The sequence below is a fragment of the Manihot esculenta genome, chromosome 3, assembly GCF_001659605.2.
Source record: "Manihot esculenta cultivar AM560-2 chromosome 3, M.esculenta_v8, whole genome shotgun sequence".
NCBI lineage: Eukaryota > Viridiplantae > Streptophyta > Magnoliopsida > Malpighiales > Euphorbiaceae > Manihot > Manihot esculenta.
The window spans coordinates 19019236-19091324 of NC_035163.2; the positions used below are offsets into that span (position 1 = coordinate 19019236).

Genomic DNA, 72089 nt, shown 5'->3' on the forward strand with positions numbered 1-72089 from the left:
CCGGAAGTCACTAGGCAGTCTATCCCACATCACGGCAGAGAGGAGACCAGCGGTGAAGGAGTTTTACAAGCTCATTGATGAAGGTCTACAGTTGGAGTTGTCTGGTACCGGTGCTTTAGTGGCCCAAATGAGAGTGACACCTGTGTTTCTGGAGCAAGTGGCTCAGAAACAACATGAGGACCCAGAGTTAGTGAAGATTGCCAGGACTGTTCAGTCAGGCAAGGACAGTGAGTTCAGATTTGACAGTAAGGGGATCCTCCGTTATGGGAGTCGATTGTGTGTACCAGATGACATAGGGCTAAAAGGAGACATTATGAGAGAGGCTCATAATGCGAGATACAGCGTTCACCCCGGAGCCACCAAGATGTATCAAGATTTGAAGAAGGTTTATTGGTGGCCAGCTATGAAGAAAGAAGTGGCACAGTTCTTGTCAGCCTGCGAAGTGTGTCAGAGGGTGAAGCTGGAACATCAGAAGCCGGCTGGAATGCTTAACCCGCTACCGATTCCAGAATGGAAATGGGAAAATATAGCTATGGACTTCGTAGTGGGGTTACCGGCGGCGTCCAACAGGGTGGACTCCATATGGGTGATTGTGGACAGACTCACCAAATCTGCTCACTTCATCCCTGTCAGGAGTGGCTACTCTGTGGACAAGTTGGCGCAGGTGTATGTAGATGAGATCGTCAGGCTGCATGGGGTTCCTGTTTCGATAGTGTCTGATAGAGGGCCCCAGTTCACCTCCAGGTTTTGGCGGAGTCTGCAGAATGCCATGGGTACTAGGTTGGATTTCAGTACTGCCTTCCACCCCCAGACTGATGGACAGTCAGAAAGGACCATCCAGACTATCGAAGATATGCTCAGAATGTGTGTGCTGGACTTTGGCGGTTCTTGGAGGCAGCATCTACCTTTGGTGGAGTTTGCCTACAACAACAGCCATCATGCTAGCATCGGGATGGCTCCATATGAAGCTTTGTACGGAAGGAAGTGCAGATCACCTGTTTGCTGGGAGGAAGTTGGAGAAAAGGCCTTGGCAGGGCCTGAGCTAGTGGAGATCACCAGCAGGGTGGTACCCATAATCAGAGAGAGAATCAAGACTGCTGCCAGCAGACAGAAAAGCTATGCAGACGTCCGCAGGAGACAGTTAGAGTTTCAGGAGGGGGATCTGGTATTGCTCAAGGTGTCTCCAATGAAGGGAGTGGTTCGCTTCGGGAAGAAAGGTAAACTAGCCCCACGATACATCGGACCCTTTGAAATCTTGCAAAAGATTGGGAATGTGTCGTACAAGCTGGATTTACCTGCTTCAATGGAAAGAATCCATCCGGTTTTCCATGTTTCCATGTTGAGGAAATTTGTGTCAGATCCGAGCAAGGTTCTTAGTGAGCCTGATGTGGAGGTCCAAGAGGATCTCACCTATGTCGAACAGCCAGTTCGGATCATAGACACCCAGATCAGAAAGTTAAGGAACAAGGAAATCCCAATGGTGAAAGCCCTGTGGAACCACCACAACTTGGAAGAATGCACTTGGGAGACACGGGAGTCCATGCTCCAGCAATACCCTTATCTTTTCTGAGGTTAGTTCCCTGTGAGTTTTATGTGCTATGTATGTATGTTATGTTTTATGTCATGCTATGTGTGCTAGTTGAGGTACATTCGGGGACGAATGTTCTTAAGGGGGGGAGAATGTAATACCCGGCTAGACTCCGGTATCGGAATTCCTACCGTCCGGTGGAATCTCGGATGTCGGAAGCCTCTAGTAGGGTAGAAACATGTTTTCATAAAATGTTTTAAGGTATTTCATGGTTTTAAGTATGAAAATTTAATGAGTTTTTGAATAAAAACACCCTTGGAGGAAACTCAGGTTCGGCCGCCGAAACTCAAAGTTCGGCCGCCGAACATGCATGCACTTCAGGAGTGCTTTAGGCCCCCGAAGGCATAAGTGAGGGAAGCCCAGGTTCGGCTGCCGAACCTCAAGTTCGGCCGCAGAACATAGCATGCATGCGGAGGCACTTTCGGCCCCCGAACGTGGCCTGGCCAGCCACTATAAAAGAGTCACTTAGCCGAAATGGGCGAGCTTTCTCCCATTTTCGGCCATAGCTAGCTTCCGACCTCCCTCTCCCCAGATCTTGTGTTCTTTCTCCAAATCTCCTCCATTTTTCTTGAGTTTTCACCTCTCATTGCAAGTTTTGAGCATTTAAGACAAGTTTTGGAGCTTTGGGAACTCAGGAGCTCATTTGCTTGGATCTCCGAGTTTAGGTCATCTCTCTCTCTATCTTCAAGAGGTAAGAGCCGATCTTAAGCTCATTGGATGTTTTAAGTAAGTTTTAAGTGTTTTATGGGTAGAATGGCATGTATAGGGTTGTATGAGTTTTTAAGCAAATGTTATGTTTTTGAACAATGTGGCATGTTTGAAGTGTTGTAGTTGGGGTATTTGATAGTTTGAGACCCCTAGGTGTGATGTATGATGTGTATGTATGTTTAGAACAAGTTTATGCATGATTGGTTAGTTTTGGAGGCAAATGTGCATAAAGGAGCCAAGTTTCTGCCCTTTGGCAGAAACCAGGTTCGGCAGCCGAAGGCACTTTCGGCCGCCGAACATGGCTGGGGAGGCAGGCCTTTCGGCTGCCGAAGTTGCCCCCGAAAGGAGACTTTCGTCTCTGTCTGGGACTTTCGGCCGCCGAAGGTGCCGCCGAACATGCATGAGTTTCGCCTTTGTCTGGGAGTTTCGGCCGCCGAAGGTGCCGCCGAACCTGCCTGACTTTCGGCTCTGGAGGGACTTTCGGCCGCCGAACCTGCCGCCGAAAGTGCCCTGTCCAGCCATTTCTTGCATGTTTTTATGTAGTTGTTTTATGATGTTTTAGGGGGTTTTTGGGGAGTATATTAGAGTTATGTTTATGTATTTTTTTGGTCCCTCATTGGAGTCCACCTGTGTAGGTTCGGACCCGAGGAACCGAGGACCCCAGCAGTGAGCCAGCTGCTACAGAGTTTGTCAGAGCTAGCCAGAGGTGAGTGGAATAAACCTTAAGTTTTAAAATAAATGAAATATGAATTTTGAGCATGATCCATGCATCATGAATGCCATGAGATATAGTAGGTTGTTTGCATTAGTATTCACGAATATGTTGCATTGCATTTATGATGTTGATGTGGATTGGTTATTGGATGATCCTTTAGTCCTCATATGGCATGATGATGTGACGGCATGATATGGTATGGAAGTCCAGGTTGTACCCATTCTACGTCCCTGGCACGATGTAAGAGAAAGTCCAGGTTGTACCCATTCTACGTCCCTGGCACATTGATATGTTATGATATGTATGATAAGAGAAAGACCGGTTGTACCCATTCTACGTCCCGGCACAGTTGGACTATGTAGAGGACTATTGGTGACAATACCATCCGAGATGTGATTTGTTGTGATGTGTTGCATTACATAATGACATGAGATTTTTAAATATATGATTTCACTATTCTGCTCACTGGGCTCTAGTAGCTCACCCCTCTCCCTAATCCCCCAGGATTGCAGGTACGGGCTAGACAGAGAAGTCGAGAAGAGTAAAGTCTCATGTTTGTAATAGATAGATAGTGGACATGATAAATTGTAAGATAAATGTAAAGTTGTATAGTCATGATATGTATATTGATATTGAGGATTAGAGGTTGTGCTTGACCATATGGATGTGTTATCCCTTTTAAATACATGATCTTAGATGTTTTATGATATAGATGCTTAGCCAACTCAACACATGTATATCGCCCATTGGGGCATTGATGAGATCCCCCAGAGGGATCAAGTTTATGATTATGGTTATGTTCAGTGCATGCACAGGTTGAGTTTGGCGTATGATAGAATGTATGAAAGAAAAGTTTTAATTTTTATGTATGATTGTTGATCATGTATGGGATTAAACAGGTTTTCAGGATGTATGTTTGGCTTGCTACGAGTCCTGACGGCCTTAAGTCGACCCGGATCCTAGCGCCGGTAGCGGTCCGATTTTCGGGTCGTTACACAAGTAGAGTACAAAACTCTCCCACTCATCACCTTCCTGCTTTCCTCAAATACCCACCTGTTTCACGAAGTGCATTATTTAATCTTGACATTTACAAAAAATAACAATAATTAAAGTAATAATTGTTTTAATCGTTTATAGTTAATATCAAACATTTAATATTTGATTGATCATATAAACATTTAACAACAACTCAGAATTCCGTGGGATTTAGAATTGAATTGAATATACTAAAATTTAAAGTTTTGATATTTATGAAAATTAAATCAAATTGATTTTAATTAAAAACTGAATTAAATTAAATCGGTCTGATTTGATTCGATTCAATTCAGTTTTATCATTTTAAACTTTTAATAAATTTTTTATTTTTTATATTTTATTTTTAATATTTTAAAATTTAATTAAAATATTTTAATATTAATATAATTTAATCTATCTATATGATTAAAATAATATATAATTATCACTAATCGATTGGATTCAATTTTTTCTGATTAAAACCAAACCGAACTGAAATAATTGAAATTTTTAAAATTAAAAATTAAATCAAATCGAAATGAATAAAAAATCAAATTAAAATTTTAAATTAATTCAGTTCGATTAATTTTTAGTTTAAACCGAATATTGATCACTCTTAATATTATATATATTATATGCATATTTAATAAAATAATAAAATTAATTATTTAATTTTTTTATTTTAAAAAATATATTAAAATATTTTTAATATTTTAAAATTTTTATTAATTAATATATTAATTAATTTTAAATATTAAATATTTTACCATTTAATTTTTATAATTTTAGGAAATTTATTAATTAATTTTTAAAATTTTTAAAAAATTTATTTATTAATCTTTTCATATGAGTGATATTTTTTTATTTTTTATAATATTTAAAGATTATAATTAATACAAAATTTAATTAATATATTTAATAAAATATTTAAAATTTTTTAGTATTTTATAAAAATAAAGATATTAATTAATAAATTTTGGATAGTTAATTTCTCTTTTATTTGTTTATTATTATTATTATTTTCTTTTTACACTATCAAGATGATAATGATATTGATAGCCCACCAACCATTGCAACATGGATATCTGAAGTTTGAATCCAGGCATGGAATCCAACTCTCCACGCTCTCAACTCCTCCCCCAACCACTACAACCTATCACTACCTTCACCTCCGCTGGCACTGCCACCAAAATTCCGAAGAAACTTGCGTTACTCCCACTCGTTTTCCTCATATTTTTTGAGGTATCCGGTGGGCCATATGGTGCAGAATCCACCGTCGGCTCTGCAGGGCCACTTTGGGCTATATTGGGCTTCCTCGTTTTTCCCTTTATCTGGAGCATCCCTGAGGCTCTTATCACTGCCGAGCTCACCACTGTCTTCCCCGGCAACGGGAGCTTTGTCATCTGGGCTGATCAGGCTTTTGGGCCCTTCTGGGGTTCGATGATGGGCTCGTGGAAGTTCCTTACTGGTGTCCTGAACTTGGCCTCGTTCCCAGTTCTCTTCATAGATTATCTCAAGCTGGTGATTCCAATTTTCTCTTCTGGTTTTCCTCGCTATGTTGCAGTAATAATCTTAACTTTGATGCTGTCATTTCTAAACTACACAGGCTTGGCTATAGTTGGATACACAGCAGTGACTTTGGGCGTTGTATCACTCTCGCCATTCGTACTACTGACTCTGTTTTCAATCCCCAAGATCAATCCTTCAAGGTGGATCAGTTTAGGTGAAAAAGCTGTCCAAAAAGATTGGACTTTGTATTTCAATACTCTGTTTTGGAACTTAAATTTCTGGGATAGTGCTAGTACTTTAGCAGGGGAAGTTGAGGATCCTCAGAGAACTTTTCCAAAAGCACTTTTTGCTGCTGGATTTGTTACTTGTTTGAGCTATTTACTGCCTCTTTTAGCTGCTACTGGGGCTATACCCCTAAAACAAGAAGATTGGATTAATGGGTCTTTTGCTGATTTTGGCGAAGTGATTGCAGGGAAATGGCTGAAGATTTGGATTGAAATCGGTGCATGTTTGTCAGTTGTTGGACTTTACGAAGCTCAATTAAGCAGCTGTGTATACCAAGTTCTGGGCATGGCTGAGTTTGGATTCTTGCCTGTGTTTTGGGGAATGAGATCAAGGTGGTTCAACACGCCTTGGGTTGGAATTTTGGTCTCAACGATAATAGCACTAGCAGGTTCTTGTTTGGATTTTACTGATATAATTTCTTCAGTGAATTTCTTGTATTGCTTGGGTATGTTATTGGAATTTGCAACATTCTTATGGTTGAGAAAAAAATTGCCAAATATAAAGAGGCCATTTAGAGTGCCAATGGGGTCGCCTGGTTTGGTAATAATGTGCTTGATTCCATGTGGGTTTCTGGTGTATGTGATGGCTGTGGCAACCACAACTGTGTATTTGGTGAGTGCCATTTTAACTTTTCTGAGTATTGTTTGGTATTTTTTGATCAATTTATGCAGATCAAAGATGTGGGTTCAGTTTAACGATGTGGGAGGACAATTACAGTATGAGGACTAGTTCTTGGCTAGCTTTTCTAGGATTAAATTACATAAATCTTGTTATGGATATTTGTTTTTAATTGTTAAATGATACAGATTACTTCCCATTTTCATGAAATTGTAGATTGTGTTCATAAAGATTAAAATGTCAAATTTACCACTGAATTATAGATAACCTTATTAAATTAAGGTGATGAGAGAAGATTAATTTCATTTTATTTAAGCTTATTTATAACTTTTAATAATAGATAAATTTAGATATTTTTATATCATTCTATAATTTAAAAAGAATTTTTTTTTTATTTTTTTTTATGGTTGACATAAGAAATCGATTAATGAGTTTGTATTTTTATTTATTTTTTAATCAAATGGATTTGTAGTTTAGGCTTCCTCCAAACTTGTTCGCTAATTGATAATTAGATCTGAATATTAATTCATCCAATTTCATGAAAATAATAAAAATTGTTCATGGCTTTTATTTAAGAAAATTCAATTTAATTTAATTTATGAATTACTCATGCATGCAGTTATTTTGAAGGGGTAAAATACCAACCCTAAATTATACACAACACTAATCATGTTATAATAAATTGATTTAAAAATAAAAGCTTCATATTTTTTTTTTAAAAATTTTTATGTAAATATGGGTAGCAGTGATAACAGGTCCTATATTTTCGGTCATTTTTATCTCGCTTAAGAAAGTCTCTTGCTTACTTGACGTTGGCAATTTCGGACACCCATTACTACACTGAATAATCATGTGATTGATTGTCTATATTTTTTTGGGCTGCTTTATGGTTGTCGGTGGTTATTTGTATGATAGGGCTTAGCTCTATTCATTTGAATTCTTATATTATTGTCTCATTGCATGTCTTTGTTTTGTTGAGTTTGTTGCAATATTGCTTTTTCTGGGCATGTGGTGCTTAAAGGTTTTCTTCCTCTCCTTCTTCGATTGTGTTTGGTCAAGGTGGTGGATCTGGCTACAGCTATGCTGGCAATGGTGCATGGAGGGTGGAGGGAATCTTCATATCAATAAGATTAACGTGTTGAGTTTTAGAAATAAGAAAATATATAGATTAATTTTAACATATCGTATAAAATAATTTTTTTTTCATATTATATTATTTATGTAATAGTAAATTATTTGATATTACATAAAAAGTGTTTGTCTTAATTTATGTGTAGATTTAAAACTTTAAAAATAAGTTGATAGATCTATTTATAATATTTTTGAACTTATATATATTGGGGGACTAATTTTCTTTTAATGCTTATAAATAATGTTTGATTATAAGAGAGCGTTTGGCTTTTAACTTATGAAATTTTGCTAATAAGATAATTCAAATTTTAGAGATATCAATTTTTCAAAGTTATAGAGATCCTATTTTTTTTCAAAATTTTAGAAAGGTCCTAATTTTTTTAAAAAATTCAAAGTAGGCCTTATTCTTTTCCAAAATTTCAAGGGGACTCAGACTGTGGTTGATGATTTACCTCTATTTTGAAATAAAAAATTCCTTAATAATTTAATTAAATTGATTTTTTTATTAACTTCTTTTATTTGTAATGAAAAAAAATTCAATTTTTAAGTTTAAAAAATTATTTTAAAAATTAAAATCATAAAATATTTTTAAAAAATCATTTAAATGCTTGTAAAAAAAATCATTTGAATTAAACCAAATTTTTATAAATATTTAAATTTTATTTTCGATTTACTCTGTTTGGTTGAATTTGGAACCCAACCGAGTTGATGCTAACCCTATTTTCTATCTACTGCCTTTCTATTATTAACTATTAAGTATTTCTGTAGACGAGGGTTTAGCTAGCTTATGATTTTGATTGTTCAGCTTTGGTAGAAATTCAGAACTCTTTGGTGTCTTTTGGTTAAACAGGGTATTATCGTCCTTCCGGATTACCAACCACATTGTCAGGATTTGATAAAAAAAATGAACAAGCGAACACGTCACCATCGTATTTGAATGGGATCTGTTATATAGAATCGTACGTCTGTGTTCTTAATAAGCACTAAAGAGACAGGAGCTAAAGATTGGTGGATGAACCAGCACCGTATGATTATGGGTGTGAATTTAGAATTGAAGAAAAGTTGGAGTTGGACTGCTATATATTTAAAATTAAAATTATTTTTTATTAAAAAATTATTTTTATTAGACTGCATATCATACATAATAATCACAGAATAATAGTTTTAATATTCTAATATTTTGAAAAATAAAATATATTATTATATGATTTGATAACCGCTGAATTCCTCTTTCTTACAGAATAATAATATTAATATTCTAATATTTTAAAGAATTATAAAATATATTATTATATGATTTAATAATCGCTGAATTTTTTCCCAATTAATACCCTAATATTTTGAAAAATTATGAAATATATTATTGTATAATTTGATAACCGCCGAATTTTTTTCACTCTAGAGAAGGTTAAACCCGAAGAAGTGAAATAAGTCTAAAGTCTCAAAAACCCACTTCATTTAGTCGGTCCAGCATATTCGATCCTGACTCAAACAGACACAAGCAAATCGGACCATCCACGAGTTTGGATCCAACACGATGAATTCTATGACTATAAACTCCATTATTCTGGATTTCAAAATATCATACTTAAATATATAAAAAATTAATGGTACTATTTAATTACGGTATTATTATATTAATTTATTAAAATATAATATAAAAAATTTATTATAATAAAAATATAATATAAATAAAATTATTAAATTAACATTATATAAAAATAATACATTAATTAATTAATATAATTATAATATTTTAATAATTAAAAAAATTAAATTATGGTTTGACCATTTACAAATAAATAAAAAAATAAATAGTAGAAAAAATAAATAATGGCCGACACTGTGTAAAGTTGGTGCTGTCTTTATTTTTTTAATTATTAATATATTATAATAAAATATTTATATTATATTAATTTAATAATATTATATTTTTATAATAATAAATATTTTTTATAATTTTAATATATTAATATTAATAAATTTTATTATTAATTTTTAAATAAAAAATTACTGTAATATATAATTTTATAATTATAAAATTAATATTATATTGCGATTAAATATATAAAAATAATTCGATTGTAATTAAATATATAAAAATAATTTAATAATATTGTATATATTTATTTAATAATAAAATTTTTTATTATTTTAATAAATTAATATATTAATACTATTGTTAAATAATATTATTAATTTTTTAATCACGTAACAATATTATTTTATAATTTTATAAATTATTAAAATTTTATAAAAAAATAAATAAAAAATAAAAAAATAAATAATAATTTAACACCACTTAAAGCGGCGTTAGATTATTTTTTTAAAAAACTAATAACTTACACCATTCGAAATGGGATTGATACTTATCAAATCAACATTAAATTTTGACACATACCAAAATAAATATCAAACTCTCTTTTCGACTGTTACATAACACTTCAACACATATCAAAAATAAATATCAAACGCTCTTTTCCCGCAGTTACATATCACTTCAACTCCAAATTTACAATTAATTTTTCCCACGGCTCTAGTTCGACAAAAAAGCCCGTGATTATTAGAGCATGATTATAATGGCTTTGGTGGATATCTGATCTCTTAAGGCTGTGGAGGATCGTTCCTAGCCAGCTATTCTGACTGGGGTAGTCGCATGGTTGTCTGACAGATTCTATTTTTTTTCTTTTAAATGCATTTATCTCCTGTCTCTCACAAGTAGTTTGAAGTCTTCTTGGTGCTGTTGTGGACGATAGTAAGACTGCTGCATGCTGATTCTGGCAGATTTATGATGTTGGTTCTGTTGTTGGTACTAGGTTATGATTAAGCACTAAAGAGGCAGGAACTCAAGTCTGGTGGATGATTCAAGCCGTAGAGGATCATTCCCACGTCTATCTACAGACTAATCTTTTTAATTTTTACTATCGTATTTTCTAAATTTTCATGTACTTTTTTTTATGAAAAATTAACAATAATTTATACTATGAGTAGACAAATAATTGAATTGTTAATAATACTCTTAAATATTTAAATTATTTAAAATAGTATTTAATTATTGGATAATTGATAATTTTATTATTAAAAATTTAATTTTAAAATAAATGATAATTTTATTATTTAAATTAATTTTACACTTAATTAAGAAAATCATAAAGGATATATAAATAAACAAAGAAATTACATTTTTTTAAACAAAGAAATAAATTAAACAAATAATTATCAACCCCTTAATTTTTTATGCATGTTTAAAAATAAATATAATATATAAACTAATTGAAACTTTTTTTAACATAAAAAGATACTGTATTCTTTTTAATAATTTATCATCATTTTAAGTAGAAATAAATTTAAGGCGGAGATAAAGAGGGATAGTAGGCAGGATTAATTGAAAAAAAAAAGTTAATTAGAGTAAAAATATTTAAATTTATAAAATAACAATCCATTATTATAATAAAATCTTTGATTAAATATATAAAATTGTATATATTTTTAAAATTACATAAAAAAAATATTAAAATTAAAAGAATAAAAAAATCATTATTCAAGTGCTCAATTCGACACACTCCTATAATTAACTTATTCCAGAAACCAAATTTTGCATATAATAGATATCATTAATCTACTCAATATTTTAACCTACTTATTATTTTGCTCGTATTGGCAGTTCCCACTTATAAAAATTTATTTATATGATTCACAATGTCCACCTTAAATTATTATTTTTATAAATGTATAAAACTCAAAAGTTATACTTGGTAAATATGATGAACGCTGGTTTTCGGGGTCCAGACTAAAGTCGAACTCGAAAAATTGAGATAAGTCCAAAATCCACTAGAGTTCACTAATCAGGTCAATTCATTAACATCCCATTCAACTTACATTTAAGGTAGATTAGAGTGACCGAGGGTTTGGATCTTTCAGAAAAAAACTTAACTCGTCTGATGTGACGGGAAATAGAAGAACAGATCCAACTATGCCACGATTTAAAAAGATGGACATGGATAGGTAAATACGTCCGTACGTACGACTTTTCGTGACAGAAACATGTAACACTATAACATGATGGCATTTATGCATTATTCAAGGACAAGGGGATGAAAACGTAACCCTCCAAACTAAACTCACATATACTCAAAAACTCAATTTTCTCTTAATCTTAGAACATCAAAATAGAATTTTTTTTTTTCAATTTAAGTATAAAAAGCAATCTTTTTTAAAAAAATGAAATAGATAAATAAAAATAATAAAGTATCAAAGAAATATAGAGATAAAGAACCAAAATATAAAAAAAAAGGGTATTTTTTGGCTTTATTCACCTTCAAAGGAAATCCTAGCTTTGCCACCACTCATTATAATAAAACACAAAAGCTGGCAAGGTAATTAATTCCTGTTGGGGAAAGATAACTTACCAAAGTTTGAAGTGGTAAAACTATTTATTCCAGTTATGATGGATGGGCATCAACAAAGCTCATAGTCAGCAAAGAATTATTACATCACAAGGATTGTAATAAAAATTTCAGATGTCTTCTTACATGAAATACACAACTTCTTCAAATCACTAGATTTTACTATGAAGTGATAGCTCATGCTTCATTTGATCCCTCAATACTCTCCTTAATAACTTGTTAGAAGCAGTTCGAGGAAACTCGGGGATAATCTTAACAAAGCTCACCTGTCGTCCAAGATCACAAAAAAGCAAAATTGAATTCTAATTTAAACTAATGAAAATTGACCTCAGGATTCATTCACATGAGGATATGAATAAAACATTCAAACCTTGAACAAAGGATTGAGATTGCTTTGGATGGCTTTGGAGAATTTCATTTTCAACTCGTCTGGTTCACTAGCGTATCCCTTCTTTAGAACTACAAAAATTACTAGGAGTTCCGGACCGCCATCTTTTGGTGCTATACTAATTGCAGCAGTTTCCATGATGCTTTCATCGGCTCCATCACAAACACGCTCAATTTCAACAGAACTTGTCTGCATAGCAAGTGTGATTTCAAATTCTTAAGCTTCATAAAATTAGACCAAGTACACTCATGTAATAAAAAAGATGGAAGTGTATCAATGAGCATGCAATGTCCATAGAGAATGGTATACCTTAATGCCACCGAGATTCATGGTGTCATCAGCTCTCCCCTGCACAATGAAATAGCCTCCAACAGTTCTCTTAAGGATGTCTCCGTGTCTCCTGAGTTGCTGCAAATACATGTGCAAAAATCAGAAGTTGAAAAATTAGGGCAGTTTAATTAATTACTTCAAAACATTTCCTTAGATACAGTGATTGGATAATCCTCCAACTACCGCTAAACTAAATATTGAAGCGCAAGAGGGAGATTAAACAGAATAATCTGAAATTCAAGGAAGATTTTATTCAGAGCTAATCAATGGCTTGGATACAATTCATGCATCTGGGCAGGACAAGGAGAAGAAATATCAACAATTATGTGGCTCAATTGACCTGCTATATGAATGAAATAAGCTTTGTCTGCAAATTATTTCATAGCCTAAACCTGAAAAATTGGATGCTTATAATTTTAAACATATTAAAGTATAACAAGCCTGTTAACTGGCCAACAGGTCTAGAAGATAATCAACACCAAAAAGGCGGTTTAATTTTTTTTACGAGAAAAAGAAGAGATAGATTTCAGAAGAGAATGCAAGGATGCATGCCGTATTATCTGGAAAAAAATAAGATCATGAAATGTCTAAGACAACTAATACATATGGACTGGATATTACGAATGATATGCTTTATGTGTAGAATGTTGATATAAAAAGTAACCAAATAAAATAGCAAATTCATGTTGAAAGAATGACAAATAGAAGCATACCATTCCCTTGAACATTGGCATTCCCTTGAAGTACACTTTGTAATGGTCAGCATTCAGCAACCTTTCACTTGCACCAAAGTATAGAGGGAATAAACCCACTTCACCAACACAAGGTTGGTCATCAGGCTGCCACATAGAACAAAGAAAACAAATATATGCATATAGAAATATAAATCTATTGAAATATATAAAATGCAAACTTTTATTTTTGTGTTTTTTGGGGTTATAGATCTAGCATTGGGTTATAACAAATGAACCCCAGTTTTTTGGGCTAATACATTTGCATTATAAAAATGAAAATCCCTGCACTATCATGCACCACAAAACTGACACTACCATCACAGACAAAAGCCACTTCTTTATTAAAATCATTTAATGATGGGTCAAAATAATGGACTTAGACTCTGTTTAGCATTAAACTATCCTTACATAAGGAACTTCATTTTCGTCAAGGATAACAAAGCCCGTTGTCATTGACGCAGTGCTGAAGGCTCCAAAAGCTTGCGGCTGAAGTGGACATCCTTGGATATACGATGATGCAAGTTCTGTGCCTCCACAACATTCAATAATAGGCTTGTAATAAGCTCTTGAAGAAAGCCAAAGGTCATCATCAACATTGGAAGATTCTCCAGTGGAACAGAAGGATCTGCATACACATTTTTCATTAATTTTTTCTTTGGAGTATATGCAAATATTGTCGTTTTCAAGTTCAAGAAAAAGACTACTTTATCTTCGTCCAATCTAAGCCTTCCATGCAGTTGGTACTCTTCCAAGCTTTCACTAAACTTGGAACTGTCCCCAAAATAGTAACTCCAGCATCCTGAACAAATGTAACAGAGGAACTATAAGTGTGTGATTGAATAGGACATGTTAACACTTCTACTGCAAAATGGATTACAGTTCCACAGTGTTCATTATTTCATTACTCACACAGGAAATCCTTATGCTAAAAAGACACGAAATACCTTTCTATGTTCCTTTTGATAGATTTCAGAACACAACTTTCTACTTTCAGAAATCCTTATGCTAAAAAGACACAGATACCTTTCTATGTTCCTTTTAATAGATTTCGGAACACAACTTTCTGCTTTCAGAAAATCCAACAAGCACTCGTCTAGTTTTCACCAGCAAAGCAAACAAATTGGAAGGCATTTATGAAATCAGTGATAACCACAGGTTTTTCAAGTGCTAACCAAGTTTTTAATTTCAAATATCTGAATTAATAAACGAGCTGAATATGCTTTTGAACTAGTTCATTCAGATATTTGGAGACCATGTCTTGTTGGATCCAAAACTGGGTTAAGATATTTCATTACTTTTATGGATAATTTTTTTCGAATGATTTGGATTTATTTTATGAAAAATTGCTCTGAGGTGTTTTCCTACTTTTCTGTATTTCTGCTGAAATTAAGGCTTAATTTAATATTTCTGTGAATATTTTGAGGAGTGATAATGCCAAAGAATACATGTTAGAACCATTCAAGGCTTATATGAATCAATATGGTTTCCCCATCAGTCCTCATGTATTAATACACCTTCTTAAAATGGAGTAGTTGAAAAAAAAAAGAATAAGCATCTCCTTTAAACTACTCGTACCTTGTTGTTTCACATGAAAATTCCTAAGCAATTTTAAGTTGATGCTATCTCCACGGCATATTTTCTCATCAATCGCATGCCATCTACGGTCCTTAATGATAATATTCCTTACAATATTCTCTTTCTTAATAAGCCATTATTTCCTTTATAGCCACAGATGTTTGCAGTATTTGCTATGTTCGTAATGTACAACCTCATGTTATAAATTGGATCCTAAAGACTTAAAGTGTGCCTTTTGGGGTACTCTTGCCTTAAGATGGTGTATCAATGTTATTCTCCAAAACTTAATAGATATTTAGTCTCAACTGTTATGATTTTTATCAAGAAAGCACCATTTTTTCTACAATACTCACCTCTATGAGTCAGGGGGAGGAGGATGAGTGGCTTATTTATAAATTCACATTAAAGAGTGGGGTTTCCTCTAGTACTTCTTCTCCTGCTCAGTCTGATGATGTTAGACATGCCAATGCTCATGTTTCTACTCCAGTCAAACCACTAGTTGTTCAAGTTTATTCTCAAAGACAAACACCTAGTCTGATGATGTTAGACATGCCAATGCTCATGTTTCTACTCCAGTCAAACCACTAGTTGTTCAAGTTTATTCTCAAAGACAAACACCTGATGATACATGTCCTGCACCTCCCCATCAATCTTCATAAAATAAGTGTCAGTGGAAATCTATTTACTCTATTGTCAATTTTGTTTTCTATGACCACTTATCTCCCTCGTCTAGCTCTTTAATTATCTGCCTAGATTCTATTTCCATACCTAAAACAATTAAAGAGGCTTTGTCTCATTCTAGTTGGCATAATGCAATGCTTGAGGAGATAAAAACTTTGAATGATAATCATACATGAGATCTAGTAGAGTTGCCTTCGGGCAACAAAGTTGCGCGTTGCAAATGGGTTTTTTCCATCAAAGTCAATCCAAATGACTTTGTGGCTCGACTCAAGGCCCAACTTATAGCTAAAGGATATGCGCACTTATGGAGTGGATTATTTAGATGCTTTCTCTCCTATGGCCAAAATTACTTTTATTCATTTATTTATCTCTACAGTTGCCTCTTAGCGTTGGCCTTTATATCAGTTGGATATCAATAATGTCTTTCTCATAGTGATTTCCAAGAAGAAGTATATATGGAGTAACCACCTGGTTTTATTACTCAGAGGGAGTATGAGAGAATCTGCCATCAGAAGAAATCTTTGTATGGGTTGAAGCAAAGTCCTCGTGCCTGGTTTGGCCAGTTCAGTGAGATAGTTCAAGAGTTTGAGTTGAAAATGAGCAAGTGTAATCATTCTGCCTTTTACAAACAATTAGAAGTTGGTATTATTCTTCTTGTTGTATATGTTGATAATATTGTTATTATAGGAAATAATTATGCAAATTGTTGAATTCCACATCGGTTGTGGAAAGGGGTAATGTGCCCCTTATGTGGGCCATAGGCACTCCTCCCCCTTGAGCTAGCTTTTGGGGTGAGTTAGACCTGACTCAAATTTAACATGGTATCAGAGCCTTCCCATCCGATGTTGGGCCTCCTATAAATATGCCACGCACCAGTAAAATTCTGAGCGTGAGGAGGTGTGTTGAATTCCACATCAGTTGTGGAAAGGAGTAATGTGCCTCTTATATGGGCCATAGACACTCCTCCCCCTTGAGCTAGTTTTTGGGGTGAGTTAGGCCTGACCCAAATTTAACACAAGTAAAGTCTTGCAATACACCGGTGTTCCTAATGTATATCTTGCAAAAGATGATAGTGACCCCTTTAACAACCTAGAGAGACACAAGATGTTAGCCGGAAAATTAAATTATCTCACAGTAATAACTCAACGAGATATTATCTTTGCAGTAAGTGTTACGAGCCAGTTTATATCTATACCGACAATCAAATATTGGGTAACTCTAGAACATATATTATGTTATTTGAAAAGGACTCTTGGATTAGGTATACTATATAGTTCTCATGGGCACGCTCGCACTGAGTGTTTCTTGGATGCTGATTAGGCTGAATCTAGAAGTGATGGAAGGTCTACTATAGGCTACTATGTGTTTGTTGGAAAAATCCTAGTGTCTTAAAAAAGTAAAAAACAAAGTATATGAAGAATTATAAAGTATAAAATACTCTTTCTTTCTATTATTTCACTATTTAATAAAATACTCTTTCTTTCTATTATTTCACTATTTAATTACGACTAAAAGAGGAAGTAAATAATCAAATAATTACAGAGATAATTAAAGATCCTAATTTATGCCTAGAATCCATAATCAAATCAAATCATATCACTAGAAATCAGTAAATAAGTCAACACTCCTCAAGTTAGCGCATAGATGTCGCACGTGCCCAACTTGCAAATCAGATTATGGTAGTAAACACATCCGCAAGCTGCCTGGTAGAAGTCATACAAACTAAGGTCAAAACACTGTCTGTTAATTTTTCTTTAGTGGAGTGCCGATAAATCTCAATGTGTTTCATTCACTCATATTGAACTGAATTTTGTGCTATACTGATGGCAAATTTATTATCACAATACAAAATTATCTTGTCTCTCTCAGGCAACCTCAGCTCTTCTAATAACTTCTGCAACCACAAAAGTTCACACACATCTTGGGTCATTACTCTGTATTCTACTTCAGCACTTGACCAAGCAACAACACTTTATTTTTTGCTCCTCCAGGTGACAAGGTTCCCTCCCATAATTGTGCAATAGCCAGAGGTTGATCTTCTATCATCGAGAGATCCTGTCTAATCTATATCTGTAAAGAATTTTAGGAAAATTTAGAGAATTCTTGTATTTCACTCTTAATCCTTACAATTGGTTTTCATGACTATTTATACACAGAATTATATCTAAACAGAAAGCAAATAATCAAATAATAATTACAGGGATGATTAAGGATCCTAATCAAATCAAATCATATCCCTATAATCAGTTAGGATCAGCAAATAAGTCAACACTCCCCCTCAAGTTGGTGCAAAGATATCGCACATGCCCAACTTGCAAATCAGATTATGGTAGATCTTGTTGTTGAGCCCTTTAGTAAACACATCTGCAAGTTGCCCAGTAGAAGTCACATGAACTAGGCTCAAGACACCGTCTGTTAATTTTTCTTTAATGAAGTGCCGATCAATTTCAATGTACTTCGTCTAGTCATGTTGGACTGGATTTTGTGCTATACTTATAGCAGCTTTACTGTCACAATACAAAGTTATCTTGTCTCTCTCGGGCAACCTCAACTCTCTCAATAACTTCTGCAACTATAAGAGTTCACACACACCTTAGGCCATTGTTCTGTATTCTGCTTTAGCACTTGACTGAGCAACAACACTTTGCTTTTTGCTCCTCCAGGTGACAAGGTTCTCTCCCACAACTGTGCAGTAGCCAGAGGTAGATCTCCTGTCATCGAGAGATCCTGCCCAATCTGTATCTGTAAAAGCTTCAACTCGGAAGTGACCATGTTTGGAGTAAAGAAGCACTTTCCCTGGCGCAGACTTTAGGTATCTCAAGATGCGAAGTACAGCCTGCATATGAGTCTCACGAGGATTATGCATGAATTGCCTGACTAAACTAACAGCATAGATTATATTCGGTCGAGTGTGAGAGATAAATCAATCTTTCTACCAATCTCTGGTATTTTTCAATGGGAGATTCTGCTGGTTTACACTCCATCATACTAGTTTCTTCCAAAAGATCCATAATGTACTTTCTTTAGGAGATGAAAATTTCTTTTTCTGATCTAGCCGCCTCGATACCTAGGAAATATTGCAGTTTTCCTAGATCTTTGATTTCAAATTCCTGAGCCAACAACCTCTTTAGTTTAGCCATTTCCTCTTTGTCATCACCTGTCACCATCTGTCACCACTATATCATCAACATACACAATAAGAAGGGTGATCTTACCCTTGTGATGTTTAATAAACAGAGTGTGATTAGCATTGCTTTGTTGATAACCAAAGGACATCATAGCTCTGCTAAACCTGTCAAACCAAGCTCTGGGATATTGTTTTAGCCCATATAAAGCATTTTTTAACCAGCACACCTTTTCTTGTGTCTTCTCATCAGCGAACCCAGGAGAAATTTCATGAACACTTCTTCCTCTAAATCTCCATGGAGGAAAGCATGCTTCACATCAAACTGTTGCAAGTCCCAGTCCAAGTTGGCTTCACAAGATATCAGAACTCTGATTGAGTTCATTTTTGCAACTGGGGCAAATGTCTCTTGGTAATCCACTCCATAGGTTTGGGTGAATCCTTTAGCAACCAATCTATCCTTAAATCGTTCAATTGTGCCATCAGCTTTGTGTTTCACTATGAACACCCATTTACAGCCAACGAGTTTTTTCCCAGGTGAGAGAGTGACAAGCTCCCAGATCTCATTTTTAGCCAATGCTTTCATCTCTTCAATCATTGCTTTCTTCTATTTAGGATCTGCAAGAACTTTCTTCCAATCCTGTGAAATAGACATAAAGAAAATAGACAAGGCAAAGGCTCTATAGGAAGGAGATAAGGATTCATAAGAAACAAAGTTAGAAATAGGGTGTTTAATACAAGATCTGACCCTTTTTTTTCTTTGTGCAATAGGTTTATCAAAGTCATTGAAGTATTCAAGAGTTGTGGGTAACTCACCAGAAGAAAGAGTTGTGGATAACTCACCGGAAGAAGATTCTTGACTGGGTAACTCACCAAGAGAAGATTCTTGACTCTGAGTAGACTGCATAATGGCTTCTGTTGCCTTATCTCTCCTTGAATACCTTCTCAAATCTGACTTGTCCAAACGACTAATTCTCTCTCCCTGATTGGATATCTCCCCCTGTCTACTAGTACTCAAACTTTCTAGTTGAACCATATCATTCAGAATCACAGAATTCGAAATCACTTCTTCTTACTCATTATTCTCCCCCTGAAGAGGTGAGTGGGTGGTACTAAAGTAGGGTTCAGTTTCTCGGAAAGTAACATCCATACTGACTATGTATTTCCTAGAGGGAGGATGATAACACTTGTATCCCTTCTGTGTTGGAGAATACCCAACAAACACACATTTAAGGGCCTTGGGATCCAATTTCCCTGCAGTCCTAGTATGGACAAAGCAAACACACCCAAATACTTTTGGTGGAACAACGTATGAATTCTTCCCTTGTAGAACCGCCAAAGGATGCCTATTTTTCCTCTGAGCAAACGCCATTTTGAGCACTAGTAGAAGGACAACTAGTCTGTTGTACCATCCCATTACTCTCCAAATAAGCAGAAAATCTACTATCCATGTATTCTCTTCCATTGTCAGTTCTCAAAATTTTCACCTTAGTATCAAATTGAGTACAAACCATCTTATGAAAGGATTGAAAACAAGAAAAAACATCACTTTTAGCTCTAATCAAATAGACCCAAGTCATTCGAGTGCAACAATCGATAAAGGTGACAAACCATCGATTACCAGACAAGGAGACAGTTTGAGTAGGCCCCCAAACATCAGAATGAATAGTCGCAAACGGAATTTGACTTTTATTATGACTCAAAGGATAGGATGTTCTAGTGTGTTTAATATACTCACAAGCATCACAAAATAGAGAATCAAACTGAGTTCTAGCAAACAAATTAGGATAAAGTTTTTCTAAGGCAAAAAATGATGGATGCCCTAACCGTCTGTGCCACTGTATTATTTCCTTATTGACATCCTTATTTTCTCCAAAACAGGCTTGAGTTATCGAAGAACCTGGATCACCCTCCAACATATATAAGTCATCATGCAGTTTACCATTGCCAATCCTCTTTCCTGTGCGAAGATCATGAATAACACAATAATCAGGAAAGAATTCAAGTTTACAATTAAGGGCATTGGTGATAGCATTGACAAATAAAAGGTTGACAGAAAAGTGGGAACATGAAGGACAGATGATAATTTAATGTTGGATGTGCAAATAATAGAATCTGTTCCGGATATGGGAGTAAACGAGTCATCAGCATTTCTGACATTATCTTTGGTTAGAGAAGGAAAATAATTGAGAAAGCCTTTAGAAGAGCCTGTCATGTGTCTATTCGCACCAAAATCGATAATCCATGGAACATTATTAAGAGATGGAGCATTACCTGACTTTACTAAGTTAGATGTGGCACCAGAGGACGAGTAATCAGAGTTAGGAATCGAGACCCTTTTACCTTCTACTATGGTAAAGATTTATGAACCGTGAAAGAATAGGAGGTACCCAAGGTTGTACACACAAGAGAGCCCAATCGATTCACCAAAAGACCGAGTAGCGGCACGGCAAGGCCGTAAAGATGGTCGGAATCGTCGCCGGAGTGATCGAAGCGGCGAAGCAGCGTTAGGCGATTGGTCATGCGCTAGGAAGGGGAGTCGCGTGAGCCTCACGTGCGGGCTTTTATGGCGTCGGAGCAGGGCGATCAGCCAGCGACAGTCCTAGTGCCGGCGGTGAGAGGAGGAAAGATTCCTAGATGGGTTAGCACCAAAAAATGTAGATCTAGGGTTTTAAAACCCTAAAGAGGAAAAAAATGAATTTGAACTCTAAAATCAGGAAAAAGCTCTGATACCATGAAGAATTTAGGAAAAATTTAGAGAATTCTTGTATTTCACTCTTAATCTTTACAATTGGTTTTCATGACTATTTATACACAAAGAATTATATCTAAACAGGAAGCAAATAATCAAATAATAATTACAGAGATAATTAAGGATCCTAATCAAATCAAATCATATCCCTAGAATCAGTTAGGATCAATAAATAAGTCAACAATCTGTAAAAACTTCAACTCGAAGGTGACCATGTTTTGAGTAAAGAAACCCTTTCCCTGGCGCAGACTTTAGATATCTCAAGATGCAAAAGGCAGTCTGCATATGAGTCTCACGAGGGTCATACATGAATTGACTGACTAAGCTAACAACATAGACTATATCTGGCCGAGTGTGTGAGAGATAAATCAACCTCTTTGCCAATCTCTGGTATCTTTTAATATCCACGAACTCACCAGTTCCTGCTTGCATCTTATGATTATTTTCAATGGGAAATTCTTTTAATATCCACGAACTCACCAGTTCCTGCTTGCATCTTATGATTACTTTCAATGGAAAATTCTACTGGTGTACGCCCCAACATACCATTTTTTTAAAAAAAATCCAGACTATACTTTCTTTGGGAGATAAATATCACTTTTTCTGATCTGGCCACCTCAATACCTAAGAAATATTGAAGCTTTCCTAGATTTTTAATTTCAAATTCTTGAGCCAATAACCTTTTTAGTTGAGCCATTTCCTCTTTGTCATCACCTGTCACCATTATATCATCAACATACACAATAAGAAGGATGATCATACCCTTGTGATGTTTAATAAACAGTGTATAATCAACATTATTCTGTTGCTAACTAAAAGACATTATGGCTCTAATAAACCTATCAAACCAAGCTCTGAGAGATCGTTTTAGCCCATACAAAGCCTTTTTTAATTTGTATATCTTTTCTTATGTCTTCTCATAAGCAAATTCAGGAGGGATCTCCATGAATACCTTTTCCTTTAATCTCCATGAAGGAATGCATTTTTCACATTAAACTGCTATAGGCGACCAACAGAAGGATCGCTTGATAAGCAAGCAACCACCAACTCCCAGCTTCACGTTAGGCAGAGCAAGCCTACACTAGGTGAACAACCATTTGAAGAAAAGGCCACATCGAATTAGGGACTCCAAAAATGAATAGAATTGGATGTCCTTTGGTTCGGCTAATCCATCATTAATGGTCACCTAGAGGCGTATTTCCAATTCAAGTTGGTCGCATAAGATAAAGGACTCTCATTGAGTTTATTTTTGCAACTAGAGCAAATGACTCTTGATAATCTAGTCTATAGGTTTAGGTAAAACCTTTAGCAACTAATCTGACCTTAAACCATTCAATTGTGACATCAGCTTTGTACTTCAGTGTGAATACCCACTTACAGCCAATTAGTTTCTTCTCAGATGGGAGAGAGACAAGCTCCCATATCTCATTTTTTGCTAGTGTTTTCATCTCTTCGATCATTGCTCCCTTTCATTTAGGATCTTTGAGAGCTTTCTTAGGAAATAGATAGGACAAAAGCTATATAGGAAGGAGATAAGGAACCATAACAAACAAAGTTAGATAACGGATGATTGATATAAGATCTTACTCCTTTTCTATGAGAAATGGGTATATCTAAATCATTAGGAGCTAGAGATAACTCACTAGGAGAATTTGAGGATGATTCTTAGCATGGTATAGACTGCTCAATGGCTTTATCTGTCTTTTCTTTTCTTGAATACGTCTTCAAATTTGATCTATCAAGTCACCTAACATTAATATCCTTCCCCTGAACGTGACTCTCTTTCTCTCCATGACTATCAATATCCTTCCCCTGAAATTGACTCTTTTCCTCCTTATGACTATCAAGAAGTATAGAATCAAGGATCATGTCTTCCTGTTTCTCATTCTCCCCTGAAGAGATGGAGATGCAAGAAAATATAGCTCAAATTCCCTGAAAGTGACATTCATACTCACAAAATACTTCCTAGAAGGAGAGTGATAATACTTGTATTCTTTTTGTGTAGGAGAATATCCAACAAACACACATTTAGAGCTCTAGGTTCAATTTCCTAACATTCTTTGTATGAACAAGGCAGACACAATCAAAAACCTTTGGAGGAACAATATAGAAAGTTTTACCTTGCAGAACCTCTTAAGGACTCTTATAGTCAAGCACTTTCAGAGGCACCTGATTAATAAAATAGGCTGCTGAAAGAAATGCATCTCCCAATATGATTTTGGCATATTCATGGTGAACATAAGGATCTACCAACTTCTAATAAGTGCTTATTTGTCCTTTCTGCAACCTTATTCCGTGCACTAGTGTAAACACAACTAGTTTGGTTATTATCCCATTGGTCTCAAGATAATTTTGGAATCCTTTCTGTATACATATCATCTTGTGAAAAGACTTGAAACAAGAAAACACTTTTTTTTTCCAACAAATAGATCCAAGTTAATATGATACAATACTCACAATAAAGGTAACAAACCATCTATTACCATATAAAGACACATATTGTGTGGGACCCCATACATAGAGTGAATGGTCATAAAAGAAACAGTACTTTAATTGTTATTCAAAGGATAAGAGTTCCTTGTATGTTTGACAAATTCACAATCATCACAATATAAGGAATTAACCTCAGCTTGTCTAAACAATTTGGGATATAATCGCTCTAAAATGAAAAAATGAAGGATGTCCTAATCTCATGTGCCATTGGATTATTTCCTTAGTGACATCCTTATTCGTACTTAGAGGAGCTTGATCTGAATCAATACCTGGTTTGCCATCCAAAACATACAAGTCATCTTCCAGCCTACCAGTACCAATCTTCTTCCCGGTTTGTAAGTCCCAGAAGATACAATGAATGGAAAAGAATTCCACTTTACAATTGAGAGAATTAGTGAGAGCACTAATAGATAACAAATTAACAGAAAAACCGGATAAATGAAGGACAGAGGAGAGAGAGATATTTAGAGTATAATTACCAAAACTGTGCCAGCTATGGGAGTATAGGAGCCTTCAGCTATTTGAACATGATCTTGTCTTGTCTTAGACATAGAGAGTAGGTAAGAAAAATTTTGAGAGCTTGTTATATGTTTATTTTCCCCAGAATCTATAACCCACTCACAAGAATTAATTTTAGCAAGAGAGGCAATACTTGACTTTGACCAAGACAAGAGACAAGAGACCAGAGAGAGCAGTGGTAGTGGATATCTCTCCAAAAGATTCTAATAGAGAGAAGAGATCCATTACAAGAAAAAACTAGGCAGATGTAGTCAGGATCTGATGAGAAGGTGACCGAAAAAAGAATCAGCAGGAAAAGGTGACCAGCAGAGGCGAAACGCACTTCACATGCCAGTGCGTGAACAGTACCCGAAAACTTTGAATCAGTGCGTGGGATCATGCTCAGCGGCGGATGTCAGCAGGCTTCTGGGAATGGCCGATCGGCGCTTGGGCTACCTCCTGGAGTGGGCAGTGTCACGAGAGAGAAATACTAGTGTTGAAAAGGAGAGTACTCACCTCCACAAAGAGAGAGCACTATCTCTCATACCGCGAAGAATTATAGACTTTTTCTTTTTCGTATTTTACTCTTTATAGAATATAAGCTATTTAGAGGATTATTTATATATAAAGAATTATAACTAAAAAAATAAATAATTAAATAATTTTAAAAATATAAAAAATTATAATTAAAAAAAACAAATAATTAAATAATTTCAAAAATAATTAAGATCCTAATTTATATTTAAAATTTATAATCAGATTAAATTATATCATTAAAAATCAATAAATAAGTCAACCATATGATATCATTGATTCATAGAATAAAAAACAGACAATTTTCTTCCATTCAATTTTGATTTTACAGATCCAAATAAATATAATTTAGGAATGTAAATGTGATGCTAAAATGGTTGGAGCGGAAGAAAATATACATATAGCTGAACCCATGCTTTGGACTAAGCTTTGGTTCAAACAAAATGATTAGTCTTAAAAAAATTTTGATTTTTCTCAAAAGCAACAGATTCATGTGTGAAGACTACAGATTTGATGTGACAACATTACATTATCACAGTACAAAATAGTAACAAAGATATTACCTGAACAAATTTTCCAAACTCACGGCCAATAGGAGACCCATGAAAGAGAGCAAGTGTTGCGCCATTTAGGAAGCATGAGTAAAGTAAAATTGGTCCCATAACCCATCCTAAATTTGTGGGCCAGCAGTAAACATCACCAACTTGAATATCAATGTGAGCCCAAGCATCACTAGCAGATCGAATTGGAGAAAGTTGGGTCCATAATATAGCTTTTGGTTCTCCTATTTTGGACCATTCGATAAGCTAGATTATCAATTGTTCTCAGCAAAGATGAAGTGCAGTTGTGGTTATGTGCATGAGAAATAAGAATAATAATAATAATTCTACCTGTGGTTCCAGATGAAAAGAGTATATTAGTGATAGCATCTACTGGTTGACAAATGGGAGAATAATAATTTGGTCTGCAAGAAAGGGAATCAACTTGGATTGAAATGTAAGTATGCGAGAAATTAGGTGGAAAAATTTCAATGTTGATGACATTAAAAGATGAACTTTCTATTGTAGCAGTAATTATACTAGTATAAAATCGAGGTGCAAACATTACCTTAGAAAGTGATTGACACTAGAGAGAAAATCTTTCCATGATAGGTCCTGATGTCTTAATTGAACATCTACATCACTCCCAATCACAGGGAGCACAATGGCTTTATGTGGAGCAGCCTCTACTACACGGCTGCAAAGAGGGAGAAAAAACTATAGTCATAATGATGCTAGTGGTGTGCTAAAAATATAACATACTTCATAAATTTAACAGCAAAGTACGCTTAAAAATTTAAAGAAAAAAAAAAAAAGAGTTCAGCATGCTAGTTTAGACTTCTGTCTATGCAAGAGGAAGCACCTAAACATGATAGCCAATACCTGGAATATCATTACAATAGAGAAGCAGCTTTGAAAAGGTGGTTAACTAAGTTTATAGAAAGCATTTCAGGCCTAATTTGAGCAAAATGAAATCCAGAGCTCCCTCAGTTTCAGAATACATTTCAGGGTACCATTTCTAGCAAAATGCATCTACTCCAACAAGGGCTACTATAAGGTAAAGATGGTCACTTAATTAAATATTTCAGGCACTCACCTCACCTCAACCCTACTGTTCTAGGAATGGAATACAGGAGATTGACGGCCATTGCGACACCTTCACTTAATCTTGGTTGGGGCTGGATCAGGGCTCCTTTAGCTTCTTGTGCCAACCCAATTTATGTGTTACTTCCAAAACAATTCTCTATTCAATCAACAAAAATATACAAAATCCTAAGCTATTCAAACCTTTTGATATACTTTAATGACTCCACTATTTGTCAGTAACAAAACTGAAATTTGTTCAACTTCCAATAGTGGCTCCCCACTGCTGTCTGGAATTTATCATTTGTTCCAACCCCAAGCCCACCCTGCCTTATCACATGAAAACATGCATTCAGGTTGTTCAGATATCTGCAAGGGGAGAAACGAGTGTATTTCTTATGAAATACATTTTACAAAATATTTCCCAAGAACACAACTAGGCTTTCTCATCCCCAATGCCCTTTTCACAAGTGTAAGCTGTAAAAAACTGCATTAAAACATCACCTTTGGCTTAGGGTGAAAATTCAGCATACTGCATGTCATTATTCTTAATGTAGCTAAACAGTTAGGACTTCAAAGAAATCAATTCAGTTGAGTAGCCATGCTAAGTATTTGGCAAATGTTAAAAGCATTTAAAAATATTTAAGGAATGTAATAGAACAAAATGGTAAAAGGGAATTGTGTATTTTCTTTACTAAGTAAGAGTGTTTATATACAGATTACAATGTCTTATTAAGGAAACTAATTATTTTCCTAAACGTTCTCTATCAATCAATTAGTCCCATAATTGTGCAATCTACTCTAATTAATACAGATTGTATTCCCACTATAACACTCCCCTCAAGCCGGAGCATAGATATTTATCATATCAACTTATTATAAAAATATTCTATTCTAGGCTCATTCAATGCCTTAGCGAGTATATCACCCAGTTGCTCTCCTGCTTTCATATAACTTTGCTCTCATGTTTTCACATAACCGATAGAAATTAGATTTTCTTTAATTTTCTCATGGATAAAATGGCAGTCAATTTCAATGTACTTAGTCCGTTCATAATATACTGGATTAGAGGCGATGTGAAGAACAAGCTGATTATCACACCAAAGTTTTGCGGGTGATGCAAGATCCATACCAACTTCTTTCAACAGATGATCTCATAAGTGGATTAAGTCATGACCCTGTATTCGGACTCGGCATTGGATCTAAATACCACATTCTGCTTCTTACTTTTTCAAGATACAAGGTTTCCTCCAACAAATACACAATAACCTCTAGAGTACGCCCAATCAGCATCCGAAAAGCACTCAATGGTAGTACGCCCATATCACTGTAGAGTACACTAAGTCCAGAAGTTCCTTTTAGATAACATAAAATTTATTCTAGATACTAAGTCCAGAAGTTCCTTTTAGATAACATAAAATTTATTCTAGATCAGTCCAATGTTTTACTGTATATGCAGACATAAACTGGCTCACAATACTTACTGCAAAAGCAATATATAGCTAAGGCATCACTGTAAGGTAATTCAGCTTTCCAACCAACTTTCTGTACCTCTCTGGGTCACCATAGGGGTCTTTATCGTCTTTCGTAAGACATACACTAGGGATCATTGGTGTGTTGCAGGGTTTAGTTTCCAACTTTCCAGTTTCTTCAAGCAAGTCAATGACATACTTTCTTTGAGACAGGAAAATTCCTCTTTTACTACTCAAAACTTCTACTCCCCAAGAAATACTTAAACTGACCCAAGTCTTTAATATGAAAACTTGCATGCAATAAGGAATTGAGAGAAGAGATCCCTGCATAATCATTTTCTATAATGACAATGTTATAAACACATACAATGAGGAGAATAATACCATTATCTGAATGTCTATAAAAGACTGAGTGATCACATTTACTTTCTTTTAACCCAAATTCTTAAACAACTTTACTAAACTTGTCAAACCAAGCACGAGGACTCTTCTTCAAACCATACAAGGATTTCTTCAAATGGTATACTTTTCTATACTCCTCTTGAGTAACAAACCCTGGTGGTTGCTCCATATACACCTCTTATTGGAGGTTACTATACAAAAAGGCATTCTTGATATCGAGTTGGTATAAAGGCCAATGCTGGAAAGCAGCTAAGAAAATGAATAAGCAAACCGAGGTCATTTGACCACAGGAGAGAAAGTGTCAGAATAGTCAATTGCATAGGTTTATGCATATCCTTTAGTGACAAGATGTGCCTTACGTCTTGCTACATAACTATCTGGATTGACTTTAATGACAAACACTCATTTATGGCCTATAACCTTCTTGCCATTGGATAAATCCATGAGTTCCCAAGTATGATTATCGTCTAGAGTCTTGATCTCCTCAAGCATTGCATCACGCCACCTAAAATGGTTTAGGGACTCTTTGATTGTTTTAGATAAGAAAATAGAATCTAGAAACGCAATTAAGGAGGTAGAAGAAGGATACAAATGATCATAAGATAAAAAGTTAGCAACAAAACAGATAGACTTACACTGTCGTTTACTTTTACGAAGACTAATTGGGAAGGTCAAGGTCATTCGGTGGTAGATCTAATGGCAAAGAAGTTTTTGGTGCAGGACATGTATTATTGGGTATTGGTCTTCTTGTTGACCAATATAAAAGATTCCTAATTATGAGGATTTGGAACTTTGGGATTCTAATTAGGCTTGATTATAGGAATTTTATTCTTATTGTAAATATTCCTAATTTAGGTTAATTCTTGGTGTATAAATACTCAAACTTTATAAAGATTAATTCAATCAGAATAGAATAAAAAATTCCTCTCGAATTCTTCATGGTATAAGAGCCTAGTTCTCAGATCTGAGCTTGGTGGTTTAAAATTTTTTGGCAGCTTCTTGGGTCTCAAATCAGTCATCCCTAGATCACCCATTTAGGGTGAGTTGTTTGTGTCACCACCCCTACCAATCAAAATCACAGTCCAAGATCGGCATCCTGTCCAAGTCCGGCGACCAGAGGAAGCGTGTGTAGCCCACACATGCCTTCCCCTCTCTTCGCTCCGATGCCATGCGCCGGCTTGTGTCCTTTTCCGGTGAGATCCAGTGGCTCAGTCTCCTCTTCTGGCGTCAATTCGGCCTGAGTATTGTAGCCTTGGATGATGTTTTGAGGTTTAGTACTCCGTTTAAGGTGATTAATCTTAGTAGCTTTGGATTCGGCTTTAGCTACTGTTTGGGTGTTCTGCCACTTGGGAATTCTGTCTCTTGATCTACTAATTCCATTGGTCTTTTAAATTTATTCCGGTGGTTTTTCTAGCAGTGATTCTTTCCAGCAGACTCGTCTTCGAGTTGCGCCTTTGATCTGCCTTATTTTCCACTTCTTTTTGATAGAAAAAGTTTGTTTTTTTTCAAATGGCACTAACTTGTGTGGGTAATGTAAAAACTTTTGATAATACTTTTGTTTCGTCTCTTGGTTCTGCTCCATGGATTATTGATTCTAGTGCAAATAAATATATGATGGGCTCCTCTGAAGGTTTCCTTAATTATCTTCCATATCGACAAAAAGACACTATTAGAATCGCAAATGATTCTTCCACTTCTATCTCTGAAACCGATTCTATTGTTTATACTCCAAATATCAAACTATCCTCTGTTCTTCATATTCGTCATTTCTCTGTTAATCTTTTATCCGTTAGTGCTCTCACCAAAGCACTTAATTGTAAAATTAAATTTTTTCCTGACTATTGTATTATTTAGGACCTTCAAACTGGGAAGAGAATTGGCAACGGTAGACTACATGATGGTTATATCTGTTGAAAGGGAATCTGAGTTTGAATTCACCTTGGGCTCTCTTTGGAAGAAATCGAGATGTCAACCAAAAAATCATACAGTGGCATCGACAGTTAGGACATTCATCCTTCTTTGTTTTAGAGAAACTTTATTCTAATGTATTTTTCAAGGCTTAGTGTGACTCTTTAATTTGTGAAGCTTGTGAGTATGCTAAGTATACAATAACCTCTTATCCCTCAAGTAACAATAGGAGTATGATCCCTTTTTTGACCATCCATTCTGATATTTGGGAACCTACTCAAACGATCTCACTATCTGATAATCGTTGGTTTCTTGCTTTTATTAATTGTTGCACTCATATAACTTGGGCGTATTTAATAAAGGCAAAGAGTGATGTGTTTTATTGCTTTTAATTTTTTCATAAATGTTACCATCCTCCATCTAGATTGTGTTACAAATGTTATCATCCTCCATCTAGAAAATACTTTGTCAATATAGATGTTATGTTTAGAGAGACTGAATCTTATTTCAGTACTACCTTATCACCTCTTCAGGTGAAGGACAATAAGAGAGAAGAAGTGATGCCTAGTCCTATAACTCTAGAATGTTTTACTCTAGAGAAGACTACTATACAGGGGGAGACTATTGGTGATCAGGAGACTACTATACAGTGGAGATTATTGGTAACCAAATTGGGCATTTAGATAAACCAGATTTAAGAAGATACTCAAAAAGACAAAACAGAAGCAGAAAAAGCCATTATGCAGCCTACTCAGTGTAATGAATCTTTCTCTTCTCCATCTGGTGAGTCATCCCTAAACCTTGAGCCCATTGATGATCTAGATAAACCAATTACTCAAAGAAAAGGAGTTAGGTCTTGCACAAAGCACTCTATTTCTAACTTTCTCTCTTATGATTCTTTGTCTTCATCCTATAGAACTTTTGCCTTGTCTATTTCCCTCTGTGTCTGTCCCACAAGATTGGAAGGAAGCTCTCAAATATTCTACTTGGAAGGGAGCAATAATTAAAAAACTGAAAGTCTTGGCTAAATATGAGACCTGAGAGTTGATGTCTTTTCCACCTGAAAAAAAAACCAGTTAGTTGCAAATGGGTGTTCACTGTGAAACACAAAGCAGATGGATCAATTAAAAGATTCAAGGCTAGACTAGTTGCCAAGGATACACTTAAATCTATGAAGTGGATTATCAAGAGACGTTTTGCCCCTATTGCCAAAATAAACTCAATCAGAGTATTGCTATCTTACGCTGTCAATCTTGACTGGGATCTACAGCAATTTAATGTGAAAAATGCATTTCTCCACAGAGACTTGAAGGAGAAAGTATATATAAAAATCTCTCCTGAATTTGCTGACAAAAAGATATAAGGAAAAGTGTGCAGGCTAAAGAAGGCTTTATCTAGGTTCAAGCAGTCACCTAGAGCTTGGTTTAATCGATTCAGCAGAGCTATGATTTTTTTTACTATCAACAAAGCAATGCTGGCCATACCCTATTTATCAGACATTACAAGGGTAAAATTACTCTTCTCATAGTCTATGTTGATGATATAGTAATGACAGTGGATGACATTGAAGAGATGACTCGGTTGAAAAAGCTTTTGGCTCAGGAGTTTGAAATTACAGATCTAGAAAAATTGCAATATTTCATGGGAATCGAGGTTGCCAGATCAAAGAAGAGAATCTTTATTTCTCAGAGAAAATATATTTTGTATCTTTTGGAAGAAATTGATATGTTAGGTTTTAAACCAATAGAAACTCCCATTGAGAGCAATCACAAGCTATAAGCAGGGATTAGTGAATCAGTGGATATTGGCAGATATCAGAGGTTGGTTGGCAAACTGATTTATCTTTCCCATACTCGACCAGATATAATATATGCAGTCAGCTTAATCAATCAGTTTATGCATGATCCTCGTAAGCCCCACATGAAAGCTGTTTTTCGCATTTTACGATACTTGAAGTCTGCTCCTAGAAAAAGTCTCTTATTCTCTAAATACAGTTATCTCGAAATACACGTATTCACAGATGCAAATTGGGCTGGATTCTTTGATGATAGGATGTCGACTAGTGGTTACTGCACACTTGTGGGAGGAAACCTTGTCACTTAGAAGCAAAAAGTAAAGTGTTATTGCTCAATCAAGTGCTGAGGCGAAATATAGAGCAATAGCACAAGGTGTTCGTGAATTTCTATAGTTATATAGATTGTTGGAGGAATTGAAACTGTTAGAGAGGGACAAACTCCTCTTATACTGTGATAACAAAGCTGTCATCAGTATAGCTCACCAGTTCAACATGACCGAACGAAACACGTAGAGATTGATCAACACTTCATTAAAGAGAAGTTAATAAATGGTGTCCTGAGATTAGATCATGTGACTTTTAATAAACAGCTAGCTGATATATTTAACAAAGGGCTCAGCAACTAGACCTATCACAACTTGATTTGCAAGTTGGGCATATGTGATATCTATACACTAACTTGAGGGGGAGTGTTGACTAACATAAAAGATTCTTAATTAAAAAGATTTGGATCATTAGGATCTTAATTAGGCTTGATTACAGAAATTTCATTCTTATTGTAAATATTCCTAATTTAGGTTGATTGTTAGTGTATAAATACTCAAACCTTGAAAAGATCAATTCAATCATAATAGAATAAAAATTCCTCTCAAATTCTTCACTCCTAGAGTAAACTTGAACCACTGGTAGTTTGATAGAAGGCAAAGTGCCAGAAGAAACCTCTTCAATGGATAGTGGAGGAGAAGATAAACTACTAGAGATCCCATTCTCTCCTATAGATGAGCCACTCATTTTCCTCTCCCTGGCCGATAGATGGCGATGCTCCAAAAAGAAATGGAATTTGCTCAGAAAAGACCACATCAATCAAGACCAAATATTTATTGAGGTTTGGAAAATAACACCTATACTTCTTCTGAAGTCGAGAATATCCCAAAAAGATACACTTTAAAGTTTTAAGATCAAGCTTAGTCACATGAAATCGAACATCCCAAACATAGCAAGTACTGCAAAAAATGTGTGGTTCTAATGGAAACATTGACTTATTGGGAAAGAGTATGCCATATGAAGTACTACCGTTAAGAACCGAGGAAGGCATGCCATTGATGAGAAAGCACGAGGTAACACGCATTTGGAATAACAAGGCTCGAGCAGTCTCAAGAAGATGTCTATTCTTCCTTTCAGCAACTCCATTTTGAGCAGGTGTATCCACACAAGACGACTGGTGAAGAATACTATGTTGAGTCATATAAGTCTGAAATGAGCCTAACATGTATTCTCTAGCATTGTTGATTCACAAAATATGCACAGAAATATAAAATCGAGTTTTGATTTCAGTACAAAAAATAGAGAAATGAGAAAAAATTTCAGAACAATGTTTCATAAAATAAATCCAAGTCATTCTAAAAAAATCATCTACAAAGGTGATAAAATATCTGAACCCAGCCGTAGGCTCAACAATACAAGGCCCCCAAATATTTGAATGAATTAATTCAAGAGTAGACTAAGCTCATTTATTGATTTTAAGACTTAAAGAGGTTTGATGATGTTTGGTAAAATGACATGGCTCACACTCCACTGAAGATACATCATGAAGTTGAGGATATAACTTCTTCAAAACTAGTAAGGATGGATGTCCCAACCGACAATGTACTTCTAGCGGAGAAATGACAATGGAACAAGCAATTGAACAGGCACCCACTTATCTAAAATGTAGAAGCCTCCATATACATGTCCTTTACCAATAATTTGTTTTTTCATAAGATCCTAAAAGAAATAGTAATCAGAAAAGAATGAAACACAACAATTGAGGTCTTTGGTAAGTTTACTCGTAGAGATTAAGTTAAAGGCAAAATTGAATAAACTTAGCACGAAAGTTACGGTAATAGAAGAAGTAGGCTTCACAATCCCAAAATCCTCAACATTATACGTTGATCCATCAGTTATGGTAACAGGGAAGGATGCTTTATGTGAACGAAAATTAGCAGAAGTACGAGGATTACTTGTTATGTGATCCGTGGCACCAGAATTAATGATTCATTTATGTGAGGAGGAGATAAGATAAGTTTTACTTATTTCAAAACTAGCAGTTACTGGAGTTGACCCTTTCAATAGATCCTGATACTGAGCATATTCCTCAATTGAGATGGAGACAATATTCTCAGACGAAGAGCTGGCTGCGGAAACAGTAGTAGTCTTGTGATTCTTGTTTTGTAATTTCTTACAGTTTCTTTTCATATGGTCAGGTTCCTTATAGTAGTAACACACAATTTCACTTGAATCACTATTTTGGATTGTATCTTCATTCTTATTAGTATTTTTCTTACCCGCATCACTCTCTCCCACTCCTTTGACAATTAAAACATTAGATTGTTGAGCAGGAAGATTTTCCACTCGAAGTAATCCGCTAAAGACTTCCTAAAGAGAGGGAAGCTCAGAACTTGAAACTTGAAAGAATATGAGATTTGGCAGTCTCATATTCTGGAGGGAGACTACCCAAAAAACTCATAATGGACATTTGTTCTCTCTGAGTTTGTTGTTTCTTAACATTAGCACTAAAGGACAACAAAACATTCAACTCTAATACAGTTTCTTGAATTCTATGAAGTGAGTAATGAGAGACTTTCCCCCTTTATCAGTAGGATAAATGGATTGTCACACATCATAAATTCGGGATATGTTCCCTTTGCCATAATACAAAAACAAACAGTCCATTAGTTCTTTCACCATTTCACAATGATCGACTAAACTAGCAACATCACTATCAATTGAATTTGTAATTTGTGAGAACAAATGGGCATCATCCCTAAGTGGCTAAGCCAAGCTTGTTTTAGTATTATCAGCGGGGATCTTCAGTTAAATGATTATCTTTTTCAGCACTTCACAAATAAATTTTAATTTTTCGACTCCACTCTAAATAATTAGCCCCTTTCAACTTATGCTCAGTAATTTTAGTGGGTGTGGAAATAATTTCAGTGACATGGGTTTTACTATCAGAAACCATTTCAAGTAATAATATGCTTTAAAAACACTTTGTCGAATGATAAAAGCACCAAAACAGTCCTCACACAATATTGGAGGAAAGAAACAGAACCTGAAAAGCTCCAACAGAAGAGAAACCCGACGTTAGTAAGGTCTAATGACAATAATGACTCCAGAGACTGGCTGAAAATGACGAGGCGATCTCAAAAGTGGAACCGGAGAATCGTTGGAGGTGCGACGCGTGTTCACACGCCGACGTGTGAAGAACAAGCTAAAAAAAATGGCACGTGGAGACCACTCGCCGACAATCTGATCACCGGTCTTTGGGGAGAGGCCAGAAACTCTATTGCGCTGCTTTCTAGGACAGTGGTGAGACGAAACAATCACCTAGACCGGTGATTCAAAGGAGAACAGTATCCCAAACCCAAAAGAAATAACAGATAAGGCGCAGTTTGGTAAGAAGGAATTATGTATTTTCTCTATTGACCAGTGGTATTTATAAACAGATTATAAGGCCTCGTTAAGGAAACTAATTATTCTCCTAAACATCGTCTATCAATCAATTAGTCTTATAATTGTGCAATCTACTCTAATTAATACGGATTGTATTCACACAATAACAAGGAAAAATTACTACTTAGTCCTATAGTATGAAGAAACTCACTAGTTGGTCCCTTAATTTTAAAAAATATATTAAAAAGTCTTTAATGTTTTAAAAAGTCTACTAGTTAGTCCCTCCATTAATTTTAGTCGTTAAGTATTTTACTATTTAGTCCCTATAATTTTAAAAAACTTATTAATTGGTCCCTCAAGTTTTTAAAAAATCTACTAATTAGTCCCTCTGTATCATGGGCATTTTTTACTTTTTTACAATACTTAACGGCTAAAATTAACGGAGAGACTAACCATTAGATTTTTTAAAACGTCAGGGATATTTTAATACATTTTTCAAAACTGAGAGATCCACTAGTGAGTTTTCCCATAATATAGGGACTAAGTAGTAATTTTCTAAATATTAATTTCTTTTATGCACTTAAAATAAGGATGCAGGTATAAAGATGACTTGCGTAACACACTATGTAGTTGATTCAAGACAGTCACACATGAATAATATGCATCATTAAACAAAACTTTTGCAAATAACAGTTACGATCCACCTTCAAGATCTCAGATTAGTTTGATATGGAAGGTTTCTCACATAACCAGTAAGAATATTAAAAATTGGTTTACCTGTACAAAGGAAATTTTCGACCTCCTCTGAGTATATAATCCTGAAAACAGATCAAGTTAGGTGTTACAGCCACAAAAAAAAAAAAAAAAAAAAAAAAAAAAAAAAAAGAAGGGATAGGAAGAGAGGACAGAAATGAAAATACAAACATAACATATGTATTGTCAACTCAATTATACAAATTGAAAGGAGAAGCACCCCCAAATGCTAATTTATTCAATTCTTGACTTCCATTGCAGAAATTGTAAACAGTTCACATTAAGGACTCAGAAAGCAGATTTCTCTTTTGCAATTGAACATAAAGTACGTACATTATTATTTAGGGATATATACACCAAAAACCTTCAAATTTAGGATTGTTAAAAATCAAATCACATGATTTAAAACAGTATGAATTTAGAGCAATCCAGCAATGAAGTAAGAAAAGTTTCAGAAAGAACAAATCAGAAATTTGGCAAACAAAGAAAAGGGGAAACTACCCATAAAAGCAGAGACAATATGGGAATATGAAACTTGAGTAATAATACAGAAAAAACAGAATAGCTCAAACCACTTCCTCACGCTTGCAATCAGCTCAAGCCAATTAAAAGCTTTAACGGGAAAAAAAAAAAGGACAACAAAAACAAATCTTGACCACAAAGTATTACCCTTATCAAGAGTGGAAAAAAAAAATACACATCTGCAGCACAAAAGAAGCTCACAAAATAAACATATTATTGGACCAACTAAATTGAAATACCTTGGCAATTCCACAGTTCTCTTGCTTACAAGATGTGAAAACCAAAAATTACCTGAGTAAAGATAGCCTTAGCGTTGGAAATGCGTAAACGAGCAGCAATTTCCTTGGCTGCAAAGCTGTCAGCTATAGATACAACAACAAATCCTGCTAATACAATGGCTAGATATATTACAACAGCATTGACTGTCATTGGCATGTCAATAGCAATGGCATCACCCTTTGTAAATGTTGCATCCAAAGCATTAGCGACCAACCTGAAACTCAAATTTTATATACAAGTTTTGCTTAAGGATTCCCTTTCATCACACTTTTACAGGCCATATAGACTACTTATAGGCTTTAAACTTCTTCCCAATTATCATTTTCAAAAAGATAATACTTTTCTATAATCATTATAAAAAAGGAACATCACGAATCAGACACCCAGTTTTCAGCTGATGTGAAAGAAATCACTTATGATTCGGTTTCTTTTCTCCAATCAAAACCAAAGAATAGAGCAGCTCATCACAAACATGATATGAAAAACTTAAGCAAGAACAGTATAAGTACATGAAGCATTACATTACTTGTTCCCGAAGTTCTTTTAATGTCAAATGATTCACTTTGGAGTTATCACTTTCATCTCTCCATACGATAGCCACACTGTCATCATTCTTTCTAGGATGACTTGCAGGATGCAAACAGCATTCGGCAATATTTAGAACTGAACCTGGTAGCCAATTCCCTCCCTGTTTTGATTTGTTGGAGGTGTCAAGAATACACTTGGGAACTTCATGAAATACAATCGAGAGCTCTCTTAGAATAAGAGACCAATAAACCTGGAATCATTTGCATACACTAGATTAAGTAGGAAATGCAACTTACAAATAATAACTCTTCTTTTAACATGACATGATCTAGAAGGATATGTACGCATGAAATAGATCCTTACCTCAGGATGCTGAACAGTGTATTTCTGAAAGAGGCTAAAACTTGTTATTGGATCCTTGTATGAAGCGCCTAAGTACTTAGGACCATGAATTTCCATTACACGTCCTAAGTTTGTATATTTTGATTGAGAGCTGACATATAGAAAGCATTTGAAATATTCAATCAGCTGGGAGAAGATAAGAAGTGTTTTACTTTCTTATCAAGAAACTATGAAATTTCAGGGGATAATAATCAATTTTTTGACCGTTAACTATAAAAAAGACTCTCAAGCCACTATGTAATGTCAAACTCTGCAGCTACTTATAGCAAGTACCAACAGTAAGTTCAAAGCGTATTTGGTAGCAGATGAATAACAGTTATATAATTAGATCAACGTTACTTGCAAAGAAGATTAGAGATACACAGTAGTATTGAACATCAACGGCTCAAGTCAAGCTCAAAAGGTAAGATTTTATCCTAAACTATGTGATTTCAGCAAAAAATAACCTATCCTTCCATTTCCATTTCATCATGTTCAGAACACTTTCCATCAAATTAAATTTGCCATTCCAATTTGAATCCTAAATCAGTTCCCCATCACATTAAATGAATTAAAGTAAAAGGGCATGCAAATTGGAGGAAAAAAAAAAAAGGAATTTCCAACACAACTTGTTTAGGCATCTTCCAAATTCTAATAACCAAAGCAAAAATAGCGACGGTAGGGATAAATTCAAGAACAAGATAATTATTTGGAATACCATAAAAGCTTCAGCTAAAGGGAAAAAATAAATAAATAAAATCAATCAAAGCTCAAAAAAAATAACAAAAACACAGCAGAGAGAAAGAGGAATATTACAGAGAAGGAAACCAATAAAGAGGAGGTCCATTAATGGAGGCATCCCAACGAGCATAGACAGAGTAATAGATCAATTGGTGCAACTTATGTGGATGGCACGGCAATAGCATTCTCTTCGCCACCACCTTTCGCCAAACCTCTCTGGAGTCTGAGCATTTTGCTTCACCTATGATTTGTTTGAGGATTTTTTGAAAATCTACAGCCTCCTCCATGGACAACCCTGCATTGACTATGTCACTAACTCCAACATTAGCTATGGTTTTCTTCTCCATTGCTCTCTCTCGCTCTCTGCTCTCTCTCGCTCTCTGCTCTCTCTCAGACTCTCAGCCCCGATGGCGCATGAGAGTTTTGGTAGCGGTTAATAAAATAAAAGTGTTAATGATTGATTCTTTCATGGGTAATAATTAATCTTTAAAAAAAAAAACAATCTTTCCTAATATGATATTTAGTGTAATACTGAAAATAAGGTTTAGATTATTTGGTTAATTTTTCTCAGAGAAATAAAAGAAATAGATTAAAATTTAAATAATTTAATCTGATATAATTTATTTTAAATTTTATATCTTAAGAATTAGCGTAAATTTTAACTTCAAATTAATTATAATTAAATGAAATTAATTATTATTATATAATATATAATCCTCACTTAATTTCATACTAAATTCACTTTAAAGAATTAAATAAAAAAATCAATACAGCAAAATTAAAAAGAAATCTATAATCTATGGTTCTTAGAATGATCAGTGAGTAAAACATATTAGGCAGGAAAAAGTAGTTGGCAAAATGGAGTGGACGTTGGGCCACGTGAGATGAGGTAGCTGCTTCTTAACTCCCCGTCATGTCATCTAGACCTACACGTCGTGTCTTTCATCTAATTGAATTAGAAAATGTAACTATTATTGATAAGGATAATTTACCTTATAATCGTTAAAATTTTGTAAAATTTATAACTTAATCCTTATTTATTTAATAATAAATAATTTTACCATTAATCAGCCGTTAATTAAAAAATTAATTTAAATTAAAATAATTAAATTATTATAAATATTAAAATTATAAGAATTAGTATATCTTTTAATATAAATTAATAATTAATTGATTAATTGTTTATATCTCTTTTTATTATGGAATTAACTTTTAATAATATTTATTATAAAAAAAATTCTTTTTACTATATTATAACATGCAAATTTATAAAAAAAAATAATACTGTTAAATTGAAATAATAATTTAATATAATATTTACTATAAAAATTTATTTTTTAAATTAAATTATCTAACCTATTGACTATAAAAAAACAACATTTCCATTTGGATTTTACTTTTTTTAAGTTTAAATAATCTAGCCAATTATTCATAAAAATAATACTTAATTTATAATTACAAAATTTTAAATTTAAATTATTTAATTTATTATCCATTAAATTTATATTTTTAAATTTAAATTTTTAAGATTTAAATAGTTCATAAAACTCATTAATTAATAAAAAAATTACTCATAAAACACTTTTATTTATAAAAATTTAAAATTTATTTCTATAGTTTAACAAATAATTTTAATTATATAAATAGATTAAAAATTAATTAATTGAAATAATAACTTTTTAATAATAAAAAAATATAAAATTAAATTATGCAATGAATGTATAATTAAAAAAAATTATGTATTAGAATTGAAATGTTAAAAATAAAAAATAAATTTTTTAAATTAAAAAAATAGAGAATGAAAAATACAAAATAAAATCAACAACTAAAATTAAATGAATTAAATAGTATTAAAAACTGATAAAAATTTATATGATAAAAAAATTAAAAATTTTAATTTTATAAAAAAATAAAATATTTTAATGAAATAATTTTAAAATAAAAATTAATTAATAAATTTTTTAAATATATAAAAATTTAATAATATTTTTTTCTATATGTAAAATTATCTAGATAATTTAAAATTTTTGAGGGCTATACCTTGCCCAAAGCTGGCTCCGCCTCTGAATACCAACCCCACCATCATAATTGAGCGCCCTAAATGAAATTCAACAAAATTAGCTTAACTTATCCCTTTACCTTTCTATGATTTCCTTATAAGTTATACTGGAAATAGTTGTCGCTCCATTTCTCTATCTTTCTTTTATTGGAGCTTCACTACCATATTAATTGCATTTGCTTGTGTTTTGCTTATTTATTTATTTCATTTTCTTCAATTATTTTGGATAATTTAATCTAATATTTTAAAATTAAGTAAAATTATCCAAAGATTAAATTTTTAATTTTTATAGGCATTTCTTCTTATAATTTTTATCTATTTTTCTATTTTTTACTTATTCTAAAATTATTATCTACTGTTTCAAGAAGTCTCTTAAAATATCTCTTAATATTGAATATAACTTCTTAATATGTTTGAAAAAGTAAAATGGAAAAAAATTATAATACAAACAAATTATAACAAATCAGTTGATATTCTAATTTTTTTGTTATTAATTTTTAACGCTTAACTTTTGTAAAACTATAATTATTTAATACTTAAATTTTATAAATATAATAATTTAAATTTTAAACTTTACAAAATATGTGTATTTAACCCTCTAAAACTTAAGAATGCATGTAAATCACGTGTATATATATAAAATTAAATAGTTTTTTTTTTATAGAGATTAAGGATTAAAAGTTAACAACAATAATTGACTTTTTGGATAAAATTCAAGGACTCAGGAGACAAGTTATATTTATTTATTCTCCAAAGACCAAAGTTACAAACTTTATTATAATTGTATTCAATTTTAAAATTTGAATTAGGAAAGTGTGTTTAATAATGTGGTAATATCATGTAATTTATTTTATTATAAAGATTTATTTCATTATACTCTAATGATATATAGATAAACTTGATATAAACACTAAAATTTTTTTATTATTTTGTAATTTAATCTAAATCTTTAAAAATTTTATGTAATTCAATTCAAAATCTCTAAATTAATCTCCATCATATTATTATTGTTCATTCTCATGTAGTCTAGTACAAGAAGCCACAATAGGGTTTTTTTTTTTTTTTCTATTCTATGATCCTAAGTCTCTTAATTTTTGTTGAGTGTTAATTATATTTACTCTTAATAGAGTATATATATTTATGTCTCCAAAGGTTTATTTATCCCATTGAGTGGTAATATGAGGGTTGAAATTTACAAAATCAATAGCATAACTGCAGATAGTAATACTATATTTTCTATTTCTTATGACATTAAAATGATTTCTTATAGTAAAAATAGTAAAATCTATTGCAATAAATATCTGAAAATGTAATATATGCATAGGAGGGGCATTATTTTTCAACAACTTAATATTTTTCAAATATTTAATTAGAAAATATGGAATCATAAAAATCCTAGAAAAATTTCAATTATTCATGTTGAATAACATGTTAGGCAAAAAAAAATAAATGTGCTTACTTTTTAAAATTTATAGGTCCAGTTCCAGCCTTATTTATTGAAGAGGGTTTTGACTTGCTAAATTGATGGACTAATTTCGTAATTCTATTTCAATTAAGATTTATTTTATTTTCTTATTTTAATTAGAGTTTATTTTATTTTTCTATTCCAATTAGAATTAGGAAGATTTTTTTACTATAAATAATTTTTATTATATACATAATGAAAATAAATTAAAAGTTAATGTTTTTCTCCGTAATGAAAATTTTTATTAGTTGAAATTTAGTTCTTCCTTTATCCAATGGAAAAATGGTTAATTTTTTGTGTCTCCATGCTTACTTACTTATAAAAGACCTTTCTTTGTAACATTTTTAATATAGATTTTATAGCGTTCTCTAATTAGAATATTGCTTACGGCTCCTAAAAATTATTTCAATTTTATTTGTTATCAAGTTATATGATGGAATTCTTTATCATAGGATGATCTTGGATTACACATCACAATGTCTTTAAATAAAAGAAACAAACAGATAGAATACTTACATACTTGTTACAATTTCTATTGCAATTAGTGGCAAATTAAGAGAAATTAAAATGACGATCCTTTGCACCAAACCAAACAGACATAAAGAAAAATAATAGAATTTTAAAATTAGATACAATTGTAACAAAGTTATAATTTTACTAAATTTTAAATATTTTAATTAAACTACAAAATAACGTAAATTTTTAGATTTTTTATTTAAAAAATATTAACCATAAAGTTTAAAAAATAAATACCTTAACTTCAGCTTTTATTATGTTCTATTTTTTGGCAACAGAGTTGTGCCTCATTCCTTAGGGCGCTAATTCATCGATTCAAAACTCATTGGACTAAAACTAAATTCTATTTGCATCGCGTCGATTCATAAAAATCCTAGAACAACGGGAAAACATATTTCACACTAGGTGTTTGGTTAATGAAAAAGTGTGTACTCTCATTATTGATGGATGTAGTTGCACAAATGTGGCTAGTGTGTATATGGTGGAGAGATTGGACTTGACTTCTATTGAACACCCTAAGCCATACAGATTGCAATGGTTGAATGATTGTGGTGAGATTAGGGTTACACGCGAGGTGGTTATACCATTTTCTATTGGTAGGTACAAGGATGAGATATTGTGTGATGCGGTACCTATGCAGGCAAGCCATATGTTGTTGGGCAGGCCGTGGCAACATGATAGAAAGGTGCAACATGATGGGTTCAATAACAAGTACTCCTTCACTCATGAAGGACAGAAGGTTATACTCGCTCCTTTATCATCTCAAGAGGTATATGTTGATCAAATAAAGATGCTGGAGAGGGAGAGGGAGGCTTCGGCCTTGGCCACAAAGGGGAGTGAGAACTTGAATTCTGCGGAAAAAATGAGAGAAAAGAGTGAGTTTGAGGGTAAAGAGGCTGGAAAAGAATCAAGACTAGTTCAAGCAGGGAAGGTGGAGAAAGAAAAGGAGAAAGAAGAGACTAAAGTTCCAATCTCAACTTCCATAGAGATTGAAATTGAAGAGGAAGTTGTAATGCATGAATCTAATGTAGTTGTTGTTGAGAATTCCATCAATGAACTTATAGAAGAGGTTGTGAATGATGAGGGACATAGGGAGCACATGATTGATGAGGTGGAGGAGGCGAATGAGACTGTTTTAGAAGTTGTAGAGGAGAATGGGTCACATCCACAAGATCTTTTTGATATTTATGTCGAATCTTGCTGATATTTATGTCAAAAAGAGAAACTTTAGGAACCCATGTATCTTCAAAGTCCTCCTTTTGAATAGGTGGAAATAGGATAAAACTTTTGCCATGAATGTTTTCATCAACAACCTGCACATCAAGATGAAATGAACTAGGCATAAAAATATTAGTCACAGAAAGATCCAGTGGATGTGACCCATTCTCCTCTACAACTTCCAAAACAGTCTCATTCGCCTCCTCCACCTCATCAATCACGTGCTTCCCCTGTCCCTCATCATTCACAGCCTCTTCTATAAGTTCATTGATGGAATTCTCAACATCAACAATATAAGATTCATGTATTACAACTTCCTCTTCAATTTCAATCTCTATGGAAGTTGAGATTGGAACTTTAGCCTCTTCTTTCTCCTTTTCTTTTCTCTACCTTCCCTCCTTGAACTAGTCTTGATTCTTTTCCAGCCTCTTTACCCTCAAACTCACTCTTTTCTCTCATCTTTTCCGCAGAATTCAAGCTCTCACTCCCCTTTGTGGCCAAGGCCGAAGCCTCCCTCTCCCTCTCCAGCATCTTTATTTGATCAACATATACCTCTTGAGGTGATAAAGGAGCGAGTATAAGCTTCTGTCCTTCATGAGTGAAGGAGTACTTGTTATTGAACCCATCATGTTGCACCTTTCTATCATGTTGCCACGGCCTACCCAACAACATATGGCTTGCCTGCATAGGTATCACATCACACAAGATCTCATCCTTGTACCTACCAATAGAAAATGGTATAATCACCTGGCGTGTAACCCTAACCTCACCACAATCATTCAACCATTGCAATCTATATGGCTTAGGGTGTTTAATAGAAGTCAAGCCCAATTTTTCCACCATACACACACTAGCCACATTTGTGCAACTACCTCCATCAATAATGAGAGTACACACTTTTCCATTAACCAAACACCTAGTGTGAAATATGTTTTCCCGTTGTTCTAGGCTTTCTTCCTTAACCTGCATATTCAGAGTACGCCTAGCAACAAGCATCTCACAATGTGCAGCAAGCAACACATTATTAACCAACACATCCGAATCATCACAGTCATTATTGCAATTATGAGTTTTTTGAGGTATTTTTGTAGAAGTGGAAGCTTGTAAGACATTCAAACTCTCCATAGTTTCAGTCAACCTCTCAAGAGTCTTATTGAGCATTTGTAACTCACCACTGACTGACTTCTTAAAGAGCTTATAATCGTTACCCATATTTGATTCACTTCCATCAGTACGATCCACCACATTCTTGTCTTTACTCATCCTACCTTAAATCAACAAAGAACAAAAAGAACTAGCAAATATTGTGTTAAAAGAAATACTCAAGTGTTTGCACTCTTACCATTCTTTTGCTGATTCTTCAATTGCACTTCAGAAACTAATGTCAACCAACCAACCATAAGCTGCGTTTAATGAAACAAAGAAGAAAACCTAAAGAAAGAAGGAAGCGCGCAAAAACTAGAAAGAAGACACTGACAATTTGGAATGTAACACATGAACTAGGTTTTGTGCTACTTAAAAAATATCACCTAGAGTATAGACACAAGCAAACAATACTCCAGCAATGTAAAGGAAGCAAAAGCAAGCTTAAACCAAAAAAAGAAACTTAGAAATCAAATAAAAACGAACCTGGACAAAAAAATTTGCATTTAATTCACTTCAACGCAAATTAAATATGGATCTACTTAAATCTACCCAAAAAGGAAAGTATCAAAAACCCACAAATAGAATCAGAAAGGAAAAATGTAAATTTCACTCAGATCAGAAACATGGACGAAAATTCTGGTGTTAAAAGAAGGATTTGACATCAAATCAATTTAGATGCAATTGCCCTAAATGTGCACTTTAGGAAATAGGCAGAATTTATTTTATTTCCTAATCTGAATTCGACCCAATTCAAAATTCAAAATTCAAATTGATTCCCATAAATTACTGTAATTAAACAAGATAGGTAAGGCAATATAGATGAAAAAGGAAGCATATCACAATTTCGGCCAGATCAAGGTAAATAAGGTGATACGGATAAGGAAATAATACGATGCTTCAAAGATTTAAAAAGGGAAACTCCAAACATGTATGGCCAAATTGCATTTAGGCCAGTTTTATTATTTTGGTATTTTAGTATTTTGTGGGATTTGTTTTAAATTAATTTGGCCTATATTAGAAGCCAAATTCGTGCAGCTCATTTAGGAAGGAGATTTCTCCAAGATAATTTAGGAAAATGATCTTTAATGTAATCCAGATTTGACTATTTGACTAGATACCTTTCCTATATTGTAATTACACCATCCTACAATAGAATTAGGGTTTTAAGGCTATAAAAACACCCTTAAGGTGGCAGCCACGAGAAGACAGTGAATAAAAATGATTTTTTGAACAATATTTGGTTCTTCTCCATTATTTGGTAACTTATCAAGGTTTAACCTTGTGGCGTTCTGATATGGATTTCCTCCATGCTTAGTTAACTTATCAAGAATTTCTTGTGGCGTTCTCGAAGCTGGAATCGCTTGATTATCTATGTTTCTAATCACATGGTTGGTTAGGGGTGTGGTAGAGCAACTTTCGCTTGATTATCCATGTTTCTAATCACATTCGTTGGTTAGGGGTGTGGTAGAGCAACCTTCTGGAAGATATCTTTGTCTTGTTCTTTATCAAGTTGTGTGACGGGGTTTTTGATCACAAGTTGGTCCTGGGTTCCGCATCAGTTGGTATCAGAGCCAAAGTGAGGTAAATTCTGATTTATCTTAGGATCTAGGGTTTTTGAGTTTTTCATTTTCTTCCTTGTTATTTTCGGTGAAAGCTTGTGTGTCCATGGCTGCACCTTCTTGATTATTAATCGTAAAAAAAAAAAATTCGAAATCCAAAAAAAAAAAAAAACATCGCCTTTGCCTTATTTACCTTGATCTAGCCGAAATTGTCATATGCTTCCTTTTTCATCTATATTGCCTTACCTATCTTAATTAATTGCAGTAATTTATGGGAATCAATTTGAATTTTGAATTTTGAATTGGGTTGAATCCAGATTAGGAGACAAAAGAAATCTGCCTATTTCTTAAGGTGCACATTTAAGGCAACTGCATCTAAATCGATTTAGTGTCAAATCCATCTTTTAATGCCCATTTTCGTCCATGATGCTGCACTTAGTGAGAATTTTTTTTAGTCTATTTGTGGGGTTTTGATACTTGCATTTTTGGGTAGATTTAAATAGATCCGTATTTAATTTGCGTTGAAGCGAATTAAATTCAAACTTTTGTCCAGATTCGTTTTTATTTGAAATCTAAGTTTCTTTTTTTGGTTTAAGCTTGCTTTTGCTTCCTTGACATTGCTGGAGTATTGTTTGCTTGTGTCTATACTCTAGGTGATATTTTTCAAGTAGCACAAAACCTAGTTCATGTGTTACTTTCCAAATTGTCAGTGTCTTCTTTCTAGTTTTTGCGCGCTTCCTTCTTTCTTTAGGTTTTCTTCTTTGTTTCATTAAACGCACCTTGTGGTTAGTTGGTTGACCTTAGTTTCTGAAGTGCAATTGAAGAATCAGCAAAAGAATGGTAAGAGTGCAAACACTTGAGTACTTTCTTTTTTAACACAATATTTGCTAGTCCTTTTTGTTCTTTGTTGATTTAAGGTAGGATGAGTAAAGACAAGAATGTGGTAGATCATACTGATGGAAGTGAATCGAATATGGGTAACGATTATAAGCTCTTTAAGAAGTCAGTCAGTGGTGAGTTACAAAGGCTCAATAAGACTCTTGATAAGTTAACTGATGCGGAACCCAGGACCAACTTGTGATCAAAAACCCCGTCACACAACTTGATAAAGAACAAGACAAAGATATCTTCCAGAAGGTTGCTCTACCACACCCCTAACCAACGAATGTGATTAGAAACATGGATAATCAAGCGAAAGTTGCTCTACCACACCCCTAACCAACCATGTGATTAGAAACATAGATAATCAAGCGATTCCAGCTTCGAGAACGCCACAAGAAATTCTTGATAAGTTAACTAAGCATGGAGGAAATCCATATCAGAACGCCACAAGGTTAAACCTTGATAAGTTACCAAATAATGGAGAAGAACCAAATATTGTTCAAAAAATCATTTTTATTCACTGTCTTCTCGTGGCTGCCACCTTAAGGGTGTTTTTATAGCCTTAAAACCCTAATTCTATTGTAGGATGGTGTAATTACAATATAGGAAAGGTATCTAGTCAAATAGTCAAATCTGGATTACATTAAAGATCATTTTCCTAAATTATCTTGGAGAAATCTCCTTCCTAAATGAGCTGCACGAATTTGGCTTCTAATATAGGCCAAATTAATTTAAAACAAATCCCACAAAATACTAAAATACCAAAATAATAAAACTGGCCTAAATGCAATTTGGCCATACATGCATTACGCGATCTGAAATTGTGTTGTGCGTCCACATGTGTTGAAGAGAGTCTGATTTGTTTCCTTATTCTCCCATGCTTCCCAAATATAGTTCTCATCTCGTAAGCCTTGAATTAAGCGATGGTAACTTGATTTGTCATGATTTGGAGTTTCCCTTTTTAAATCTTTGAAACATCGTATTATTTCCTTATCCGTATCATTCTCTGCTTCTTCAAAAAGATTCGTCCTCGAATCTTCAACCATAATGATAAGAAAAGAATCGATCGACATAGGATTCTCCTTGAATTCAGTATGACATTTCACGAATAAAACACTAAATTTTGACATCTCTCCTCTTTTTTTCTTTTTTTTTTTTCTTTTTGAAATCAAACAATTGAAATAATTTTTTTTTCCTTACTCTTCTCTTTTTTTTTCTTATCTCTCATTTTTTTTTTAAAGAAAAAATCTCACACACTGAAATAAAAATTAAATTCTCTGTTTTTTTTTTTTTCCTTTTTGTTGAGAGAAATTATAAGATAAATTGAAATAAAAAAAAAGATAAAAAAAATAAAAATAAACTTACGAAATAAATAAATATAGATAAATAGGAATTTATCTATCACCGTGCTCTGATACCAACTGATGCGGAACCCTATGGCACAAGCCTCAAACTCACACGCACAAGTAGATACGGAATCCAAAGATCTGATAAACCCACCTCCTATGGCACCCCAAACTTAGAGAAGCTGAAACACCAATGATCGAAGGATTTAGATGAGAATCCGACAAACGCCACAACGAATAGTTGATAAGTTAGCCAAGATTCCAGGTGCAATTGATGAAAGCAAATCCTCACTCTCACTCAAAGCAATACACGCCAAAGGCATGAAAGAAATTCTGAAAAGTTTGGATTTCGAATTTTTTTTTTTTTACGATTAATAATCAAGAAGGTGCAGCCATGGACACACAAGCTTTCACCGAAAATAACAAGGAAGAAAATGAAAAACTCAAAAACCCTAGATCCTAAGATAAATCAGAATTTACCTCACTTTGGCTCTGATACCAACTGATGCGGAACCCAGGACCAACTTGTGATCAAAAACCCCGTCACACAACTTGATAAAGAACAAGACAAAGATATCTTCCAGAAGGTTGCTCTACCACACCCCTAACCAACGAATGTGATTAGAAACATGGATAATCAAGCGAAAGTTGCTCTACCACACCCCTAACCAACCATGTGATTAGAAACATAGATAATCAAGCGATTCCAGCTTCGAGAACGCCACAAGAAATTCTTGATAAGTTAACTAAGCATGGAGGAAATCCATATCAGAACGCCACAAGGTTAAACCTTGATAAGTTACCAAATAAGGGAGAAGAACCAAATATTGTTCAAAAAATCATTTTTATTCACTGTCTTCTCGTGGCTGCCACCTTAAGGGTGTTTTTATAGCCTTAAAACCCTAATTCTATTGTAGGATGGTGTAATTACAATATAGGAAAGGTATCTAGTCAAATAGTCAAATCTGGATTACATTAAAGATCATTTTCCTAAATTATCTTGGAGAAATCTCCTTCCTAAATGAGCTGCACGAATTTGGCTTCTAATATAGGCCAAATTAATTTAAAACAAATCCCACAAAATACTAAAATACCAAAATAATAAAACTGGCCTAAATGCAATTTGGCCATACATGCATTACGCGATCTGAAATTGTGTTGTGCGTCCACATGTGTTGAAGAGAGTCTGATTTGTTTCCTTATTCTCCCATGCTTCCCAAATATAGTTCTCATCTCGTAAGCCTTGAATTAAGCGATGGTAACTTGATTTGTCATGATTTGGAGTTTCCCTTTTTAAATCTTTGAAGCATCGTATTATTTCCTTATCCGTATCATAAGGCAAAGGCGATTTTTTTTTTTTGAATTTCGATTTTTTTTTATGATTAATAATCAAGAAGGTGCAGCCATGAACACACAAGCTTTCACTGAAAACAACAAGGAAGAAAATGAAAGCTCAAAAACCCTAGATCCTAAGATAAATCAGAATTTACCTCACTTTGGCTCTGATACCAACTGACGCGGAACCCTATGGCACAAGCCTCAAACCCACACGTACAAGTAGATACGGAATCCAAAGATCTGATAAACTCACCTCCTATGGCACCCCAAACTTAGAGAAGCTGAAACACCAATGATCGAAGGATTTAGATGAGAATCCGACAAACGCTACAACGAATAGTTGATAAGTTAGCCAAGATTCCTGGTGCAATTTGATGAAAGCAAATCCTCACTCTCACTCAAAGCAATACACGCCAAAGGCATGAAAGAAATTCTGAAAAGTTTGATTAAAAGCTCCACACCATTGTTAGAAATTTGCCCTATTGGATCCGTATCAGCTTCAACTCATATGGGACAGATTTGGTGCAATACTTGCAATCATAGGCTTAGGGAGCCTAATCAAACCTATGGGCTAAAACTACACAAAGGGAAGCCTAAAGTGAAGATCAAGTAAGGCTTTTGTGAAGCTTCAGATTTTTTATGATGGGCTTGCTATATTTTTATTATTTAACACTTGTTTTATTTTAGCTTTGTTTGGACTTGTATTCTGGCCATACTTTATATTTTAAGTTTTAGAGTGTTGGGTCATGTTTTGGGCTTATGTTTCAATACTTATGTGTTATTTTAGTGTGTGATTAGGCTTGGGCCTTATGTGTTTAAGTCAGGTCCAAGAAGAGTGTCTTAGGGTTTTATTTGTTTTTCTCCTTACTATATAAGGATAAGAAACAATTGTAAGAGGCAGCTTTTAATCAAACTTTTCAGAATTTCTTTCATGCCTTTGGCGTGTATTGCTTTGAGTGAGAGTGAGGATTTGCTTTCATCAATTGCACCAGGAATCTTGGCTAACTTATCAACTATTCGTTGTGGCGTTTGTCGGATGAGAATCTAAATCCTTCGATCATTGGTGTTTCAGCTTCTCTAAGTTTGGGGTGCCATAGGAGGTGGGTTTATCAAATCTTTGGATTCCGTATCTACTTGTGCGTGTGGGTTTGAGGCTTGTGCCATAGGGTTCCGCGTCAAGACTCTATATGGCAGTAGATTCACATTGCTTCCATCGTCAACCAGGATTTTCCGAACTCGAAAATATTGGATGATAGCTTCGATGACCAAAGCGTCATCATGAGGCATCTGGATGCCGTGGGCGTCCTCCGGAGAGAAGGAGATGGTGGTTGAGGAGTGTTCTATCACCTGCAGAACTTCGCTGCTTCTTCCTTCCCCATCTCGGTTTCTTTTCTTTCCCCTTCTGCTCATCCGGTGATACGGATCCAATAGGGTAAATTTCTAACAATGGTGTTGGGCAAACTTATGTCATTCAAATGGATCTAAATGGAGTTCAAAATCATATTCATATGATCCATATATATTTGGGACATGCTTCAACTCATATGGGACAGATTTGGTGCAACAGTTGCAATCATAGGCTTAGGGAGTCTAATCAAACCTATGGGCTAAAACTACACAAAGGGAAGCCTAAAGTGAAGATCAAGTAAGACTTTTGTGAAGATTCAGCTTTGTTATGATGGGCTTGCTATATTTTTATTATTTAACACTTGTTTTAGTTTAGCTTTGTTTGGGCTTGTTTTCTGGCCATACTTTATCTTTTAAGTTTTAGAGTGTTGGGCCATGTTTTGGCCTTATGTTTTAATACTTATGTGTTATTTTAGTGTGTGATTGGGCTTGTGCCTTATGTGTTTAAGTCAGGTCCAAGAATAGTGTCTTAGGGTTTTATTTGTTTTTCTCCTTACTATATAAGGATAAGAAACAATTGTAAGAGGGAGCTTTTAATCAAACTTTTCAGAATTATTTTCATGCATTTGGCGTGTATTGCTTTGAGTGAGAGTGAGGATTTGCTTTCATCAATTGCACCAGGAATCTTGGCTAACTTATCAACTATTTGTTGTGGCGTTTGTCAGATTCTCATCTAAATCCTTCAATCATTGGTGTTTCAGCTTCTCTAAGTTTGGGGTGCCATAGGAGGTGGGTTTATCAAATCTTTGGATTCCATATCTTCTTGTGCGTGTGGGTTTGAGGCTTGTGCCATAGGGTCCCGCGTCAGTTGGTATGATACGGATCCAATAGGGCAAATTTCTAACAATGGTGTGGAGCAAACTTATGTCATTCAAATGGATCTAAATGGAGTTCAAAATCATATTCATATGATCTATATATATTTGGGGCGTGCTTCAACTCATATGGGACAGATTTGGTGCAACAGTTGCAATCATAGGCTTAGGGAGCCTAATCAAACCTATGGGCTAAAACTACACAAAGGGAAGCCTAAAGTGAAGATCAAGTAAGACTTTTGTGAAGATTCAGCTTTGTTATGATGGGCTTGCTATATTTTTATTATTTAACACTTGTTTTAGTTTAGTTTTGTTTGGGCTTGTATTCTGGCCATACTTTATCTTTTAAGTTTTAGAGTGTTGGGCCATGTTTTGGCCTTATGTTTTAATACTTATGTATTATTTTAGTGTGTGATTGGGCTTGGGCCTTATGTGTTTAAGTCAGGTCCAAGAAGAGTGTTTTAGGGTTTTATTTGTTTTTCTCCTTACTATATAAGGATAAGAAACAATTGTAAGAGGGAGCTTTTAATCAAACTTTTCAGAATTATTTTCATGCATTTGGCGTGTATTGCTTTGAGTGAGAGTGAGGATTTGCTTTCATCAATTGCACCAGGAATCTTGGCTAACTTATCAACTATTTGTTGTGGCGTTTGTCAGATTCTCATCTAAATCCTTCAATCATTGGTGTTTCAGCTTCTCTAAGTTTGGGGTGCCATAGGAGGTGGGTTTATCAAATCTTTGGATTCCATATCTTCTTGTGCGTGTGGGTTTGAGGCTTGTGCCATAGGGTCCCGCGTCAGTTGGTATGATACGGATCCAATAGGGCAAATTTCTAACAATGGTGTGGAGCAAACTTATGTCATTCAAATGGATCTAAATGGAGTTCAAAATCATATTCATATGATCTATATATATTTGGGGCGTGCTTCAACTCATATGGGACAGATTTGGTGCAACAGTTGCAATCATAGGCTTAGGGAGTCTAATCAAACCTATGGGCTAAAACTACACAAAGGGAAGCCTAAAGTGAAGATCAAGTAAGACTTTTGTGAAGATTCAGCTTTGTTATGATGGGCTTGCTATATTTTTATTATTTAACACTTGTTTTAGTTTAGCTTTGTTTGGGCTTGTTTTCTGGCCATACTTTATCTTTTAAGTTTTAGAGTGTTGGGCCATGTTTTGGCCTTATGTTTTAATACTTATGTGTTATTTTAGTGTGTGATTGGGCTTGTGCCTTATGTGTTTAAGTCAGGTCCAAGAATAGTGTCTTAGGGTGATGTAAGCACGACCAACAACACCAAAAATGATGAGCTAGCATTGCCTCAAGGACCAATTACAAGGCTGAGATCCAAGAGGTTGAAGGAAGCACTTCAAGGATTCATGAAGGAATATGTTGAAGCTTTGCAAGTTCATTTTGAAGTTGAAGAACAATCTGGCCATTCCAAGTCAATTAGGCCAAATGTGTCCTTATTGACAATTCAAATTCTGTATTTATAGTGGGTAGTCATTTAGTAGTTGGTAGTTAACCAGTAGTGGGTAGTTATTTGGTAGTGGGTAGTTAAACAGTAGTGGGTGGTTACCTAGTAGTGGATAGTGGCATAGATCATGGGTCTATGCATAGTTGTGGGTAGTGGCAAAGATCATGGGTCCATGTAAAGTAGTGGGAGGTGGCAAAGATCATGGGTCTTAATTTAGGCTATATAAAGCATCCATTTTTCTATTGTAGACAGATTATCAATTATTCAATACAATTGCTTTATGCGATTCTTCTTTGAGAGCTTAAGAGAGATCTTGGTTCTTGACATTGCATCACGAATAAGGTTTGATACTAACTTGTATGTTTCTTATTCTTGCTGCTCTTGAAATCAATCCATTATAAGTGTTCTTAATTGCATGTTAATTAAGGGTGCTTTAGATTGGGGAATTATTTTCTGAATTAAGTTCTTTTTACTAGGGTATGTGTCGTTTCAGTCTCTAATAGGCTGGGGTTCCGCATCAATTGGTATCAGAGCTAGGCTTAGTAATAATTTCTTAACTATCCTTTGCGTCTTTGCATTCAATTTTGTCCATTATTGGCTGAATATATCACTTTGGAAATCTGGTTTGGGATACCTATTAGAGCCGAATACATTGTTTGGTTGTTGTTCAAATCAAATTTTACCCTAAATTCTTGTTTAGGCTGATTTACTATCTTTAGTGATTTGGTTTATGCTTTCTGCCCTAATTCATATGCTGTCATTCTAATACTCTTAGAATAGTATTTCCAGTGTTTTACTTCTGTCCATAAAAAAAAAATCAAAACAAGAAGAAAAAAAAAAGGAAAAAAAAAAGAATTTCTGCCACTTTGGTTCATTTGTTCAAACTTCATCCTGATTGATATCTACTGATATAAATCATATTTCATATACCTTGAACATATTTCTGGGCTTGGAATTCGAAATACATATTTGGGGTAGGTTTAGGACAAATTTGGGTAGTATTTTCACAAAACAGTTGTACTTAATACTTGCTGTTTTAAGTGTCTATTTTGTTTGCTTGCTTTGAATTAATTTTGTTGAGTCAATATTAATATCAGTTAACCTAGGATTGCATGCTTAGGGAAAACTTCGTGTTAAGCACATCCGTCTTGTCAATTTTTGATTCTTAGTTTGTCAATTTGGTGTCTTCCTGTCTGTTGGTTCCTTACATTTAGTTTGACAAATTGCACATTGTTGAACATCTAATTACACTTAGTACACGAAATTTAACTTTTGTGTGCTAAATCAATCTATTTGTTCATTTTGGTCAGTTTGCATCTAGTGTTGTTTCCTATCTTTTCTTCTTAGGTCTTTCCTTGCTTTCCTTATTATTTGAATCATACAAGCTTGGCTTATTGAGTCCTTATTCTGAAGTGCACTTTTGAGATACCAAGTGAGTGCTTGAAAATTAAACACGTGAGTTGAGAGAATTGTGAATTTTTTTCTATAATGTCTGGGCATAATACTGGTGATACTTCTGACCCTACATTTGATCTTAAAGATATATATAAAGCTTTCATGGATAGCTTTCAGAAGCTAAATTCGAGAATGGATAACCTTGAGGACAACCTTAGATCTTCAAAGGGCAAGTCCATTCAGAGGGATGATGATACACACGATCCATCCTATGATGAGGAAAATGAGGCACAATCAGCCCCTGTCCGAGCCAGAAGGTTCAATGATCGTGTACCATATGTAGATAACAGTATGAACTCCATAAAGATGAAGATTCCAAGCTTCAATGGAAAGGCTGATGTTGATGCCTATTTAGAGTGGGAGCGTAAAGTGGAGATGGTTTTTAACTGTCAAAACTATTCCGATGATAAAAAGGTAAAACTTGCTGCCCTTGAGTTTTCAGATTATGCACTAATATGGTGGGATGAGCTTGTGAAATCTAGGAGAAGGAATGGAGAGTTACCCATTGCTAGTTGGGATGAGATGAAGCGAATCATGAGGAAGAAATATGTGCCTACTTATTACCATAGAGATCTCCATCATCAATTGCAAAGATTAACTCAGGGATCAAAGTCTGTTGATGAGTATCATAAGGAGATGGAGTTGCTCCTGATCAAAGCAAACATAGTGGAGGAGGAAGACCAGACTATGGCTCTTTTCTTTGGTGGTCTAAACAAGGAGATTGCTGATGTGGTTGATTTGCAACCATATGTTGATTTGGAAGACTTGGTGAACATTGCAATTAAGGTGGAAAGACAAAGAGGCCGAAATAGATGGGGGAGCAACAGGGCTGCTCAAAACTCCAACAGCAAATGGGGTTCCAAATGGAACACCAAGCCTGATCCTAAAAGGTTTGAAAAGTCTTCAACTCAAAAAGGCATGTTACCTTCCAAAGAAACATCCAACTGTCATGGTAAAAATGAATCAGCCCCTAAATCAAATAGAACTAGAGATATTCAGTGCTTTAAATGTAAAGGGCGTGGGCATTATGCCAATGAGATAGTCTCCGAAAGTGATTCTGATTCTGATGAAGTACCACCTTTAGAAGATTGTTCTGATGTAGAGATAGAAGAGTATCCTGTTCAAGGAGAGTCCTTAGTGATATTGCGTACTTTAAATGTTTCTATTAAAGAAGAGGGACTTGAACAGCGTGAAAACATCTTTCACACTCGTTGTTTGGTTGGTGGTAAAGTCTGTAGCATGATAATAGATTCGGGTAGTCAAGTTAATTGTGCTAGTACTATTTTAGTTGATAAATTAGGACTAGAAACTATTAAACACCCTAATCCTTACAGACTTCAGTGGTTGAATGATAGCGGCGAGGCAAAGGTAACCAAGCAATGTAAAGTGTCATTTTCTATTGGCAAATATGTAGATGAGGTTACTTGTGATATTGTACCCATGCAGGCTGGACACATTTTGTTAGGTAGACCATGGCAATTTGATAGGCGTGTCATTCATGATGGGTATAGTAATAGGTTTTCTTTTACGTTCCTCGGTGTAAAACATATACTTGTACCATTATCTCCTAAAGATGTATATGCAGATCAAGTGAAATTACAACAATCTGCTAAATTGGGTAAGGGAGGTGAGACAAGTAAAAAGAATGAGGGAAAAGAGGCCAGTAGTAAAATGAAAGTTTCGAATGGCCCAAAGGAGAGTGACTGCACGGGAAAGGATAAAAATGAGAGATGTGCAGGAGAGAAAACGTTAGTGAGTGTGGAGGTAAAAGGAGAGCTGAGTGAGAAGAGTGAAGAATTCAGCAAGTCTTCCTTTTATTGTAAAGAGAGAGAGCTGAAGAAAGCATACTTAGGGAAGAGAGCTTTGATTATAGTGCGTTTTAGTTCCAATTTTATGATTGAGACTAACCCTACTGTTGAATTGCCTAGTTCTTTTTCTAAGTTATTGCAGGAGTTTGCGGATGTATTTCCTGAGGAGGTGCCATCTGGGTTGCCACCCATTAGGGGAATAGAACATCAAATCGATTTTGTTCCTGGAGCTCAGATTCCAAACCGTCCAGCTTACCGTAGCAATCCTGAGGAGACGAAGGAATTGCAAAAGCAAGTTGATGAGTTGCTAGCTAAGGGACATATCAGGGAGAGCCTTAGTCCATGCGCAGTACCTGTTTTGTTGGTTCCAAAGAAAGATGGAACAATGCGCATGTGTGTTGATTGTCGTGCGATCAACAAAATCACTGTAAAGTATCGCCATCCTATTCCTAGATTAGATGATATGCTTGAAGAATTATGTGGTGCTGTTTTCTTTACAAAAATTGATTTGAAAAGCGGTTATCATCAAATTAGGATGAAGTTAGGTGATGAGTGGAAAACTGCCTTTAAGACAAAATATGGTTTATATGAATGGTTAGTCATGCCTTTTGGCTTAACTAATGCACCTAGCACATTTATGAGATTGATGAACCATGTTTTGCGTGATTACCTAGGTAAGTTTGTGGTTGTGTATTTTGATGATATATTGATTTATAGCCGAAACATGGATGACCACATTAGGCATGTTGAACTTGTTTTACAGAAGTTGCGTGAACATGAACTGTATGCTAATCTTAAGAAATGCACATTTTGTACTGATAGTGTCATATTCCTAGGATTTATTATTAGTTCACGTGGAGTTGAGGTAGATACTGAAAAGGTTAAGGCTATCCAAGAATGGCCTACACCTAAGAATGCTAATGAGGTGAGATCCTTTCATGGATTGGCAAGCTTCTATAGGAGGTTTGTTAGAGATTTCAGCACTATTGCTGCACCTCTAAATGAGATTATTAAAAAGGCTGTTGGGTTTAAGTGGGGTAAAGAACAGGAACTTGCATTTAACACATTGAAAGAAAAACTTACTACCGCTCCTGTTTTAAGGTTACCTGATTTTTCTAAAACCTTTGAAATTGAATGTGATGCTTCTGGGATTGGTATTGGTGCTGTTCTTATGCAGGAAGGCCGACCCATAGCATATTTTAGTGAGAAGTTAGGTGGCGCACAATTGAACTATTCCACCTATGACAAAGAGTTCTATGCACTGATTAGGGCTCTTGAAGTTTGGGAACACTACTTGCTGCCTAATGAGTTTGTGATTCATACCGACCATCAGTCTCTCAAACACTTAAAGGGACAAGGGAAGTTGAACAAGCGGCATGGTAAGTGGGTTGAATATCTCGAAATCTTTCCTTATGTGATTAAATACAAGCAAGGTAAAGAGAATGTGATTGCCGATGCATTATCTAGACGTTATGCATTGACTTCCATGCTTAGTTCTAAGTTGTTAGGATTTGAGCATTTGAAAGATATGTATGAGAATGATACTGATTTTTCTGATGTATTTAAGGCATGTGAACATGGGGCATTTAAAACGTTTTATTTGCATGATGGGTTTCTTTTTAGGGGGAAACAAATATGCATACCTAATTGTTCAGTGCGTGAGTTGCTTGTTAGAGAATCACATTCAGGAGGATTAATGGGACATTTTGGTGTGCAAAAGACTTTAGACATGTTGAATGAACACTTTTATTGGCCTAACATGCGAAAATATGTAGAGAAAATTTGTGCTCAATGCTTTGCATGTAAACAGGCTAAATCTAAGTCCTTGCCACATGGGTTGTATACTCCTTTGCCTGTACCTACTGAACCTTGGACTGATATATCTATGGATTTTGTGATAGGTTTACCTAGGACAAAAAGAGGTAGAGATTCAGTGTTTGTTGTTGTAGATCGCTTTAGCAAGATGGCACATTTTATTCCATGTCATAAAACTGATGATGCAACGAACATAGCTGATTTGTTTTTCAGGGAAGTAGTCCGTTTGCATGGTATACCTAGGACTATTGTTTCTGATAGAGATTCTAAGTTCCTTAGTCATTTCTGGCGTGTTTTGTGGGGAAAATTGGGTACTAAACTTTTATTTTCTACTACTTGTCATCCACAAACAGATGGCCAAACTGAAGTTGTTAATAGGACTTTAGGAACTATGCTTCGTGCTATTGTGGGTAGGAACTTGAAAACTTGGGAAGAATGTTTGCCATATGTTGAATTTGCTTATAATCGAGCAGTCCATTCTTCTACTGGTTATTCACCTTTTGAGGTTGTGTATGGTTTTAATCCATTAACTGTACTAGATTTAATGCCTTTACCTTTGAACGAGTTGTCTAATTTAGATGGAAAAGCGAAGGCTGAAATGGTTAAATCAATAGACGTGAAAGCGCGTGAGCATATTGAGAAGCGTAACAGCATATATGAGAAACAGGCCAATAAGGGTCGCAAGAAAGTTGTATTCAAACCAGGTGATTGGGTTTGGATCCATATGCGAAAGGAAAGGTTTCCAACTCAAAGGAAATCAAAACTCGATGCACGAGGGGATGGACCATATCAAGTGCTGAAACGGATCAATGACAATGCATACATAATTGATCTGCCAGGTGAGTTTGGTGTAAGTGCTACCTTTAATGTTTCTGATTTGTCTCCTTTTGATTTTGGTACAGATTCGAGGACGAATCCTTTTCAAGAGGGAGGGGATGATGTAAGCACGACCAACAACACCAAAAATGATGAGCTAGCATTGCCTCAAGGACCAATTACAACGCTGAGATCCAAGAGGTTGAAGGAAGCACTTCAAGGATTCATGAAGGAATATGTTGAAGCTTTGCAAGTTCATTTTGAAGTTGAAGAACAATCTGGCCATTCCAAGTCAATTAGGCCAAATGTGTCCTTATTGACAATTCAAATTCTGTATTTATAGTGGGTAGTCATTTAGTAGTTGGTAGTTAACCAGTAGTGGGTAGTTATTTGGTAGTGGGTAGTTAAACAGTAGTGGGTGGTTACCTAGTAGTGGATAGTGGCATAGATCATGGGTCCATGCATAGTTGTGGGTAGTGGCAAAGATCATGGGTCCATGTAAAGTAGTGGGAGGTGGCAAAGATCATGGGTCTTAATTTAGGCTATATAAAGCATCCATTTTTCTATTGTAGACAGATTATCAATTATTCAATACAATTGCTTTATGCGATTCTTCTTTGAGAGCTTAAGAGAGATCTTGGTTCTTGACATTGCATCACGAATAAGGTTTGATACTAACTTGTATGTTTCTTATTCTTGCTGCTCTTGAAATCAATCCATTATAAGTGTTCTTAATTGCATGTTAATTAAGGGTGCTTTAGATTGGGGAATTATTTTCTGAATTAAGTTCTTTTTACTAGGGTATGTGTCGTTTCAGTCTCTAATAGGCTGGGGTTCCGCATCATAGGGTTTTATTTGTTTTTCTCCTTACTATATAAGGATAAGAAACAATTGTAAGAGGGAGCTTTTAATCAAACTTTTCAGAATTATTTTAATGCATTTGGCGTGTATTGCTTTGTGTGAGAGTGAGGATTTGCTTTAATCAATTGCACCAGGAATCTTGGCTAACTTATCAACTATTTGTTGTGGCGTTTGTCAGATTCTCATCTAAATCCTTCAATCATTGGTGTTTCAGCTTCTCTAAGTTTGGGGTGCCATAGGAGGTGGGTTTATCAAATCTTTGGATTCCATATCTTCTTGTGCGTGTGGGTTTGAGGCTTGTGCCATAGGGTCCCGCGTCAGTTGGTATGATACGGATCCAATAGGGCAAATTTCTAACAATGGTGTGGAGCAAACTTATGTCATTCAAATGGATCTAAATGGAGTTCAAAATCATATTCATATGATCTATATATATTTGGGGCGTGCCTCAACTCATATGGGACAGATTTGGTGCAACAGTTGCAATCATAGGCTTAGGGAGCCTAATCAAACCTATGGGCTAAAACTACACAAAGGGAAGCCTAAAGTGAAGATCAAGTAAGACTTTTGTGAAGATTCAGCTTTGTTATGATGGGCTTGCTATATTTTTATTATTTAACACTTGTTTTAGTTTAGTTTTGTTTGGGCTTGTATTCTGGCCATACTTTATCTTTTAAGTTTTAGAGTGTTGGGCCATGTTTTGGCCTTATGTTTTAATACTTATGTATTATTTTAGTGTGTGATTGGGCTTGGGCCTTATGTGTTTAAGTCAGGTCCAAGAAGAGTGTTTTAGGGTTTTATTTGTTTTTCTCCTTACTATATAAGGATAAGAAACAATTGTAAGAGGGAGCTTTTAATCAAACTTTTCAGAATTATTTTCATGCATTTGGCGTGTATTGCTTTGAGTGAGAGTGAGGATTTGCTTTCATCAATTGCACCAGGAATCTTGGCTAACTTATCAACTATTTGTTGTGGCGTTTGTCAGATTCTCATCTAAATCCTTCAATCATTGGTGTTTCAGCTTCTCTAAGTTTGGGGTGCCATAGGAGGTGGGTTTATCAAATCTTTGGATTCCATATCTTCTTGTGCGTGTGGATTTGAGGCTTGTGCCATAGGGTTCCGCGTCAGTTGGTATCAGAGCTAAAGTGAGGTAAATTCTTATTTATCTCAGGATCTAGAGTTATTTTTTTGAGTTTTCTTTTCTTCGTTATTGATTTCGGTGAAAGCTTTTGTATTCATGGCTGCACCTTCTTGATAAATTATCACATAATCTCTTTTGGAAGAAAATTCGAAATCCAAAAAAAAAAAAAACGAAAAAAAAAATTTGCATTTGCCTTATTTACCTTGATCTGGCCGAAATTGTGATATGCTTCCTTTTTCATCCATATTTCCTTACCTATCTCAATTGATTGCTGTAGTTTATGGAAATCAATTTTAAATTTTGAATTGGGTTGAATCCAGATTAGGAGACAAAAGAAATCTGTCTATTTCTTAAGGTGCACATTTAAGGCAACTGCATCTAAATTGATTTGATATCAAATCCATCTTTTAACACCATAATTTTCGTCCATGTTTCTGATCTGAGAGAAATTTACATTTTTCTTTTCTGATTCTATTTCTGGGGTTTTGATACTTTCCTTTTTGTGTAGATTTAAGTAGATCCATATTTAATTTGCGTTGAAGTGAATTAAATGCAATATTTTTGTCCAGGTTCGTTTTTATTTGATTTCTATGTTTCTTTTTTGGTTTAAGCTTGCTTTTGCTTCCTTTACATTGCTGGAGTATTGTTTGCTTGTGTCTATACTCTAGGTGATATTTTTCAAGTAGCACAAAACCTAGTTCATATGTTACTTTCCAAATTGTCAGTGTCTTCTTTCTAGTTTTTGCACGCTTCCTTCTTTCTTTAGGATTTCTTCTTTGTTTCATTAAACGCACCTTGTAGTTAGTTGGTCGATATTAGTTTTCTGAAGTGCAATTGAAGAATCAGCAAAAGAATGGTAAGAGTGCAAACACTTGAGTATTTCTTTTAACACAATATTTGCTAGCTCTTTTTGTTCTTTGTTGATTTAAGGTAGGATGAGTAAAGACAAGAATGTGGTACATCGTACTGATGGAAGTGAATCGAATATGGGTAACGATTATAAGCTCTTTAAGAAGTCAGTTAGTGGTGAGTTACAAAGGCTCAATAAGACTCTTGAGAGGTTGACTGAAACTATGGAGAGTTTGAATGTTCCACAAGCTTCCACTTCTACAAGAATACCTCAAAAAACTCCTAATTGCAATAATGACTGTGATGATTCGGATGTGTTGGTTAATAATGTGTTGCTTGCTGCACATTGTGAGATGCTTGTTGCTAGGCGTGCTCTGAATATGCAAGTTAAGGAAGAAAGCCTAGAACAACGGGAAAACATATTTCACACTAGGTGTTTGGTTAATGAAAAAGTGTGTACTCTCATTATTGATGGAGGTAGTTGCACAAATGTGGCTAGTGTGTGTATGGTGGAAAAATTGGGCTTGACTTCTATTAAACACCCTAAGCCATATAGATTGCAATGGTTGAATGATTGTGGTGAGGTTAGGGTTACACGCCAGGTGGTTATACCATTTTCTATTGGTAGGTACAAGGATGAGATCTTGTGTGATGTGGTACCTATGCAGGCAAGCCATATGTTGTTGGGTAGACCGTGGCAACATGATAGAAAGGTGCAACATGATGGGTTCAATAACAAGTACTCCTTCACTCATGAAGGACAGAAGCTTATACTCGCTCCTTTATCACCTCAAGAGATATATGTTGATCAAATAAAGATGCTGCAGAGGGAGAGGGAGGCTTCGGCCTTGGCCACAAAGGGGAGTGAGAGCTTGAATTCTGCGGAAAAGATGAGAGAAAAGAGTGAGTTTGAGGGTAAAGAGGCTGGAAAAGAATCAAGACTAGTTCAAGAAGGGAAGGTGGAGAAAGAAACGGAGAAAGAAGAGGCTAAAGTTCCAATCTCAACTTCCATAGAGATTGAAATTGAAGAGGAAGTTGTAATGCATGAATCTAATGTAGTTGTTGTTGAGAATTCCATCAATGAACTTATAGAAGAGGTTGTGAATGATGAGGGACATGGGAAGCGCGTGATTGATAAGGTGGAGGAGGCGAATGAGACTGTTTTGGAAGTTGTAGAGGAGAATGGGTCACATCCACTGGATCTTTCTATGACTACTATTTTTATGCCTAGTTCATTTGTTCTTGATGTGGAGGTTGTTGATGAAAAGATTCATGACAAAAGTTTTATCCTATTTCCACCTATTCAAAAGGACGTCTTTGAAGATACATGGGTTCCTAAAGCTTCTCTTTTTGACAGAAATATCAGCAAGATTCGAGGACGAATCTTTTCTAAAGAAGGAGAGAATGATACGGATCCAATAGGGCAAATTTCTAACAATGGTGTGGAGCAAACTTATGTCATTCAAATGGATCTAAATGGAGTTCAAAATCATATTCATATGATCCATATATATTTGGGGCGTGCTTCAACTCAAATGGGACAGATTTGGTGCAACAGTTGCAATCATAGGCTTAGGGAGCCTAATCAAACCTATGGGCTAAAACTACACAAAGGGAAGCCTAAAGTGAATATCAAGTAAAACTTTTGTGAAGATTCAGCTTTGTTATGATGGGCTTGCTATATTTTTATTATTTAACACTTGTTTTAGTTTAGCTTTGTTTGGGCTTGTATTCTGGCCATACTTTATCTTTTAAGTTTTAGAGTGTTGGGCCATGTTTTGGCCTTATGTTTTAATACTTATGTGTTATTTTAGTGTGTGATTGGGCTTGTGCCTTATGTGTTTAAGTCAGGTCCAAGAAGAGTGTCTTAGGGTTTTATTTGTTTTTCTCCTTACTATATATGGATAAGAAACAATTGTAAGAGGGAGCTTTTAATCAAACTTTTCAGAATTTCTTTCATGCCTTTGGCGTGTATTGCTTTGAGTGAGAGTGAGGATTTGCTTTCATCAATTGCGCTAGGAATCTTGGCTAACTTATCAGCTATTCGTTGTGGCGTTTGTCGGATTCTCATCTAAATCCTTCGATCATTGGTGTTTCAGCTTCTCTAAGTTTGGGGTGCCATAGGAGGTGGGTTTATCAAATCTTTGGATTCCGTATCTACTTGTGCGTGTGGGTTTGAGGCTTGTGCCATAGGGTTCCGCGTCATCCGGCCTCCGGTCCCATCGACAATCATATTGATTGTTTCGCTGGAACCATCATTCACTAGTCCTGCCCCTGATCTACGTGGCCTCTCCACTGCAAGGTTTGGTGGAGGCCTCCCCCCTTCCGGTTTTTTTACGAAGTTTTGAAGATGCCCTCTTTTTATCAGCCTTTCAATTTCGCTGATCAGCTGGTAGCAATTATTGGTGTCATAGCCATGCGTGCGGTGGTACTGACAGTACTTGTCAGGATCTCTCTGACTTGCTTCGGCTTTCATGGGTTTGGGCCATTGGAGATACTCCTTGTCTTGGACTACCATGAGCACTTCGGCTCGAGAGGCATTGAGAGGAGCAAGAGTTTCAAGGACCCGAGTTGGAAATGGTCTTTGCTCCCTCCGGTCCTAGGGCTGTGTGTATGCCTCGAGTTTTTTATTTTGCCTTCTTTCATGTCTTTCCGACCTCCTTTCCTCTGGGGTTTTTCCTCTATCCACTGCCTCCTTCGCGAATCTGCTCGTCGTCAAGGCATCATCTTGCCTTATGTATTTTTCTGCCCTCTTCATCAGCTCCACCAGCGATGCGGGGGGCTTCCTGCACAATGAGCTGAAGAACTAGGGGGAGGTAGTTCCTTTCTGCATGGCTTCTATCGCCCTGCTTTCATCTAGTTCGGGGATCTGAAGGGCCTCCGTGTTGAAACGGGCTTCATATTCTCACAAGGACTCGTTCCTCCTCTGTCTCACTATCTCCAAGTAACTGGTTTTTTTGTCAGCCGATACCCCTGATGCTCTCGGCTTCCAAACTATTGAACCAGGCTCTTGCATTTAGCACATTTGGAAGAACAGAAACCTCAAGGTTTTTTAGGATAAAGAGATGCATTACTCAGAAGTCATCCAAGTTGCTATCAAATCTTAATATGAATTCTCATGTAACCATGCTCCCCCAATTGTGACTACATCCAGAGCACAATCTGCTCAGAAGGGCTGGATAAAATTAATTTTGATACTGCTACGAACAGAAGGCAAGAATAGGGCACTTATACTGTAGTTGCTAAATCTCATCACAATGCTTTAATAGGCTGGAGTTGCAGATTTGCTTTACTCAAAGTGATGAACTGTGTTGGGTGAGCTTTCTTTCCATGACCCCATTGATGTGATAACTCTTTAAACCTATGTTGAATCGATTGCAATGAGATGTATTCATGTTTGGGAATTGCTTTTGAATTGAATCTTTGAGCTTGCCATGGTGAAAAATATATTAATGACACTCATTTGAGAGAATGAATTGATGGATGTGTGAATAAACTTGACATGACTTGTTTTAACAATTGGTGTTGATTTGTCCAAATCATTGAGAAAAAGAAAAAGGCAATTCAGCAAAGGCAAGACTTCAAAAGCACAATGAAAAACTGTTCCAATAGTCAAAAGACTATAAACAGAGCTAGTAGCCACTTGAATAGGTGACCAACTGAGTAACTGGGGGTTGATATCACCAATATGTACCTTCACGTCAAAAGGTTGGTGACTTTTTCAAGCAAGATTAAAGTGCAAAAGGCTGAATAAAATGCTTCAAGGTAAGGGCAAGTCACTCTGAAAGCTAGAATATGTCTTAATTGAACAAGAACTTGCATGTATGATCTCTTTCTTGAGTAAAACAGATCCTAGCCATGGTAAGTAAAGAGAAACAAGGAAAGAAGTAAGTAACCTTGATGCATACATTATTCATTGCAATGATTCAAAATAGGGGTCTAGAGTAAGAGCTTAAGTGGAAATTAAGGATCAAAGCAAGGGAGCTTGTTTGACTGTGTTTGTTTGCTTGAGGACAAGCAAAAGGCTAGGTGTGGGGGTATTTGACAGAGCATATTTTAGGCCATGATCTTAATGATGTTTATTTGCACCTTTTCTGCCTAATTTTGTGGTTTTGTTCATGTTTTGCAGAAACTAGGTGTGAAAAGACAATCTGGAGAAAATACTCTTAAAACGGCCAAAAAGTGCCAAATATGGAAAGTTCCAAATAAGGAAAGTTTTTATTTATGGAAAGTTTTAAATAAGGAAAGAGTCAGATGAGTAAAGCATAGTTGGCACACTGTTTGAAATTCAAACTGCAGAGATCTCTTGCCCTTTTTTCAGAATGTGAAGCCAAACAAGGAAAGTCTCAGAAAAGGAAAGCGCAATCAACATAATACTTTGCAGATCCTTCTTTCCTGGTATGAGAAGTCAAATATAAAAGGTAACAGATAAGGAAAGTGCAGCCAGCAGATCGTTCGAAATTCGAATCGCAAATCTTTCTTTCCTTGTTTAAAGATATGCAGACACCTCAGCAGATACTCCTATTTAGGAAGCAAGATCTCAAGATGTACTTGGCCTTTATTCAGTCCAGATTCATAATTCAAAAGAGGCTCCACCTAAATAAGAAATCTGGACAACGCATACTTCCTATTCAGAAGCATCCGCGCGCCTACCTCTTCTGCAGAGCACTGTCCGCGCGCCTTCCTTCCTCTTCAAGAGTGCCGCGCGTTCCACCTTCCATCTGAAGACTTGGGCACGTCTCCTTCCTCTATTGGCAGCCTAGGATCACTCTTCCTTCCTTTTCAAGCACAAGGTTCCTTTCCTATTCTGAAAGCCAACCGCGTGCACATACCTTCTGAAGAGCTTGCAATCCGATTCTTTCCTCTTCTGCAACAACTTGGGCAGCAAGTTGAACATGGGCAGCACCTTGGGCAGCCTCAACACTAATTAAGAATCAAGGGAGACCTAGGGCAGCATCAAAAGTCTATAAAAGGACCTCCTAAGTGGCAGCCACGAGTTGGCTTTCTTTCCCCCTTCTCCTAGGCATTCTTCTTCTTCTTCTTCTTTTATTCTTCTTCTTTTGTTTTATTTTCTGTTTTGTTTCAGCCATGAGAGGCTGAAACCTTTTATTCTAGTTGAAAAACAAGTGAAGCTTTAGTTGTTTTTATGGATTGAGAGACTTGGACTACATTGTTAATCTTTTGTTATTCAATATTCATGTAATCTTGCACTTAATTATGTTATTGCTTTGTTGTTTGGATCTACATTGATTCTTGATTGCAAGGTAATTGATATTTGTTAGTTTGGATAATTTTAAGTCCGTAATTGCTTGGATTGTTCAAACATGAGAACACTTGATGTAAAGCCAAAGGTATTGCATAATCTAGTGTTGTCACCATGCTTGTGGGTAACTAGAATTGGTTTTCTCATATCTTGATGCAATTGACAATTGTTAGTAAGCCTAAGGCTCAAGGACGTTCCTTGCAATTTGTTGATTAGTAATTAATTAGAGGACTCTCTCTAATTGGTTAATAATAAAGGAGAAGTATGGTTGTGAGAAGCGTCTTCAATCACCATGACCAATTTATTGAATCAAGCAAAAGAACATAAGTGTCAATGATCAATCCCATCAACTAAAGTGGATCTAATTCTTCAACTAGAGCTTTTCTTCTTATTGTTTTCTCTTTATTTTTATTATTATTTGCTTTATTTATTTGCTTTCATCATTAGATTAATCAAATCAATCTCAAAACCCCCTTTTTACTTTCTTTGCACTTTGCTTTTATTTTATTTTTAGATTGTTTTCTTGGTCTTGATAAGGAAAATAGGTAAGTATCAATTCCCTGTGGATTCGATCCTTTCACCACTGTCTACAGTATTTATATTGTTGATAACTAAATTGATTATTTTTTACCGGCTTCGACAACCATTCTGTCAAAAATTGTCAAAAATAATCAAATCAGTTATCAACAATATAAATACTGTAGACAGTGGTGAAAGGATCGTATCCACATGGAATTGATACTTATTTACCTTCCTTGAGAAGACCAAATGATTGAGCAGAAAACAAAGTGAAAGTAAAGTGCAAGTAAAGTAAAAAAGGGGGGTTTGTAGTTGATTTGATTATACTAATAAAAAGAGCAATTAGATGAAAGGGAATGGTAATTTAAGGATAAACAATAATGGTAAAAACTCTAGTTGAAGATTCGGATTCACTTTGGTTGATGGGATTGATCATTGACTCATACGTTCTTTTGCTTGATTATTTTAGTGTGTGATTGGGCTTGGGCCTTATGTGTTTAAGTCAGGTCCAAGAAGAGTGTCTAAGGGTTTTATTTATTTTTCTTCTTACTATATAAGGATAAGAAACAATTGTAAGAGGCAGCTTTTAATCAAAATTTCAGAATTGTTCTCATGCCTTTGGCGTGTATTGCTTTGAGTGAGAGTGAGGATTTGCTTTCATCAAGTGCACCAGGAATCTTGGCTTACTTATCAACTATTCGTTGTGGTGTTTGTCAGATTCTCATCTAAATCCTTCGATCATTGGTGTTTCAGCTTCTCTAAGTATGGGGTGCCATAGGAGGTGGGTTTATCAAATCTTTGGATTCCATATCTACTTGTGCGTGTGGGTTTGAGGCCTTTATATTGCTGGAGTATTGTTTGCTTGTGTCTATACTCTAGGTGATATTTTTCATGTAGCACAAAACCTAGTTCATGTGTTACTTTCTAAATTGTCAGTTTGTTCTTTCTAGTTTTTGCGCGCTTCCTTCTTTCTTTAGAATTTCTTCTTTATTTCATTAAACGCGCCTTGTGGTTGGTTGGTTGACCTTAGTTTCTGAAGTGCAATTGAAGAATCAGCAAAAGAATGGTAAGAGTGCAAACACTTGAGTATTTCTTTCACACAATATTTGCTAGTTCTTTTTGTTCTTTGTTGATTTAAGGTAGGATGAGTAAAGACAAGAATGTGGTGGTTCGTACTGATGGAAGTGAATCGAATATGGGTAACGATTATAAGCTCTTTAAGAAGTCAGTCAGTGGTGAGTTACAAAGGCTCAATAAGACTCTTGAGAGGTTGACTGAAACTATGGAGAGTTTAAATGTCTCACAAGCTTCCACTTCTACAAAAATACCTCAAAAAACTCCTATTTGCAATAATGACTGTGATGATTCGGATGTGTTGGTTAATAATGTGTTGCTTGCTGCACATTGTGAGATGCTTGTTGCTAGGCATGCTCTGAATATGCAGGTTAAGAAAGAAAGCCTAGAACAACGGGAAAACATATTTCACACTAGGTGTTTGGTTAATGGAAAAGTGTGTACTCTCATTATTGATGGAGGTAGTTGCACAAATGTGGCTAGTGTGTATATGGTGGAGAAATTGGGCTTTGCTTCTATTGAACACCCTAAGCCATACAGATTGCAATGGTTGAATGATTGTGGTGAGGTTAGAGTTACACGCCAGGTGGTTATACCATTTTCTATTGGTAGGTACAAGGATGAGATCTTGTGTGATGTGGTACCTATGCAGGCAAGCCATATGTTGTTGGGTAGACCGTGGCAACATGATAGAAAGGTGCAACATGATGGGTTTAATAACAAGTACTCCTTCACTCATGAAGGACAGAAGCTTATACTCGCTCCTTTATCACCTCAAGAGGTATATGTTGATCAAATAAAGATGCTGGAGAGGGAGAGGGAGGGTTCGGCCTTGGCCACAAAGGGGAGTGAGAGCTTGAATTCTGCGGAAAAGATGAGAGAAAAGAGTGAGTGATATGGATTCAATAGGGCAAAGTTCTAACAATGGTGTGGAGCAAACTTATGTCATTCAAATGGATCTACAAGGAGTTCAAAATCATATTCATATGATCCATTTATATTTGGGGCGTGCTTCAACTCACATGGGACAGATTTGGTGCAACACTTGCAATCATAGGCTGAGGGAGTCTAATCAAACCTATGGACTAAAACTACATAAAGGAAAGCCTAAAGTGAAGATCAAGCAAGGTTTTTGTGAAGATTCAACTTTGTTATGATGGGCTTGCTAGTTTTATTATTTAAACACTTGTTTTATTTTAGTTTTGTTTGGGCTTGTATTCTGGCCATATTTTTATCTTTTAAGTTTTAGAGTGTTGGGCCATGTTGTGGGCTTATATTTTAATACTTATGTGTTATTTTAGTGTGTGATTGGGCTTGGGCCTTAGGTGTTTAAGTCAGACCCAAGAAGAGTGTTTAGGGTTTTATTTGTTTTTCTCCTTACTATATAAGGAGAAGAAACAATTGTAAGAGGCAGCTTTGAAATCAAATTATCAGAATTATTTTCATGCCTTTGGCGTGTATTGCTTTGAGTGAGAGTGAGGATTTGCTTTCATCAATTGCACCAGGAATCTTGGCTAACTTATCAACTATTCGTTGTGGCGTTTGTCGGATTCTCATCTAAATCCTTCGATCATTGGTGTTTCAGCTTCTCTAAGTTTGGGGTGCCATAGGAGGTGGGTTTATCAGATCTTTGGATTCCGTCATCTACTTGTGCGTGTGGGTTTGAGGCTTGTGCCATAGGGTTCCGCGTCAGTTGGTATCAGAGCCAAAGTGAGGTAAATTCTGATTTATCTTAGGATCTAGGGTTTTTGAGTTTTCCTTTTTTCTTCCTTGTTGATTTCAGTGAAAGCTTGTGTATTCATGGCTGCACCTTCTTGATAAATTATCACATAACCTGTTTTGGAAGAAAAATTCAAAATCCAAAAAAAAAAAAAAAAAAAAAAAAAGAAACGAAAATCAGAAAGAAAAAGAAAAAGAATTGCCTTTGCCATAGTTATCTTGATCTGGCCGAAATTGTGATCTCCTTCCTTTTTCATCTATATGTCCTTACCTATCTCAATTGATTGCTGTAGTTTATGGGAATCAATTTTAAATTTTGAATTTTGATTTGGGTTGAATCCAGATTAGGAGACAAAAGCAATCTGCCTATTGAATTTTTTTCCTGTTTCTATTTGTGGGTCTT

The 72089-nt window shown here is 35.1% G+C and overlaps 2 protein-coding genes and 1 long non-coding RNA gene across 4 annotated transcripts; 1 reads left to right on the forward strand and 2 right to left on the reverse strand.

The window, feature by feature from the left end:
- The first annotated feature begins 5109 nt into the window (after positions 1 to 5109).
- Positions 5110 to 7572, forward strand: LOC110610797 (probable polyamine transporter At3g13620). 2 transcript variants are annotated; one of them, XM_021750874.2, is made up of 2 exons: positions 5110 to 6431; positions 7497 to 7572. In XM_021750874.2, exons 1-2 carry the CDS (start codon positions 5130 to 5132, stop codon positions 7563 to 7565), a joined length of 1371 nt encoding a protein of 456 aa, XP_021606566.1. In that variant the 5' UTR covers positions 5110 to 5129; the 3' UTR covers positions 7566 to 7572. The 2 variants fall into 2 exon arrangements, with proteins under 2 accessions (XP_021606566.1, XP_021606565.1); XM_021750873.2 differs by lacking the exon at positions 7497 to 7572 and having other exon boundaries at positions 5110 to 6642.
- A 4279-nt stretch (positions 7573 to 11851) lies between these two features.
- On the reverse strand, positions 11852 to 39571 carry LOC110611367 (probable CoA ligase CCL12). Its single transcript, XM_021751655.2, has 14 exons — positions 39213 to 39571; positions 38379 to 38508; positions 38009 to 38265; positions 37500 to 37701; positions 36711 to 36751; positions 26191 to 26319; positions 25974 to 26047; positions 25647 to 25867; positions 14131 to 14225; positions 13835 to 14051; positions 13406 to 13531; positions 12672 to 12770; positions 12345 to 12551; positions 11852 to 12240 (listed from the first exon to the last, which is right to left on the reverse strand). The coding sequence occupies exons 1-14, from the start codon at positions 39482 to 39484 to the stop codon at positions 12127 to 12129; spliced, it is 2184 nt and encodes a 727-aa protein (XP_021607347.1). The 5' UTR covers positions 39485 to 39571; the 3' UTR covers positions 11852 to 12126.
- On the reverse strand, positions 26426 to 28079 carry LOC122723228. The gene is made up of 2 exons (XR_006350180.1): positions 26910 to 28079; positions 26426 to 26820 (listed from the first exon to the last, which is right to left on the reverse strand). It is a non-coding gene; the product is annotated as an uncharacterized LOC122723228 (long non-coding RNA).
- Positions 39572 to 72089: the final 32518 nt, after the last annotated feature.

Coding starts and splice junctions, on each gene's coding strand:
- LOC110610797 (XM_021750873.2), top strand. CDS start 5,130: ATGGAATCCAACTCTCCACGCTCTCAACTCCTCCCCCAACCACTACAA.
- LOC110611367 (XM_021751655.2), bottom strand. CDS start 39,484: ATGGAGAAGAAAACCATAGCTAATGTTGGAGTTAGTGACATAGTCAAT. Junction 14,052..14,130: donor TTAGATTGGACGAAGATAAA/GTAGTCTTTTTC, acceptor ATGTGTATGCAG/ATCCTTCTGTTCCACTGGAG. Junction 12,552..12,671: donor TGAATCTCGGTGGCATTAAG/GTATACCATTCT, acceptor CTTGCTATGCAG/ACAAGTTCTGTTGAAATTGA.